General features: G+C 38.9%; 1 protein-coding gene and 1 pseudogene across 1 annotated transcript; both read right to left on the bottom strand.

Moving 5' to 3' along the window:
• Positions 1-17,332: 17,332 nt before the first annotated feature.
• On the bottom strand, positions 17,333-20,115 carry LOC130886991 (histone deacetylase complex subunit SAP18-like; annotated as a pseudogene).
• Positions 20,116-48,346: 28,231 nt separating this feature from the next.
• Positions 48,347-51,790, bottom strand: Dynap (dynactin associated protein). Its single transcript, XM_057789258.1, has 3 exons — positions 51,734-51,790; positions 49,362-49,442; positions 48,347-48,697 (listed from the first exon to the last, which is right to left on the bottom strand). The coding sequence occupies exons 1-3, from the start codon at positions 51,788-51,790 to the stop codon at positions 48,347-48,349; spliced, it is 489 nt and encodes a 162-aa protein (XP_057645241.1).
• Positions 51,791-71,829: the final 20,039 nt, after the last annotated feature.

Genomic DNA, 71,829 nt, shown 5'->3' with positions numbered 1-71,829 from the left:
TTATACTCTATTCTTTGCACCAGAGATTGGTTTATTCAAAATTAAACTATAATCTTGTGATTCTCTACTAAATTTTTAAATAAAATCTGAATATATTAATATTTAAAAAAAAAAACAAAGGTGCAAAATCAATTCAGCAGTACTAGAGAAACTTTACACCTACAGATAAGTCTCCCCTAGAAAATATTAGTGCCCAAATCTCACACCTCTCTCTCTCTCTCTCTCTCTCTCTCTCTCTCTCTCTCTCTCTCTCTCTCTCACACACACACACACACAAATACACACACACACACACAAATATTGTGAAATGGATCATAGAGTTAAGTATGAAATATGAAATGGGTAAAAACTCATACCAATCTTTAGCATGTGAGGTTTATCAGAGTCTCATGATACCAAACATATATCCAGTAAGGGAAATTTTGTCAAACATGACTTCATTGATACTAACGGTTTTGCTCTATAAAAGCATATGTGAGGACCATAAAAGCAACATGCTCAACAAAGACGCAGCGTCCAGATTATAAAATTCCCCAAACTCAAATGGTGAACATTTTGATCAATTAGATTAGGAAAAGAATTAATCACATGAGTGGATGTTTCACTGAAGGAGCCAGTTGCACAGACTATCAGCATATGAAAATATGACCAGCATTATTAGTTATTAATAACATGCAGCAACAGCAAAGAACTTCCTGCATGCTAAAGAGATGAGAAAATAAAAAGCAGAGACACAAAATGCTGTCACAGGTGCAGAGAAACAGGGCTCTTCCTTAAAACTGTTTAGAATTACAGAGCTGAAAGTATTCCATGGCCTGCTCATTGCTATGCTAAGCAGTTAACAGTAGAAATCTAAACAGCTCTCTCTCTCTTTCTCTCTCTCTCTCTCCCTCCCTCCCTCCCTCCATCCATCCATCCATCCATCCATCATCTATCTTTCTATCTTCTATCTATCTATCTATCTATCTATCTATCTATCTATCTATCTATCTATCTAATCTATTTATTTATCTATACCTGCCTGTAAACCTTTTTAGTATCTCTACTAAAATACCAGAACTTGTTCAGCTGTTCTTCAACAAATACGTAGTTAAAAGATGTACTATCTGCTGGAAAATGCTACCCAGCAAGAAAAGGGCACACATCACTGAGACATGTGACACTCTGACATCTACAGGGAATGAAGTATGCTGCATAAAAATAACCAACCCCCAAGATTCCATATCATATTACTTTACTTATATAAACTTTCCCAAAGATTCCATATCATATTACTTTGTTTATGTAAACTTTCCCAGAGATTCCATATCATATTACTTTGTTTATATAAACGTCCTTCACTTTAATTTCTGAAAGGTCTAATTTGTTCATCTTACGAAGATGTGCTCAATGTTTTGCACTTGTTCATGTGTGTAACTGAAATCCACTTTTACGCTTTATTATGTATATGGGGGTTCTCCTTGAATGTATACCTGTGTACCACACTCCTGCCTGGAGCCCACAGAGGACAACACAGCACTGTGGATCACCTGGGACTGGAGTTACAGACAGCTGTGGAGCATGATGTGGAAGCTGGAACTTGAACCTGAGTCTTCTACGACAGCAGTCAGTGCTCTTAAGCTCTGAACCCTATCTCCAGCCCCCAAAATTACAGTGTTCAAGATTGAGATTTGGTTTTATAAATGTTACCGGCTAAGTTGATTTTAAGAAAATATAGAAAAAGTGTCTTGAAGAGTTTGGTCATAATTTTAAGGATCGGGGTTCCTCCCCCAAACCCATTGTAGCATTTTCAGCTGTGCAGTCAGAGGAACACATGACTGAATGGAAGCACCACAGAGACATCTACTGGCGGTTCACGTCAGTATTATTCCTATTACGTCCTAAGGAACTGTAACTGAACAGCCCTATTCAGCTTCGCATAGGACGCTGTATAATGCAGCCATGTAGACAATTACATTGCCCAGTAGCCTGGGACCATTAATTGGAGGTCTGGAGGGACTGATGTGCTCACAGACCAATCTTCCCATCGCACACACTCCACTCCACTGGTTTTATAGCATTCTGACAGGCACGCTGGAAAAGTGCCATCCCTGTTAAAAGCAGCAGCGAAAGAGGCAGCGGGTGATCACAAACAAGGAAATTCACACATAGAGTCCGCATAGAAAAAGCCTGGATGCCTTCGAGTGTCCTCTTAGATGGTTTCCTATAGTTTGGTAAGTAGGCAATTATTGTGGAAATAGTGGAGGACCTGAAGTCCCTGCGCGGGGGCATTGTCTTAGAGTCATATCCAAACCCGATAGTCTAATATTCTAGACAAGGACAGAGGAGGTATTAAGTCTTCGCAGATACTTGGTTCTGCTATGGAAAAGTTGAACACGTGGGCAGGAAGGGAAAGTAACTTTGATGAATCTTTCCCGGCTGCAGCTCAGGGCTCTGCACAGTCACTTCTACTGTTGTCGAGGTTTGGGGGTTTTTGTTTTTGGCTGCTCTTCCATGTTTTTATGCTTCACAGACATCTTTGAAGGCCTGATTATTTTAAATCTCACCTCAGAGAGACTTCAAGTTGAACAGTCATGGAGAGCAATTGATCGGACAAGCTGTCTGTGTAATACTTTATTGAATTTTCATTCATTTAGAGGATGAATTCAGAATCTATGTGGTGATCTATGCGTCTGAAGTCGTCGGAAAAAAGACCTAACTGGTTGATACAGAGTTATATTCTGTCCCTGGGACTCTTCTATCTCTTTTTCTAGAAGCAAAGTTTATGCTAGAACTGAAGGCAAGAGACCTTGTCTGACAGAGTTGGACTTATATGTCTTCATTAGTATATAAGAGCTACGTTGATATTGATCTGTAAAACAGAAATGAAGGTTTGCACAAAAAGGCACTTCTCCTGTGCTTTATAAGAAATAATTTAAAAATTGATCACATTGCTGTAAGCATTAGCCATGAGATAGGATGTATATGGTGTTTTCTGATTGCAGGAACAGCATACTCTCATTGGGAAAAAAATTCATAATCCAACCCCTGTATATCCTATTATTTTTCTAGGAAAAAAAATCTGCTGAAAGATCCTTTCTAATGTTGCAGTGTTTGTATGCATACAAAGATATAAATATACACACACAAATCTATACATGAAATATTAGGCTTCTTGTCACCCAGTCACCACTTTATTCCAAAAATCATGGTGTCAAGATGTTCTTTGCTGCAGCTAGTAGATGTTCCATCCTTCCCAAGTGCATTTTGTGTGCACGGAGATCTAACTTCTCTCTCTTGTGATTCAAAGCAGTAACCAGAGGGTTTGACCTCCCATTTTGTCTTTTCCCTGCTTCCTGTCTGTAGGGAACTTTATTAGTGTTTGATGTTCTCTCTGTATGTTTCTCTAAAGACAGCATATGGGTAGTCTTTCCGTAATTCTTTAATTCATTCTCCTCTACTCCTATGGAATCATGATGATAATGCATTGAGTGTTACTGCATTGCAAGATCTCCACTGCACAGCTGAGGGGCATGAATCAGAAAAACATAGACTTGCAATCCACCATTTTGAAACTTAGAGCTAATGGGGTACTTCTTTCTGCACTGGAGGAATGTATGACAAAAGTCAGGGAGTAACAGGTGAGAGGGAATGATGCTCTTCCTCAAAGTTCATCACAAGCCATCACCGGAACAACTCTTAGAGTCACAGGCAACAGATTCAAAGACCTCTGTTTAAAAAAAAAATCTCATCTCAGGGAATCTTGAAGAAAGAGCAATTTCCTTCTGACTTCCCTGAATTCCCGCAAAGAAAAATTTATTTGTAGAATCCCTTGGGTCTTTGGCCTTGCATTCAAAGAGCCTGGAAGCAGTACTTCCTAGAATAACTAGAAAATGGGGAAACATGGAAGGAAATGAGAAGAAAAAGAAGATACCACATCTCTCAAGTAAATGGACAAGGAGAGTAGCAGAATCCTTGGATGATTTATTTTAATATATTTATTTTTAATATGCATTTTCACAGAAGTGCTTCTTCAAAGCAGGCCGTTAAATCCAAGTCTTTGTATCTATTCTAAAAAATAAATGTTCGAGAAATTGGTATAACTCTAAAATAAGTAATTTCCTCTTTACTATAGTTTCCATTTAATTACTGCTGAGTCTTGTGTCTTATCATTCAGTCATACTTACTACTTATATTTTCTTGCTCAAGAAGTAAATTCATGTGTGTTGACCATTTCCTTTTGGGGGAACTTAGAAATACCCAATGAAAAGACCAAACAGCTGTACTAAAGACACTGCACAGCAGATTTCACCATAGTGATTACCTTAAGGTCATGTTGACGTAAATGCTGGCAGAGGTGAATCTGAGACAGACCCTTGGGTCTGTCTTAGATATGAAAAAGAACTTTTTATGTTGAAAAGAGAAAATTGAGAAATTAAAGACAAAAGGGAGATACACGTGTGCGTGCGCACACGCACACACACACACACAAATGATTTCTAAACAGGCATTATCTTTTGCTTTCTTTGAAAAATAAAAGCTTACCCTGAATACAAGCAGTCTTTAAGAACATTCTGGGGTTTGTGTGATCATTTGTATTAGGTACACAGTTGATTAACTTAAGCATGCATCCAGCCAAATAAGGCTTTGTGGGTGATCATGTTAGACTGTGTGCCATAGTTTCCCATGGCTGAGGCTAGGGCCTCGGTGAAGGTGAGCATCTCCAAATACAATGCTTGTGATAGTGAATGTTACTTGTGAATCACTTATGGACAAACCTCTGGACCTGCTGTGGGGGGGGTTTCTAGATAAGGTTAACTAAGTTGTGACAATCCACCCTGAAAAGGACCATCCTATGGGCTGGAATGCAAGGCGGTATAAAAAGGAGTAGCAAGCCAAACCCCAGCCTTCATCTCCTCTGCTTTTTGACAGAGATGCAGTGGGACCAGTTCTCCTCCCCTCTACTGTCATATTTCCCCACATGGTAGGCTGAGCTCTCAAATCATGAGTCGAAAGAAGCTCTTGATCAATTAATTGGATTTTGTTGGGTATTTCACCCTACCAGGGAGAAAATAAATGAATGCAAGTATCTGTGTTTTAGGAGTGGGGCCGCAGCTGTGCTAATGCTGACCATGTGGTTGTGAGTAAGCCTTGGAACTGATCTTCCCTCATGCCGCCTATCTGATCTAATCCTTATTATTCTTCACAGTGAGGGAAACGTGGACGATTTCAGAATTGTGGGCTACAAAACCCCTAGGCTGTTGTAAGCTGAGCTTAAGGAGCTATCCCGTGGGAGTTCAGAAGAGAAATGCAGGTACAGGTCTAGGTCATAAGATGTCGGAGGGGAGAAACTCCGCTGCGAGGAATCAGGACCACACACGTTACACTCTGGCAAAGGATCTGCCTGTGTTCTGCCTGAATCCTAAGAACTTGAGTGAGGATGATGTAACAAATGATGAGATAATTTGTTCAGTGTGCGAGCCTCAAGACAAGACAGCATTCGGCCTGTATTGTGACTACCGCTCAATGCTCTGACCCAGGTTTACAATGAGAGATGCAAAAATGTGCAGTTTGGTGGAGATGGGGGAGAGAAGAGTTATAGATAAAGGCTGAACATAGCGGTTCGCGCCTTTAGTCCCAGCACTTGGGAGGCAGAGCAAGAGGCAAGAAGATCTCTGTAGGTTTGAGGCCAGCCTGGTCTATACAGTGAGTTGTAGGACAGTCAGGGCTGCCTAAGGAGGTTCCTTCTCAGAATAACAACAACAATAATAACATTAGAGATAAGGCAATTGCCGAGAAAGCAGATATAATTCCTTTATAAATTAGTATGGCTTTATCTATCCATGCCTCTGTCTTTTACTCTCCATGTCTGTCTTTCTCTGTCTCTACCTTTCTCTGTCTCTGTCTCTCTCTGCCCCGCCCCCAACAATAATAAAGCGAGGTCATAAAGTTAAAAGGAAATGGGGAAACCAGGGAGGAACTGGAAGAAGGGAATGTAGGGTGGAAATGATATGAATATTGTACTCAGATATGAAATTATCAACAATAAAATTTATAAAGATTACCACATTTAAAGAAAAATCTCTATATTGGGATGCTGAAAAGTTCCTTGTGGGCAAGAGCCCATGCATCTATTGAGGGCACCATCTTTTATTTTTTTTATTTATTTTTTTAAAAGATTTATTTATTTATTATGTACACAGTGTTCAGCCTCCATGTATGCCAGAAGATATCAGATCTCATTACAGATGGTTGTGAGCCACCATGTGGTTGCTGGGAATTGAACTCAGGACCTCCAGAAGAGCAGTCAGTGCTCTTAACCTCTGAGCCATCTCTCCAGCCCGGGCACCATCTTGTAAAAGGAGAGCTCCTAAACTGAGAATGTCACTGAAATGGTTTTCCACTAGAAAGCAACTGTCTAGAGAAGCTTGTACCGGAATCAACCTGGACAGGACATAAACTCCAGTGCAATCGTGGCCTAAGAAAGCAGGCTAAATTTTGAGTTGGAAGAAGAACCTGTCTTTTCAGTCACAAGAAGATTGAAAAGTGGCAAGATTATGGGGGTTCCTGCCAAGGTTCCAAAAGGCCGCAGAGGTCAGGCAATGTGTGGCAGGGTAAAACTTCCTGCAAGAAGATCATGAGGGGTCACTGCATAAAGCCAATGTTGTAATAGATACTCTAAGATGTTGGAGGTGCTAGGACCATGAAATATCCATGGAGAAAAACTCTATTTATGAAGTCTAAAGGCAGCTCAAGAGACTGTATATGGTATCTTTTTTGTAGCTTAAGGGTTCAGATGGTTCCATCATGAGCCCTAGATGCTGGACATTAGCTTCAGGATCTGGTGTTTGCCTTATGAGGTTGAGGTCTTGATTTGTTTCAATCTTTCCTTGCTATGTTTCTATTTCTTCTGTTAGGAATAGGAATTTTTTCTCTGTTGCCATTGTATAGTGAAAGCATCTAACTTAGATTTTCATGTTATACAAGCTCATAGTTCAGAGATGATTTAAGTTTTAGAAGGGATTCTCCACTCAGTCTTTTGAAGGGTGTTGTAACTTTTCAAGAGAATGGAAATATTTGAAGCTGGTCTAAACGCATTTTGCATGTGACAACCATGAGTCCACGGGGCAAGGTATGGAGTATCATGGCTTTACAGTGATATGTTTGGTATCAGGCTGATAAGGGGCAGGCTTGTGATGTTTCTTATTGTCAGCCTGGTATGATTAGAATGACCTGGAAGGCAAAGCTCTGGGTGTATTCCTGAGGGACTATTTAGGTTAGGTTAAGTCTGGAACATCTCCCCTGAATCTGGAGCAGCATCATTCCATGGACTGCGGTTTGAAACTGATTAAAAAGGGGAGGGTTAATCACCAGCCTTCATCCCTCTGCTCTCTGACCCTATGCCTAAGTTCCTGCTGCCATGCCTTCCTGTTGGGCCGCCCTGCTGGTCAGAGGTCGCAGTCTACCAGGGTCTGGCAGTTTTCACTAAACTCAGCAACAGGGAGGACTCCCTCCCCACCAATAAGACTTCCTGTTCTCCATCTGCCCTTATCCGGAGAATGTCTCTGGGCACTGAGGACTTAAAACTGCCTCTAAGCCTAGATGCCTGACTTTAGCATGACCCTTGACACAGTTCTCTGCTAGAAGCCTTTCCTCTGCTCCTCTAACGCTAACTAAGACTTGAGCTAGGAGCTTTGCCACAGGAACCTGGTACCACATAGGAAGCCTTAGGATGAGAGTGTGCCGCTTAATGCAAGTTAGGATTTGTCCTCAGGTTTTCCAATCCCTTATGTTCCCTTTACTCTGAAATAAATTTGAGCTGATTCACTGAAGTCGTATCCCAAAGAGCTATCTGCGTCGTACCCACACTGTTGGAACACGGTTCCCTGCTTCTGCTCCCTCCAACCTTGTGGACCAACGCATCCAACTATCTTGATGAAGAAACAGAGCGCCTTCTCACTAAGTACTCAGAGTATGAGCCAAAGTAAACCTTTGTTTTCTTAAGTGGCTCAGGTTAGGTAATTTTTCACAGCAGAAAAACGCAGCTTTCAAAGATAAAGGCAGTCAACAAACATGAAAGCAAAGCTTGCTTGAGCAGAAAGATTTTGGGACAAGGATTTTGCTTGAAGACCAGTGCCCCTTGTTAATTGCAATGAGACCTTGGGTATGTCAATTAAACCTCTTAGTCTTAGTTTTTTTTTTTATCAGATTAAATAGAGGAAATTTGAATCTCTCTTTCAGAACAAATTAGATAAAAGAGTCTTTATTTCCCTTATTATTTTGAGAGAGGTTCCCTTTAGGGATCGTTGGCTGTCTGGAACTCACTAGACTCAACAGTCTGGGGCTTGTTGATAATCCTTAAAAGTCGTCATGTATCAAACTATTCCCTTTCAACATGTTTTTTCTTCTTGCATAAATGCTGTTAAGTGAGACTAGAGGCCTAGCCAACTACAAACCAACATGGGTAAAACAGAGCCTTAAAAGTTAGGTGCCACGGTTAGGAAATTAATGTTCTTGTCTTAAGCCACCAAATGCCAAGCCCGAGAAGGGAAAATTTTCCACAGAGGAGCAAAGACTATTTCACCCTTGGCTAGCCATGGATGGGGGCCAATCTGTGATCTCTTTCAGCATGTTAGCTACAAAGATGAAGCAGGCACATGTTGATGTGACAGCTCAGAGAATTGCATGAACAAATGCAAGCATCCAGAGTAGCATTTCTTTTTTATTATTTATTTATTTATTAAAGATTTCTGCCTCCTCCCCACCACCACCTCCCATTTCCCTCCCCGTCTCCCAATCAAGTCCCCCTCCCTTGTCAGCCCTAAGAGCAATCAGGGTTCCCTGCCCTGTGGGAAGTCCAAAGACCATCCACCTCCATCCCGGTCTAGTAAGAGGAGTATCCAAACTGCCTAGGCTCTCACAAAGCCAGTACGTGCAGTAGGATCAAAAACCCATTGCCATTGTTCTTGAGTTCTCAGTAGTCCTCATTGTCCGCTATGTTCAGCGAGTCCGGTTTTATCCCATGCTTTTTCTGACCCAGGCCAGCTGGCCTTGGTGAGTTCCCGATAGAACATTCCCATTGTCTCAGTGTGTGGGTGCCCCCCTCGCGGTCCTGAGTTCCTTGCTCGTGCTCTCTCTCCTTCTGCTCCTGATTTGGACCTTGAGATTTCAGTCCGGTGCTCCATGTACTCACTCATATTTGGATTCTAGCCATAAATAAAGGACATTGAGCCTAGAATTCGTGATCCTAGAGAAGCTAAATAAGAAGGTGAACCCAAAGAAAAACATATAGGCATCCTCCTCAACAGTAACCTTCGTCAGGCGATGAAAGGAGACAGATACAAAGACCCACATTGGAGCACCGGACTGAAATCTCAGAGTAGCATTTCTGAAGCTAGGGTTTCCTAAAGAGAGGGAAATTGAATCATTTGTGCCAGGAACGGAGGGGGGCGGGGAGAAGATTTTTCTAACTATCTGCTAACCAACGATATAGTTAGAGTTGTTGAAAACTACTGGTTAGCTGTTTTAATCAAAACACTCTCCCACCAACTTTTAATGGAATATGTTTCAAAAACGAGGTCACACAAAGCATTGAGTAATGTGTGAGAAACACATCTTAATTCTGGTCTGATTCCTGCATGATCTCAAGGGCTGTCAAGTTTTAATATCAGCCAGAGTTCATGAGCTAGCCTTTGTGGACTCTGATTTTCCTTTTTCTACTTCTGGTAATATTTCAGATATAAAAGCTGAAGACTGATTTTTTAACAGAGTACAAGGTGAAAACTTATTTTTTTAAAAAAATCTCTTCTCTAATTGCATTTCCCACCATCACTAGGGACCTTCATCTTGCTGTTTTGATGTCTGTGTCTAATTGGCTCCCTCTGGCTGAACCTCTGACCCCTTATGAGATTGTTAAAAGCACACAGGCCTTGCTCAGCCCCACATCATTGTTTTCTTCTGTTTGTTGAATTTGATTGTATTGGATTCTCATGTTGCTATAGCCTTCCTCTCCAGAAGCGCAAGTTTCCCATCCTGCCTCTCTTTACCCTCCTGTGTAGGTGAGACATTTATGAATGGAGGAGCCAGCTGCTTATCTTCTGATGTTGAAAACAAAATCAACTACAAAGTAAATGTTATTTTTCAGGTTAAACATTAAATTTCTATGCTGTGATCGCCTAATGGAAATGGTTTTGCAACTGCAGACCTACATGAACAATAAAAGTCTTGCCCTTTAAATGTTTGTAGAAAGTGAAATGAATCTCATCATAAATAATTTTGTACTTGTCTCTTGGAATATCTGGTCACATCTCCATTGTCTCCAAGACCAACTTCCTGGCTAGATTGAGCGAAATGGATATGAAGGACTATTGGAAGAGACAGCATGGAATGAAGGATAAGAAGTCTCGGATGTCATGGGTTACTATTTAAATTACAACCTGTAATTTCAACAGTTAAAGTTCTCAAGCCCAGAACTAGAGAGATGGTTTAGTGGTAGAAAGTACTTGCTGCTCTCGCAGAGGACCTAAATTTGTCACAAAGCACCCATAGAACAGCCCAGAGGTACATATATCTCCTGTTTCAGGGAATCTGATTCCCTCTTCCAGCTTCCATGGGAACCAGACATTCACATGGTACGTACCCATGCAGACGTGCAGACAAATACTCATACACAAAAGTAAATAAACCTCACAAAGAGTTTCCCTAGACCCATGTCCATAGATTCTTACCCTCACGATGGTATTCTGCCTGGATTCTGCCTGGAATCAAGATCCATTCCATGCATCCTGGCCTCAGAGCACAGAGTGAGAAATGGTGCGGTGGTTGATGGGGGTTTAAAGCAGGAGCTATGGGAAAATACGTACACTGAACGAGCAAAGAGGAGCAGAGAGAACTGCACCTAAAGACAGCGCAGGTTTTAAGTACAATTAAAAGAACTAAATTAAACACAAAGGGAGTATCGACTCTCTGGACAGAATTTTAGAGAAGCATGTTCCTTGTCTTCTGGCTTACTCTGTTCTGCTTACTACTAAGTTGTTCAATATGCACGACAACTCTTCAGTGGGAGTGAGCAGATTGGCTCTCAACTGGGTTGAATAGAAGCCTGTGTGCAAAATTCCCATTTGTACAATTTTATTCCAAGCAATCTCTTTTATATAACGTTATTCTTCAAAGAGGAGACATTTCTGTTATTTTAAGCTCTTCAACTTTTTCTTTTGTACTTTAAAATAGCCTTTTATTCTGAACTAATTTTAGATTTATAGATTTTTTTAAAAAAATATCATAAAGAATTTCCAAAGTTTCCTTACTCAGCTTGAAACAGAAAACAGACATCAGTGGAAAAATTCTTGATTTTCAGGTCAGGTCTTCAGTGAAAAAATAGTGTCTGAGAATTGAAGGAGGGGACTTGAACTTGGGACCTCACCGTTGGTCACAATGACATTAGCTGTGCTTAGCCATCATCAAAGATACTTCTCTCTTTAGCAGGTAGCTGTTAACACGGACACTCTCAACTGTCCGAAGTGTGGAGAATAAGAGTGCTCAGCCCTCAATGGGACATCTGTATCATCTGCTTCCAAGCTTCTGAGAATATCACAGATAGGGAGCAGAATGAATATAAGACACAGACCTTGGGAGAAAATACCCCCCAAACTGTCTTCTGGATGAGGCACAGCCACTGCATGCCGGAAATCTCTGCAGGTATGGTTACTTACACAAGATCTCTACTCTCAGGTTCTTCATCTTTCATAGAGTAGGAGAAAAGGACTCACACATTTCTACATCTCACTGAAAACTTGCAGGTAGTTGATGGACACTGGGAAGGAAGTATTAGTTTTTGTTTTTGTTTCTGTTTTTTTTTCCCTTTAGTGATGTTCCCACTGATCAGTAACCCATGTTCTAGCAAGTAACTCCCTTGAAACAATATGAAAACAATCCTGATTAAACTCAGTAGGTCCACAACAAAAAAGTGTTATCAAAATAGGACAAAGGGCTTTGATGGGGAGAAGAAGGGTTTCCTCAACAGAGGAGAGAGACAGAAGAGTGAAGTGGGGGTCAAACAGTCCACACACGTATAAAACTGTCAAAAAATTAAAATTGAAACCTAAAAGCCTAACATAGCGATGGAAATCTTAAAGCATAGCACTCACTCAGTAAACATAGAGTCAGTCGGATCTCTGTGCTCATGGCCAGCATAATCTACAGGGCCAGTTCCAGATTAAGAGAGGATTCAAAACCATATACTGTTTTAAAGTGATATGCTCTGATTTAAGAAAAACAATAAAGATTGGTGAAACAATGCCGTGTTTTGGGGTTGCGTATGCAAGTTTTAAATAAGTTTTGTGCCAATTCTCATAAACACAAAGTTATTAAATAGATATGGATAAAATACTGTGCAATTTGATCATTCCCTATCAGAAACAGTTATGTCTATAAGTTCACGGTTTAGGTGTATGTGTTTCTTACTTTTCCATTTTCTAGTGAATTAATAGAAAATTCCAAGATTTTGAGACATCAACTTAAATCCAGGTGTTACTTTAAATTGTTATGTCCTTCTTTTACCATCCTTAATTTTGTGATGAACTTTGAAAAATTATGTAAGGAAAAAGAAGTGCAATCCACAATTCCATTCACATTGTGGCTGACAGTTTTGAGTGGCTACTGTTATCACATTTAGCATCCTGGCTTTGTTAACTCCCACTTTACAATTCAGAATATGAAAGCAGAGGGAAGATAAATAAGCCTCCCAAGATAGTATGGGAAAATAGAAAAGTGATTACTTCAAGCATAGGCTTTCTGACGCCAGACCCACAGTATATGCTATCCCATTATTAGGCTGTCTGCTTCTCACACCCCTATTAGAACCCATTAAATTCAGTACCATATTATTCCTTTTTACTAACCCCACAGACTAATATCCCAGGGATAAACATGTTGCTCTTTAACTTTCTGTCATCTGAGTTTCATACTGAACAATAGATTGGAGACACTAATAATTGTGTCAGCAAAGGCAAATTATATTTGTTCTGATTCTTACTGGAAAATTATAGATTAGCTATGGTAAAACATCTAGTCTGATATTATTTGTCAGTAAATGTTTTTGTACTTTCATTGTCTTACAATGAGAAGTCACAAATTTATTTTAGAATGACTTATTGAAGCCAGAACCAAAATCTCTACCTGATGTTGGGGAATCCTGTAGACTTGAACGATTGGTCACAGGAGTGAGGTGTTAGTTAAGGTTCCTAGCTACAGGCAGCGGAAACTGACTGTGATCATCACAGTCAGAAATAAAATTTGCTGGGAGATATTAGGAGCTGAAAGGATTTATGATCAGTGGCCAGAACCAGGCTGATAAATACCACAGATCAGAGGACTGGAAAAGATGTCACTTTGAGGAAGACGATTTGCATGGCCTCTTTCTCCAGCTGCCATCTCCACGCATGCACATCATTATCGAGACGATTGCTCCCTCCTCTTAACCTTTGTCTTCTGTCCAACATTCAGAATCGCAGTGACTGGGTATTGATCAGCTAGCAGTTATTGGGTTGATGAAATCCAGACTCTTGCAATGGCAGTCCCCAGAATTTGGAAGGCAGGTTAGCTTCTGCCAACTGAGAATGAAAAGACCAACGTTGCGTGATAGGTCACATTTATGAAGACTTTTATTTCCATGTGTAATTCTATATTGATTTTTTTAGAGATTAAAAATCCATGACATACTATTATTTTTGTGTTTAATGAAAAAGTCTGTCATGAAAACAGAATTTCAGAATTCCCAGAACATCTTGATGTTTTCTGGCTCAGTCACACATGTCCCATGAGAAACTAATTTATAACAGAATCACACTGACATTTATTTATTTTTCTTTTAAATAATAAAAGTAAGCATGTGAGTTTTAGATGTAGACAGACCAGGACTTGAATTCTTCCAATCTATCCTACCTATGCAGGCTCTAACAGACTATCTTCCCATATTGTAAAACAGGAAAACCGGCAGTATTAACATTTGTGGGATTAATATAATTAATGCACATAAGGTGTGGAAACAGGTCTGGATAAATAATAAACAGTACAGTTTCTGTGAATCCTGGCTATGATTATTTTCATCACCAACATCGTTATGCTAGTGAGACACCCATATCCAACAACCTAATCTATTCCACCTCCCCAAAGTGCCTTATTACCAAGACTTTGCCCACTAAGCAAAGGGAAGGCCAGGTTTTCAACGCAGGTGAGCGCTAGACATCCATCCTGTATTTTCGGTTGTGCTTATCTGCTCACATCCTTGGCAAAGGTGTTTTTCCATCAACATAGCACTTCACAGTATCAACTTCTCAGTCAGTGGTATTGACTAGTAGACACACACACACACACACACACACACACACATATATATATGTCCTGTATTGAGATAGAAAACCTGACCACTAAAAAAGGCATTCATCAGATAATGGCAGAAGATAAGCAAGTATCAGATTCCTGAACCTAATGAAGACAAAAATGGTATGAAATTACCATTATGCAATATATGCTGAAATACACTGTAATTTTCCTAAAATCTTTAGGAAATGTATTCGCAGTAAGTTATATGCTCACTATGAAACTTTTTGAGAATTTGCACCTTTTCAACACTTGTATGCTTCATGGCTCTGCCAGTCACTTCTGAATAACATAGTTTAAAGTTTTTCATTAATGAGAACTATGTGTTGTGGAATTTAAAGTCATTCTGAGAATTTTAATTTTTCAAAAAAAGATTGTAAGCTATTTAAGCAAACTTAGTGTATTTTGGGCTGATTAAAGTGGGCTGTTTAATTTAATATTAAACAATGTTATAATTTGATGACTCTGCTTTGTTTCAATGTACAAAGTCTGAAATCAAAACCTCGACTCTAGACTTTGACAAATAGTAAAACACACCAAGCTTCAAACAACTTTAATTTTTACTCACAGTAAGTAAGCCACTAGATGGCACTACACAACTGCCATTTTTTCCCTAAGACACCCTATAGCAGGTCATAAAGGTAATCCAGGAATCGCAATGATTGATGGAACAGTTGTCCTAAGCAGACACATATAGTCACAAGGCTCCCCAAGATGATGTGTAAAGCACATGTGGGAAGCTGTCTGCTCCGTGGGTTCCATGTACAGGGCAAGTAGCTATATCTTAACACAAATATTAAAAATGCAAATGAGCCTTGTGATTAAATTGGACTAATTTGAATTCCATTTAGAATCTACTATCTGACTAAGGTCCAGACTGTCTCCATACTTTTGAAGAACTCAAAGTTTATTGGGAAAAATGACAAAAAAAGTGAAATAGAATTCCAAGAATACCATTTTATGGGTTTTGAACAATATAACTACTCTTATTTTTAATATTCATTTGTGTGTGTTCGTGTGTGCATGTGCGCACATGAATGCTCACTAGCATTCTACAGCACATCTGAGCAGATCAGAGAACAACTTCTGAGAGTCGGTTGCATCCTTCCACCACGTGGTCCTAGGCGTGGAACTCAGGCTTACTGGTAGCACCATTACCAATTGGTGCATTTCACCACCTCTGAAGTCACAGGGGCTAGTGGGCGAAGATGATGTAAAACGTGTTCTTTTCCTTAAGGTTGTCTGTCACTTAAGTCAATCTCCAGCCAGTGAGCTGAATGTTAGTTGATTAAATTAGGCGTGCAGTATACTAACACAAAGCCAAAACGCCACATCTCAGGTAACGGTTCCAGTGTTTGTGATATCCTCTAGGAGCATCCCGTGAGCTTGTTGGAGACTGATGCATTTTCAGCCACCAAATGCATATTCAAAAGCCCGATGCCCTTCAGGCAGAGCAATTTATTGCCTTGCCCTTGCATTTGTGCCCTGATTGGATAACAGTAAATGTCACCACTTGGTTATCATTTCCTGGACTCTCAGTACTGGGGTCATACTGCAAGCTGGGGTAGATGCTTACAAAATCAGGGAGGAGACAAACATAGCCTATCGTGGGTAAGCTTGGCTGATATTCTTTTTGTCTATCTTGACAGCCAACATCTTATTTGCCAATTATAAATTAAATTTCTAAAAATATACTAACTCCATTAAATTTCCTCTTGTGAATTCAAAACAGAAAAGGCAATTAGCTAATAAGTGTTTTGAATTTAGACCTAAGTTGTGACTATATTATTTTCACTGTATTTCTAGCTAATATGTAAAGTAATACAAACTTAAGGTATAAAGTTTTAAGGAAAATACAAAAACATGCAAAGAAACAGACAACAGTCAACCATGATCGACCATTATTAAGTTTTTACTATTATAATATATTATACACATATATATGTGATATATATATTTATATATCTCAAGTGAATGTGTAGATATGTGTAAGACAGAGGGCATGCCTACCAAGGCCAGAAGAGAGCATCAGATTCCCTGAAGTAGGAGTTACAAGTACTTGTGAGGATGCTGGGTACTGAACTCAGGTTCAATAAAAGAGCTACAAGCATTTGAACCCCTGGGCCACCGCACCAGCCTTTGAAATACTCTTCAATGGAATAGTAAATTTTAAAATTCTTTTGATGTTTTACCCCCAGAAAGTTCTGGTTAATCCAAACTGGAAATGAACACCCATGAGTAAATGACATGCTATACAAACTGCCCATCGGAATGTCACCAAATATTAACAGCACTTACCACGGGCTGGTCCTCCCCGTACCGTTGCTCTGGCAATGCCTTCCAGACAGGCCATCCATACCCATAGGGACAAAAAGGCTTAGGCCAGGTTCCTTCTCCTGAACAAGCTCAAAACATGAGTTTCATTTCTGCGCTGTGATAAAAGACCCTCACAAAAAGCAACTTGCATGAAGAAAGGTTTATTCAGCTTATGATTCCAGGTCACAGTCCATTGCTATGTAAGCCACAGAGTGGAAGCTCAATAGAGCTGTTCACAATGCACTATATCTTCTCTCACCAATGATCCAGAGAGTTCTCTACAGACACATCCCGGGTTAACCTATCTAGATAATTCTTCAATTGAGGGTCTCTTCTCAGGTGATTCTTGTTTGTAATAAGTGAATAATTAAAGACTAAACCGTACTCTCATCCTCACTTGTCATGAAAGATGGCATGAATGTCAGTCATTTCTCTATTGTGTGGATTTCTTTTTTACTTGATTCTTTTCCGGTTCTGACCTCACACCCAGGCTTACCTTTGCAAAATGCACACATTAGTCGATTACTGCCCTACATGAGTGGTCAGTAGTTTTCATTACTCTGCATAACTAAAACTTTTTTTTTTCAAGGGAGGAAAAGATTAAGTAAGTTTATTTTACAAACTCGCTGAAAAATAACTTCAAGAAAGTCAATAGAATTTAGTACGGTCTCATCCGTCCTGAAGGAGGTGCCCGATTTGGAGGAGTGATGGCTATGTCCAGATAATGCCCTGTTTGGAACTTCTGTGACTGCAGGGTCATGGAGACCTCAGTGCCCTTCCTGCCAGATATGAGCTGCCAATCTCTTTAACTCTATATCCAGGTCTTTTAAGATCCATAAAAACAATTGCAAAATTGAAGTGTGTGCCCTTCTTTCTGGCTTCTGGGTAGACTTCCTTTACTGAACTAGTCAGTTCTTTCAGGGTTTTATCCATCCAGGTGTAGATCTGCAGCTCGCTCAAGGGCACGTTCTCGCGGGAGAACTCGTCCATCCGGTGGTGGTGGTGAAGACCCGCAGCAGGAACGGGCAGGTCTTCTCGTGGTCCATCGGCTTCTCGGTTCCTTCTTAATCTCCTCCTGGGTAACGCGCGCCCTGACCTCCGACCCCTGCAGCGAGCATGAGCTAGTCGTCTGCCTAACTAAAACTTTAAATTAAACTTAAAACTAAACATCTGCAACTTGATTGATGAGAGCATCCAGCTCTTCCTGTGGTGGTTTGACACTCTACCCACAAATTCTTTGGCATTGTTCCACTGAAGCCTAAGCATTGTGCCTCTCCCCTTGAATCTGAGCCAAATTTAATGACTGGCATATCAATAAAATAGGAATAAATGGTGTTAAAAACCTTTGACATCAGGTCCTATGAAGTAAGATTTCTTGAAATGCTTGGCAAGTGTCACACACTGTACCTTAAGCCCCACCATGCTGTGGAGAAATCTTTGTAAATTAATTTATGAACATACACTGCTCAGTAGCAGCAGAAACCAGGGCTGAGATAAACTTTAATAAAAACCTAGCTATTGAGTCTATACCCATTTATCTTTCATAGTTGCTATATATTACCCCAATATCCACTAAAGTGAATTTCTAGCTCTGGAATTTAATAAATGTTCTTTAATAAGCAATGGAGAGCTGAAGATGAACTAAGGTATACTGTATCCATTGTTGGAGCCTCATTTTTCCCCTAGTCCTTTGTGGCTACATACTCTTGCAAAACTCTTTAGTTGGCGGCACTGTTCCTTCATACAGTTATAGATAATTTGTTTAATGGATATCCTTTTGATGGTCATTTTTGTAATATTTGATTTTTACCCTTTTAATCACCACTCACTTGGAAATTCTAATATGAAATTTTTTTGCATCTTTCAGCTCATTCCCATAGGAGAAAATTCTTATAAATGTAATGATTGGGTCATAGAACATCATTCCTTTCAATTTTTGCTATTTATATATCTATCTATTTGTGTGTGTGTGTATGTGTGTGTGTGTGTGTGTGTGTGTGTGTGAGAGAGAGAGAGAGAGAGAGAGAGAGAGAGAGAGAGCATCCCATAGTGCTGATGCAGAGGACAGAGGACAATACAAGGAATATGGTTATCTCCTTCCACCATGTGAGTTCCCAGGTTAAATTCAGATCATCAAAATTTGTGGGAAGCATCTTTACGCACTGAGCCATTTCAAAGCCCAGAATATTAGCACTTTAAAGCGGCCAAGATAGTCAGTCAATATGACATTGTTCAAGTTCATTTTATCTTTCCAGTGAGTAGTTTTCATTAAGCTTCCATCCTATTTATCTTTCAATCTTTAGGTCTTGTTGGTAGGCTTTGGTTTAAGACTAAAGGACAGAATTCAACTGCTTTGCCAATAAATCAATGTCCTTGGCAATATTGACCTGGTGTTTTTAAATGCTGAGAAGTTATAATTGCTGATTTTTTTCAAGGCAGGGTTTCTCTGTAACTTTGGAGCCTTTCCTGGAACTAGCTCTCATAGACCAGGCTATCTTCAAACTCATAGAGATCAGCCTGCCTCTGCTTCCCAAGTGTTGGGATTGAAAGCATGTACCGCCACCACCTCTCAGTTTATAATTGCTAATTTTATAAGCCATGCAGCTTGTTAAAATTATCTTTGTAAAATGCAGAGCCATGCATCATTCTCTTATAAAGCAAAAGTTAGTAGTATTATTAAGTAACTATGTGCACATGCATTTCCAGTAGATAATAGTAATCTTAGCAAGTGGCTGTTGAACTTTCCTTTATATGTTACTGAGTAGTTTATATTTTTCTGTTGCAAGGAGAGGCCGCTTGTTTTGTTCCCTGCTGCTCAGCCCCGGAATAACCACTCAAAACCATATTATTTGCAATACTGTTTGGCCATTAGCTTAAATGTATTTCTAACTAACTCATATCCTATACTGACCCATCTATTAATCTGTGTATTGCCACATAGCTGTGGCTTACTGGGTATAGTTCCAGCATCTGTCTCTGGCAGGGCTACATGGCTTCTCTCTAACTCTGCTTCTGTCTTCCAGCATTCAGTTTAGTTTTCCCTGCCTACCTCTATTCCCTGTGCAGGCCCAAGAGTTCTTTATTAACCAGTCGTATTCACAGCATACAGAGGGGAATCCCACATCATTTCTTCTATCACATCAATTACTTTAGATCATTTGCCTTTTACCCTCTACGAGAAATATTGATCACAGCAGGTTCTCAAGGTGCAGTGGTCCATTATGAAGACTCATGAAGTAATAAAAAAAAAAAAAACACTATCAGGAAATTCATTGTTGAACTTTGACTGGACCCTTGGGTGTTACTGTCTTGAAGACACTGTTGTACACACTAAGATGACAACATTTAGCTCACAGAGAATTGTTCTCACCTTCTGATGGGAGGTCTTAGACGCCAGTTGCTAGTATCACCCTCACAGATGCTCGCCCCTACAATGATCATGCTTGAGACACCTGTTAGAAGTGAGGATGTAACTGTGGGCAGATTTTTAGTAGAGGCACTAGCTCCTCTATGACAAGCATATGTAGCATGAGAAGAATAAGATTTCCAGGAGTTGGTTGGCATTCTACAAGGAGCCCTAGCCTCTTTCAAGTGATATGCCAAGAAGCACTGAAAACTTCCCTGGGTGCAAAGCTGTGTCTTTTGAAAAAATCAGCCTTGGACATTTGCTGAAGATAAACTACTAATTGACGCTAGCCAAATAACCACAAATTACTCCATTTCATATCTAATTAAATACACTTATATATACTGTCACTGCCACACAGTCTGCATCTCTCCCGGCTCTTAGGAAATCTAGATCAAGATGAAGGAGAGAAGACAAAATAGAGAACAGGTGATAGCTTCTTTTATTTGGGGGTTCTGGAGCCACAAATAGAAGTTGAGATGAAAGAAGATAAGATCGCAATTTCTAACTGAGTTACTCTATTTTTATAACAATAATCCATGAGATCAATGTTAGATAACTTGTAGCAATGAGACAGATGACTTAACAGATTATTGTTTTAGGTAGTATGTTTTGTTCATCCATATATATATATATATATATATATATATATATATATATATATATCCAGTAAGCTGTTTATATATGGGAAAAGCAACCAGAAATCCCAGAAATCCAAGAGTGTTTTTGGAACTCAGAAAGAACATGAATCATTTTAGCCTTACTTCGTATTGATGAGGAAGTGGTCAACCGGTGATATGACTGCTCTATGCGGCATGCATATTAAGATACACAGGTAATAGAGTCATAGTATTTGTTCTTTGACTTCAAATATCAATTGGTTAGATATTATAGATAAAAGTCTCTCATTTTTCCAAAATAGTAATATTTATTGAAATTATTTTTACATTGTTTTGTGGCTGTAGGATGACAAATCAACAACTTCTTTTCTTTCCTATAAGGAAGCAGCTCATAGCAAATTTTATTAGGTTAAATAAACATCGATATAATGTGGGATATTAATAAATTAAAGATTAATCATATGGAAAACAGCATTATTGTTATGTAATTCACATAACTTGAAGCAGACTCATTTAAAGAGTACACATATACTTAGCTGTTGTTAGCATATTCATAGGCTTGAGCAGCCATCACCAAAGTCAACATTGGATGTTTTCATCACCTATAAAGAAGTCCTCCACATAATTAGCATTTACTGTCCATCTTCTCCACCCATCCAAATTCTGAACAACCATTAATCAATCAACTTTAAGTCAAATAGAATTGCCTATTTTGGAAAATTAATATAAATAGAATAAAAATCTGATTCTCCTACTTTTAATGGCTTAATTAAAGTGCAGTGGCTGCTTTTAGTTAACTTAATATTTTGTGGTTCATCTATGATCAAACACCTAGTAGAACTTTATTCTTTTTGTTGCTAAGTAACACTGTTGCCTTCTAACATCCCATTATATGTTTACTGTTCAATGCCTTTATTTCTTAAGAATTTCATACCTATACACAATTTGCTATGATCATATTGACCCTCACTTTCCCCTCCACCTCTCCGTGTATCCTCCCAACACATTCATATATATATATATGAAAGAAAGATATATCCTACTTTGTCCAATTTGTATTTCCTTCATGTACATGAGTGAGGGGTACCTCCTGGACCACTAGCAAATGGCAAAATCCCAAAGGAAAATGACTGTCTTTCTCTATTCATACACTACCATTAGTTCGTCAGCAAAGGCTGTGCGGCCTTATAAGCCATTTGCCCACCTATTCTAAAATCTTGACTGGCTTGATCAGTCTTTACAATAGGTAGGAAACGGAATTACCCTAAAAGTCCATCAACTGAAGAAATTGATGAAAAGATTCTATAGGATGGAATGCTATTTAGTGCTAAACAAAAGTGAAATTGCGAGTTTTTCAGAAAAAGTAGATGACGTAGAACATATACTATTTAAAAATGTCACACAATCTCAAAAACAGAAAAATTCACTCCCTTCCTCATATGTGCATCTAGCCAATAATATATGTAAACTAATGTGCATGTGGATATAGCACAACATGTGAAATAGAATAAAAATATTAAATATTAGGGGGTGAAGAAGGACTGGATGCAGAAAGAAGTCATGCATTATTAAAGGAGAGCCAGAGCTAATTGATTCTTTAGCTTTATTGCTGGCATGATTTTTCATTTCTCAGGATTGTTAAGTATATTTCAATATATATTTGATAGCTAAAGCAGAAAATCCAATGTGATGTTCTGTCCTGAGTAGTCACTCTAATTTTATAAAAGTTCTTGAGTTGTAGAGTTTTGGGGGCTGGTTAATTTTGGTATATAATATTTATTTTGCAGCTTATTTCATAATTTTAAAATAAAAAAGTTTTAGAATAAAATCATTTTAAAAAGCAAACGAAATAAAAAGTGTATGTGAAATCCACTATCTTATGACCCAGAAAAATCAGCTTCTAAATATTGTTTATGTTGACATGCATAGATCTAGGCTACTCCCAATCTTGTAAGGGAAGCTTCCTTTTGCAGTGGACAGCAGTTAATTCAGAGAGTCATAACTACTCAAGGTGTTGGAAACAAGTAACTGCGTGTTCTCATCCTTATTTGGCACATAGTTTTGACCTCATAGAGGTCATAAAGGTTCAGGGAACATTTTAGAAGACGGCGTGAAAAGAATGTCAGAGCTGGAGGCTGGGCAGTTCTCTGAAATGCCGTTTTGGGAGCATGATGTAGTTTGGAGCACATTTATTTCCATTTTGAATTTTATTTATCACATCATCAGTTGATGGACATTAGGAGCTATTATGGAAAAATTTCTTGAAACAATCGTAAGGGTTTGGGGGATATATGCTTTTATTTCACCTGAATATAACAATGAATGTGTTAGATGTTAACTCTATCCTTTTGAGCCAATACTAGACTCTTTTCCATAACATCTGCACCAGCTTCTAATCACACCAGCAATACATGAGGCGTTTGATGTCTATGGTGTATTTTAATGACTGAACAAAATTGAGCTGGTGAGAGTGTGTTTATTAGGTCTTGTAATGAGGTGTCTTCAACTTGTAATAAAAGAGATATTGGAATTCTCTCAGTTCATCAAGAAAAAGACTTCCCTGTCCCCAAATTCAAAAATTGCAATCAGGGAGCAGTTTAGACACTCAATCAACTCAGCTTAGATCAGAGGGAATCATGAAAATTTTCACCTGTTTCCATTTGCAGCTTTGGTTTAGCAGCTTTGCTTAAATATGAATATACATAGTACGTTTATGTTGATAATGATTACCATGGGGGTTTGCACCATGTTGATGATATCAAATTATTTATGAAAAGATGTGGGTTTTCTTTAAAGTTAAAACTAGAATAGAAATCAAGTCCAGTGCAGACAACATTCCTACCCATAGGTTCTCAATTTTCAAGCAGATCATTGTGGGCACTTTGTAAAAGGACTTATGTCATTAATGACTTTACACCCTTTGAAGGAGGAAATCAAGAAGATCATCCTATGGGCCAAGACATTATAAACCAATCTAAAAGGAGATATATGTGTGTATTATAGATGGATATGAAAATTATAAGTTCATTTATCTAAAGAGATTACCTGTTCATGAGTCCTAATGAGGGATCCCATTTGGTGAGCATTTGGCTAATAACTCAGCAGCTGCGGAACATTATTGCTTATCCTAATTATTTCTGAGGAGATGTGAACTATATTCCACTAATATAAATGCAGGCAAGAAACAGATTTTGACGTTTCTAACTATTTAAAATTAACCACAGAATGTAGAAAGACAATGTTTACCTGTGGGCCACCTGCATTCCAGACATAATGCTATGTCTATGTCATCAGTGGCAAGAAAGACCGGAGAATGAAAACAATTAGATGGATAATTAAAGAAAAAGCAATCATCATCCCTCTCTTCCTTTATCCTCTTTATCTCTTCAATTATCAGAAAATTAACATAGAATATACTTTCTTTAAAAAATGAACTCTATGAGTAATTGCTTTAATTTTCTGCTTCCTTTTTCTGGAAATTCCTAGCACATGTGAATTCAATGAGAAAGACTATTTTTCTTTAGCTATTGAGAAAAATTAATTTAAAGATTTGATAAAATATCCATCTTTCCATGTGTATGGAAATATCTTTCTTTTTGAATGGGATCTTTTAGGACTAGAAGTACTAACCTCTTAAGTTGCAAATATTCGTGCATTTATGCTTTGGGGCCAAAATTAAAATGAGAAACTATGATGCTTTTGGGATAGTTATAAACTCTAGAAAATAGGTTGTATACTACATCAATTCATGGTGGTTTTGCATGGTCTTGGACAAACTAAATAATGTCATGATTATCTTTTGGAAGATTCGTGCTGAAATATTAAGAGGTGAAATGTGAAGATATCCTACAGGTTACTTTGAAAATGGTCACCTCCCTCCACCCACAAAATGACTGAACATGAAGTAAATGTAGTAGGTTAAGGATAATGGAGAATTCATGTCAAGAGAAAAACAAATATTCATTCTGTCTTTCCATCTTCTACTTTTGATCTAAGTTTACAATTTTTGAAATAAAATGTAATTTGGAAAAGGTATGGGAAGGCACACTCTTGTTGCTTGAAAAAAATCTATCATTTAAATTCTGCTTTAGGTTCTACTGTGTGTGCATGCACATGTGTGTATGAAGTAATAGCCACTCTACTGTGGCTCTCACCTCCTTAGACAACTATGATATTTTGTCATTATCCACCAAATTGACTATTAGTCGTGTCTCCTTCTTAACAAATGCCTTTTAACTGACTGGCTGACTAGATTGATTTAGATATGAAGTTCAGGCCATCAGTGTCCAAACATTGGATTTTAAGGACTAGATAACACCAGCTGCAGTGATCAGATGTTTATTTGGGGCCATTTTTACAAATAGCAATTTTTCTCTTGGTTTTCCAGCTTTCGCGTGGAATATTGGGTTTTCTAAATGTTTTTAGTTGTTTGTTGTGAGTTTCACTCTTTATTTTTTATGATTCGGACTTATGTAGTCCAGGGTGGCCTCCAAACTTACTATGTCACTAAAGCTGACTTTAAACTCCTGATCCTTCTAGCTTTCTCTACCTCCCAAGTTCTACAATCATAGGTGAATACTATCACAGTCATAAAGAATGTCAATTATTCATGAATTCTGATATACCATAGTTAGATGGTTTTCAATGATCCCTGATATTAGAAATGAGTATAATTTGTGGACCTACAAGGAAACCAAATTCTATTTTTCTCCTAAAGGAATTTAGCAACAAAATGACTGCTAAAAACATTCAGTTACACTCATAGATCAGTGTCTTGCTCAGCCATTATCAAAGAAGCCTCCTACTTCAGTAGATGCGAAGTAATCTGCACATCTGGACAATGAGAAGATTGAGAGCAGAAAGACTCTAAGAGCCAGTGGGGATGGAAGGCATCATGGAAAAAGAAGTCTTCTAGACTCGAAGAAGCCATCACATCTATGAACACAGAGCGATTGTGGCATCATGCTTACTGCTTGCATAGATCTAAGTGAAATAGAGTTCCAGTGCTGATGGGGAAAGAGAAACAAGTCCCCATCCCTGCCTGTGATGCTATTTCCAATTGATAACTGCTTATGAAGGAAAAAAAAAAAACAATTTTCTTCTACAGAGTCTCAATGACTCAGCATTTGTAAACAAAGGGACCAACCTTCTGCAGGTCAGCACTCCCATTCTGGGAATGGGATGGAGAGTCAGAAAAAAAAAAAAAAAAAAAACAAAAAAGACTGCTTTTTCTTTTCTGGGGGATAAAGAATTTATTATTTTTGTTGCTTCTTCTACTCTATTCTTTTTGTTCTATTCATCTACTCTGATGTTTCCACTCTCCTCCTTTCCTGATGACTTCCTTCTTCCTTTTAGAATACTTCCTGGTGTCTTTCTTTGACATCTCTCCTTCTACATCTTTCCTAATGACTCCCTTTTCTTATGTCTTCGTTTTTCCCCTTACAGCTTATTATCCCAGCAAAATCTCTCACACAGTATAAAAATTAAATTGCAATGAATACAAGTAAAAGAAAGCATGTTGTCCATATCCCTACATGACTAAACATTTTACATATTATAGGTAAAGAACAAGCTATCTCAAGAACCCACATACATTCGTGTCCAAGCAGCTTGTTAAAGATTAGCAGAATGCAAGCAAATAAGGTCTTTTTCTCAGCCAGTTTTTTTGTTTGTTTGTTTTACTTGCAGGCTGTCTTTGTGCTTGCAAAGAAAGGACTAATAATTTATTATTTATCTCTAAAAATAATCTCCTGAAAAGTCTTAAAAGAATCATAAAATTAAACTTTTATGTATGAAAAACAACCAGTCAACTCTACTTTAAGTCCTCAAGGTACATACCCACTCATCAACAGGTTCCTATGTCAGCAACTGAGGGCAGAAATGGCACAAGCAATCATCATCTTCAATCACCAAAACCATCCTAACAAGAAAAGCACATCAGCCAATAATAGCCAGCTGCTTTGCTCTTGTTCCTTAACCTTCATGATGCACTTACTCATTCATGTGCCTTTCTAAACTTCAGATTGTTTCCCCAAGTTTTTCACCTCAAAGGTATTAAAAACATGTTAACCTAACCTTATTAAATTCTACATTTATAAATTCTTCCTAAGGGTGAAGATTGAATCATTAGTCTTTCCAAGCAGCAATGTTTGGGGAAAAAAACCAATCACTATTATCTTAAGTACCAGTAACCCTGTCCAGTGAGGGGCTAGAAACTTCCTGAGAGTTTTAGTGCAGCCCATAGATTATGAGGGATGTGGTGACCATGAAGGAAACAATTAGAGCTCTGTTCAATAATAGCATGAGGTCCTCAGGACATGTAGTCCTTTTTGCCTCTCCATGAGTTACAGTGTTGACGGTTGGTCCCCTCACATGGGCCCAGACACACATTGAGGGGCAGGCAGTAGATGGCCAACAATTAACTATATTTTTGGAGGGTTTTTTTTTTTTTTTTTTTTTTGGCCTCACAATACTTTGTCATTTGGATGTTTTACTATTTTTTTCTTCTTTTTCTTTTCTTTTCTTTCTTTTCTTGTTTCAACCTTACAAATCTTTTGCTTACATATTATGGCTTATAATTATGATTTTGTTTTTATGGATTCTCTATGTATATGAATATGTGTGTCTGAGTTTGGATGTGTTGCTTGCGCTTTTCCTTTGACTCTTTTTTCCTGTTTGTTTGTTTATCTGATTCTTGTTTATTTGTTTTTATTTTTATAATTATTATTAATTATTTCAAAGACTGTTTGTATCCTAATGAGAGAGAGAGAAGGGCTATGAATTTGGGATGGTGGGCAAAATGGAGAAGATCAGAAAGGAGTTGGGGGATTAAGATTAGGAAACCCTAATCAGAATATATTGTATAAAAAACAATCTATGTTCAATTAAAAAGAGAAAAAAATCAGTATAATCCAGAATGCTGCTTCCCTGGGGAGATCTTTAATAGATTTTCTAGGGCTTTAAAACTGAAAGAGTAAGCCATCTGAAGAGTAAAATAATGGGTAAGTAATTTGTAAAGAATACATAGCGGCCCCATTTATGTCTAGTGATTTCACGCCCAAGGCAAGCTCTACTTGAATAACAATGGGGCCATCCCCACACAAATCCATCAGGGTGCTGAGCTAGGATCACCAGAGATCCCAGATTTGTCCAGAAACATCTGAATGCTTTTATGAACTCTCATCATTTAATTAACAATTAAAGTTAATTAATAGAATCTCAGGATACATATCCAAGATGGCCATTTGTCCTTTTTATCTACATAAATCTGTATAATTGATTTCAATGCCTTTCATGTTAAGCATCATTAACTCACGACACTCAAGGACAAATCCTGTAGGCAGGCTAATACATACAACTGTGAGCATTCTATGGAGATAATTACACAGGTAGCCATTGGCAAGACAATTTGTCATGACAACACTGAGGCTGACCTCAGACTGGACCTGGTTGCTAAGAAAATGATTGAAATGGGAGGATAGTGATAGAAGATAATAAAGAACATAAGAATTATATGCAAACTAAAGATCTTGATTTACAATGCTATCCTTGAGTAATCAAATGAGAGTAATCATTAAGTAATTATAAATGATAATCTTCAGTCAACAAATTATAATAATATATTGTTGAAAGATCTAATTTATGGAAGAGAAAATAGATATATTCATAGTTTCAAATGATAAAATCTAATTATTACATTGGGAACCAGAATGTTAGTACATTTGCTTAACTGAAAATTGGGGTTCAGCTTTGCAAACTCACTGGCCTATTGGAATGTTTCAAATATGCCAAGTCGTGTCCCATGCTCCAACTTTTGCCAGCAGCTGCCTCTGTCTGAAAAGGTGGTTACTCCATTTTCCACATTGCTTGGCTTTCTTGTCTTGTGGGTGTTGGCTTCAACGTCATCCTCTCAGGGAAGTGTTTTCTGATGTTGACCACCCAACTCAAAATCTTCCACAAGAGTATGTTTTATTTTTTGCATCACGTATTGTTTATTTCCTTCCCAGAACTTATCACAGCCCATGTGATATTGTTTTATTTCATCATTGTTTATGCTTACTTGTGTTTTTATCATTTCTTTCTTGTTCGTCATTTCTAACATTCTTCAGTCTTTACATTTCCTTCATGCACTGTTAAAACTTCAGCATGCAGGGGTGTGTTGCAGAGATGGAAAAATACCCTCCCCCTGATGCTGGCAACATGAAAGTACATATGCCAGCCTGGCTTTTTATCTCATATCTTATCTGATCTGAAAGAAGCTTGACAATGTTAAGGTAGACTAGTTAGGCATATGTCTTCAAGTAGAACATGCTTCTGTCTCATGAAGCAGCAGGTACAAGGGTGCTCTTTTAAGTTAATAGAATAGAAAGAGAATAGCGATAGCAAATCTGACACCACAACTGGTCCCATAACCAGGGACCCACAGTCATCTAGATGGTTCAGCAGCCCCAAGGAGTAGCCACCACAGATGTCCAAGGACCTGACCTCCAAATAGTAAGCATCCTCTCTGCCATAAGTGTATGGAAGAACAGCCTTGTCTCTTTGAAGATCTTGACTCAGCACCATACAGGATATTTATAAATGTTTTTCATCCTAGAAGTGTCTGTCACAGATATGTAATCATAAACACTAACATATCACTTCCCAGGAAGCTTGTGAACCAGCAGTACCATGTGCTTATAAATAATTAGTAGCCGCACACATTGAGACATGCCATGATAGAGTGTATTGAAACAAAAGAAAGGACTAAAGCTGAACTGACCTGAGATTCAGGCCATGAAACACAAAGAGTTTACCATTATTATTGCAGAATTTCAAAGGAAAGGACTAAAGATGAATTGACCTTAGAGTCAGGCCAGGAAACACAAAGAATTTACCAAATTATTGTAGAATTTCAAAGTGCAATGTTTCCAGACTAAATAATATTATCTTTACATTTCTAATTAATATGATTAATATGTATTAAAACTTTTACTGTTCATCACTGGAAATCTGATTCTCCGTGATACTTTTTAAATAGGCTATGCCATTAATTATAGAATAGGAATGTGAAAAGCATGAAGTAGATTTTTTTAATTGAACTCATTCTACAAGACCAAAGCCTACATTTAGGATAATAAAAAAGTTTGAATAGTACTTATTCTGCATGCTGCGTAGTCACTTATGAAATGTATGCCTATGCAAGTAAATACACTCAGGTTTTTATTAAGTGTTAATTACATTGAGAGTTTTTTAAGTACTCCTCAAAAGGGAGGGGACAATACAATTTATTCTGACTGATAAAATAATTTCTTTTCTGTTGCTTTCATAGAAATTGTTCTATAAATGTTAAAAACCTTAATTTTCAGTTGCCTACTAGACCTAAGAAGAGATAAGATGTCTTGGTAGTTTCTGAATAATAAACAATAATTATTAAACACCAAGCCATATGCATTGTAGTAAGGGTAATAAATAAAATTAACAAGGTAACAGAACAGTAAGTAACAGAAGAGGTGACAATACTTAACTTTGTGTCAGAGCTGGGCTGCTCACAGCTTTGTGATGTTTCACACTGACTTAGCAGCAAAGGATAGAAAGCAGGTAATGAAATGGAAAAGGCTACAGGAGTTATGTGGCAGAAAGGGAGGTATAGGATTTAAGAGAAGGACAAACTGAAAAAAGGAATGTTGAACACAATATGGCAGATCTCAAGAGCACTGCATATCTTTAATTTGTTGGGAATCCAAAGGATTCTTATGTATGTCGATGATAGATAGCAATTCAACATATTATTAAGGAAATAAAACTATTTACAAACTAAAAAAAAAACTTTTAATGACCCATAGCTATATTTTCTAAGAAAAAAGTGATGCTTTTTTTGTAAATTTCTTTACTATCCACCAAATGGAAAAAGTTGAAGTTTGGCATATGCCTTTGTATTTGAGGAGCATTTGTAGTGTCTGGATGAGGTAAACATTAGTAAAATCTGTCTCTTACTGATAATGGAGTTGAGAAAATGAAAAGAACCACAAATAATCGTGAATGGTTCAAATGGTTTTTACAGATATTTGTCTGCAATTACAGACACTCCAGAACTCTACAAGTGGTACTTCTTAAAAGTTTAGTCTTGACATAAAATCAGAAAAATTTAATAAGTTTTGTACTACTAAATTAAAATGCATTGTACTTTCTTACATTTTAATACATTATCAATCATTAATAATTTTTAAACCGAAAGCCCAAGTCATTTAGAAAATATTGGGCTACTGAATTCTGCTTATCTACTAAATATTGCAATATTTCATTATAGATTATTTACCAAAGCATGTCTTTACTATACCCACCTATCTCATCAAAAAATCGTTTACCTTGTAAGAGAGCATCCAGCACAATGGTTACAGATTTTGAAAATTCTAAATTCCATATACATTCATTATTTGAGAGTTCATGAGTATTTGCCGTTATTCTTCTCATTATTTATTTTTGAAAAATAGGCTTCCAAACATCCAGATCTGGACAATCACTGTAATATAACCACAAAATACAGCTAACTGGGATCTATTCAGTGAATAACCAAACAATGGTCCAAGTTCGTTACCTCAAGGGATTTGTGTGTGTCCCTCTTCATTTTACAGAATATTGATTTTTTTTTTTTTGAGACAGGGTTTCTCTGTGGTTTTGGAGCCTGTCCTGGAACTAGCTCTTGTAGACCAGGCTGGTCTTGAACTCACAGAGATCCGCCTGCCTCTGCCTCCCAAGTGCTGGGATTAAAGGCGTGTGCCACCACCGCCCGGCTTTACAGAATATTGAGAAGTTAGGGTTTGTCCACGGGTTTCAGTCCTTGCCTGTGTCCTTGAGGTAGGTGGCCCTATGTTTTCTGCCTTTTCTTGCTAGAGTGTGCTAGCAATAAGAGGGTCACCTTAACCCTGAGGATAAATTCTTCAGAAGCAAGAAAGCTTGAGTGACAGCAAATTAATGATGTGAACATCTCCTATAAACTTAAGGCAGAATCAATAAGTTAGCATTCGGTTTGTTTGTTTTTATTAGGAATCATATTAATTTCAGAAGAGTGAATATTTTTATGAGAGCAAAATATAGAATATAGCTTGTATTCTCTATTTTTGAAATAGTATTTTCATTATACATTTTCTATATTTGAAATAATTACTAGTAAATTATATTTTGGGCACATTGAATTAAAATTTTTATTATAATTACTCCTTTTCTATGTTAGTATATTCAGACATTTTCAGGTGTTCAGTACAGAGCCATTCTTTATAGAAGTGCAATTCATTACACAGTGGAACACACTTTTAAAAATTTATTTGATAAATACAAATTTGTCAAATATAAATGCCGTTATAAGAAGCACTAAAATGAAACTACTTGCAAACATGATAAAAGTATTCTTAAAATTTCTCACTTGAGTCATATAAGCATTAATGAATGCAACAGACTTTCCTTTTCTAATAGCCAGTTACTGTCCTTCTGATTAAACCAGCAGGCCTATTTAATTGAGGAACTTATGCCTTCCCACATCGCCGCTGATTCTGCCAGTGTCACTTCATAGTCCCCTATGGATACTGAGTTGCACTTTTTCCCATCCCTAAGGCATTGAATATCTATTATTGTCTTTCTTCTTCTGGCCTAGAACCTTACTCCTCTGCCTCCATAAGTGATGGCAGGCAGATCTTTTCAGTCTTGGATTTATAATTAATAATTCAGATACTATTCTCTGAAAGACAGACACAGGAGAGGGCTGGCCTTATGCACAGGAGAAATGGGAGCTAGCATTTAATACCTAAGATGGTCACTGAGTAGCTAGCTTAATACCCAAGAGAGATACGCAAATTTTCAGAGAGTCTGTAGAAGATGAGATGAAAAACAAACGGGAAACTTTCCCAGAACCCTTCGCTAAAGACACACCCTTCCCAAGACACTCTTCCCCCACGTTGTGCCTTGAAGCTCTTCTGCAGCTTTTCTGTACTTACTCTTCTCCAGCTCAGAGTCATCATCATCTCCACACTATTGCTGTATTCAATGTGCATGACACGATCTTACCATGCAATACTGTGCTGTCACTTAAAAGCACTAACAGGTACAATGCTGTGTGGAGTTTAGGTATGTTGGGAGCAGTGAGACCCCAGATCCTGAATTTCTTGTAATCCCCTGATCTGAGTGCCTACAGCTGCTCTGAGCACGAGACCTTCGGGAGTTCCTGATGGCAGGAGAGTGGTTTCTGGTGGATTTGGCTGGGGTGTGGCTATCTCTATATAATCTGCCCCTGAACACAATAAAAAGGGCATTCTTGGGGAATTCAAGGATGACCTGTGTCGCTGTCTCTCTGTCTGTGTGTGTCTGTGTATTTTAACCTCCAGCCCCCTTGCCCGAAGCTCGCGAACTGGGTGCTAGCGCACAGAGTGCAGACACGGGGCCGCGGTGCACGGCATAGGTATAGTTCATGACCCCTTGAAAAAGTGGGCAAATAGGAAATAGGACTCCATATTGTATGGTCTTTATTACATAGGTTGGGGAACAAATGACATTTACATACAAAACATACTTTAAGAAAATGAAGTCTGAAGAGTCACACAGCAAAATATCGATAGCACTTGCCTCTGTGTTGTGGCAATTTAAAAAAAAATTCTATTTTCCTGTCAGTTATTTTCTGTGAACAAGATTTATTTTCAAGTTGAAAAACATAAACATATAGAGGTATAAAACAGAAAATAAACGTGACATTATCTCTGTCAGTTTTAATTAAGGAATCAATATTATCTTTCACCCCTCCTCCCCTTCTGCCCTCCCTTCTCTCGCTCTCCCAACTCCCAGTTTTCCCAGGGATCTTGTCTATTTCCCCTTCCCAGGGGATCCATGTATGTCTCTTTTAGGGTTCTCCTTATTACCTAGAGAACCTGGAGTCATGGACTATAGACTGATTATCTTTTTCCTTATGTCTAATATCCACTTATGAGTGAGTACATACTGTGTCTGTCTTTTTGGTCCGGATTACCTCACTCAGGATGGTTCCCCCCCTCCCCTAGTTCCATCTATATGCCTGCAAATTTCAAGATCTTGGAGCGGGGAGGACTACATGAGGGAACAGGATGGTCGAGATGAGGGAAGAACAGAGAGGGAGAGCAAGGAAAGAGATATCTTGATTGAGGGAGTTATTAGGGAGAAACCTGGCACTAAGGAATTTCCCAGGAATTCACAAGAATGACCCTAAGACCCTAAGCTATAGTGGAAAGAATGCCTACACTGGCCTTCCCCTGTAATCAGACTGATGACTACCTTAACTGTCATCATAGAACCTTCATCCAGCAGCTGATGGAAGCAGATGCAGATATCTACAGCAAAGAACTGCACGGAGCTCCCAATCCAGTCAAAGAGAGGGTGGAGTGATAATATGAGCAAAGGGGTCAAGACCATGATGGGGATACCCACAGAAACTGCTGATCTGAACTAGCGGGAGGTCACTGACTCCTGACTGGCAGTGGGGGAGCCTGCATAGGACCAAACTAGGCCCTCTGAATGTGGGCAACAATTGACTGGGGCAGTCTGTGGGGCCACTGGCAGTGGGACCAGGGTTTATCTCTAGCGCATGAACCGGCCCATTTCCTCAGGAAAGACATTTTGCTCAGCCTAGATATAGGGTGGAGGACCTTGGTCCTGCCTCAAAGTGACATGCTAGACTTTGTTGACTCCCCATGGAAAACTTTACCTTCTCTGAGGAGTAGATGGGGTGAGGAGGAAGGAAGGAAGGAAGGAAGGAAGGAAGGAAGGAAGGAAGGAAGGAAGGAAGGAAGGAAGGAAGGGCAGAGGAGAGGGAGTGGGAAGTGGGATTAGTATGTAAAATGAGAAAAGAACGTTTAACAAAAAATAAATTAATACAGTGCCCGAGGTTCCCGGTTCGAGTCCCAGGTAAGTCTGTACGGTGTGATGTAATGTGTCTGAGTATCTGGGTATGAATGTCTCTGTGCTGTCTGTGTCTGTGTGCTGTGTGAGTGACGTCTGCATGCATAATTAGTCGGAAAAAAAAAGTTTAGCCGGGCGGTGGTGGTGCACGCCTTTAATCCCAGCACTCGGAAGGCAGAGGCAGGCGGATCTCTGGGAGTTCGAGGCCAGCCTGGTCTAGCTCCAGCTAGTTCCAGGACAGGAACCAAAAGCTACGGAGAAGCCCTGTCTCGAAAATAAAAAAAAAAAAAAAAATTAATTAGAGACAGGGTTTCTCTGTGGCTTTGGAGCCTGTCCTGGAACTAGCTCTGTAGACCAGGCTGGTCTCGAACTCACAGAGATCCGCCTGCCTCTGCCTCCCGAGTGCTGGGATTAAAGGTGTGCACCACCATCGCCCGGCTTAATTAATCAATTTTAAAAAGCTATCTTTCACTTTACAGCTCACGGAAGTATTAAAACTGGTAAAAATGTGCCTTCTCCAAGAAACAAGCAAACAAATGCCATCAGGAAAAGCCTCTACTTGCATTCATCCCTGGATACCAGTTAGAGAGGCATCTTACAGAGCAGTGAGCATATTGCCATTTGCTTCCATAAAACAAAAGGGCTGTGCCGGGGTCATGATTCCAGTTGTCAGCAAGAGATTAGACAACTGTTCTTTTCATCTTCAAGCAAAAACGTGCTCTGTGAGAGGATTGGGCAGGATACTCACCTTCGAAATTCTTGCTCAATCTGTAGGCTTCCTTCAATCCTCTGGGCGGTGATTCAGATTTACTCTTGACAAAGGTTGAGACGTGAAGGCACATCATTCAGTGAGAGCCGCTTTGTGTTGTCAGACGCTCCAGGCCTCTGGCAAAGCTCAACACAAAAGGGACAGGAGCATCCACAGGGAAAGCAAGTCATCTGGGAATAACTAGGGAGTCTCGGTAGGGAGTGCCACTGGGCACAACCTGGCTGGGAGTTTCCCATCTTCCTTAAGAATCCATCTCAGGCCAGAGGGATGCTGCCTCTTTCATGGATTTCCCCACATGGCCTGGTTTTTCCTGCCCTGATTGATTGCAGGTTGTCCTAAGTTTTAGTATGTTCTAGTACCACTTCCTGATTTTAACAAAATAACTTTAGTGTTGAAAGACGTGAAGCAGCTGATTTTATTTTGTTAACTTGCACAAGAGGAAAAGAGGAGCAACATGCCATTGCGTCTTCACTAAAATCACAGGCAAGTAACTCAGAGGTCAAAGGCAAGTGTGGGTTTCACCAACTTGAAATGAAGTTCAAGGGTACGTGAAACAATTCTCAACTGGAAGGAAATGAATTACACTTTAGGAAAGGCAGTGACCATACATGGTATGTAACTGAAGGAGAGAATGCATGGAGAAAGAAACTGACTTCTTGCTAATAAACCAATGACTTCTCTCTGAGATAATTTATGATAACAGATTGGAAGGCATAGCTAGGAAAAGTAGTAAGGATGTTACTTCAAATACTCAGACATCAGTTTTGTGGTTTAAGAGTTAATGTTAAAACCTGGATACTTTATTAAACCTGGGCAAATGATCTCAATTTGACCAAATCTTTTTATCCTCTCAATTTTCAGTGTTATTTTATTATTTTACAATATATTTCAAAAACTGCCATTATAGTTGCCTTGACTCCTCTGAGAGTCCTGGAATAAAGGAATACCTAGACACACACAAATGTCAATTTGATCGAATCTTATCAGCAATGTGCTTTATACATTTCTGGAGTTAGTACTGGATTTTCTATGTTTAGGATATTTTGCATCTAGTCACCAGTGTTTGCTTTGGCTACTTCTCTTATTCAGAGGGGGACTTCTCTTCCCTTTGGGTATTTACCACAAACTAGTATTGCTCGCGTATTGCTTTGTGAATCCCTGGATTCTATATTAATATTTAATTTCAACTAGTGAGCCTAAAAGCTATTCACACATACTAAAAACTGGACCTTTAAAGAAGCTATTGAAGTATTTATATGTTCTTCAGGTCCTGGTACCTGCTGGTATAATTCATATAACACATTATCATTTTTCTAACCATTTCCTCCCCCAAATCCATCAGTGGCTTTCATCTTCCTCTCTGCAGGTAATCACCTTCTGCCCATTGGAGAGATAAGGAAAGAAAGCCTATCTGGAGTTTTCCTGCAAAAGCTGAGAGTGAGACAGAGAAATGAAGGACCTCAGAGGCTGGAAATCTCCCCACCCACATTCCAGGGTATTGCATAGCATATGTTCATTGCCTTAGGCAAACCAGACCTGGTTGACCCACTTTAAAAGATGAGAATAAAGCTGGATAAAGCCGTCAAAGTCAGACAGCATCAGGACAGGGTCGAAACGCACATCAAACTTCTCTGGCTTAGCTACAGAGCACTGCAAATTCTACCATTTCTGTGTTTTCTGTCAACCATAAAGAAAAAAGTTGTGGGCTACAATTGGCAACAAATAAACAAGAGCACACACACACTTAACAAGAATTTCTTTCCCCACTCCCCTTTATAACTTAAATAACATGAGTTAAAGTCTCCAGAAAGAGTCAGAAACAAAGGGTTAGTCAAACTAAACAATAGTAAATTAAAAAGTGAAGGACATGGTTGTTCCTTTGGTGCTACAAGAGCAGGAACTATAGTTCTCTTAAGATAGCTACATCCTAAACCTTCTGACTTGCAAAAATATTATCATATGTGGTTTAAGGTACTCTGTGGAAATGATTCAGCTGAAGGTATATTGTGGGATAACAGTGTTACAAGGCTTCTTATAAGAGGGAAACAGGAAAAGCAAGGTATTACAGACATTCTCTGAAGTTTGGAAGAGGCATTCACGATTTCTATGGAACTACCAAAGGAGATAATAGAGTATCTTGATTCTAATTCTTAAGGATCACTTCTGATATCCAAAACTGTAACATAAAAAAATTATGTTGTCTTAAGCCAGTAAGTTTCTGATCATATATACAGCAACTACAGATAATGAATAGAGACATTCCTCAAAAACAACTCATAGTTAAGGCTGGTTCTGTTATTGTTTCAACCTGATTCAACATAGTCAAGAGCTACTTGTGTGAGGTTGATTATGTATGATTACTGGTCATTAATCACCTGGGAACCGTAAGACAGTCAACAAGACTGTTATCTGTGAAATTATTCGATAATGGCAAGCCACCAAAAGTAATGTTCTAATAGCTCCCAAGAACAAGAAAAACTATCACAAAACTATGCAGTACATAAGCTTTAAAAAGTAATAATACCATCAGATATAAAATTCCAGTGTGTGCTATATTCTACAACAAGGTGCAATTAAGGATATCATGAAAGAGTCTATGGAAGGGCAAGATTTAGAACATTAGGATACACTCCATTAGAGAAAACTGATTTCCCCTTTTTCACTAGGTATCAATGCAAGTAAGTTCTTGGTTAGGGGTGGGGATTTGTGTCTACTGCCCATTCTCAGTGCTGGGATTTTGTCTGGTTTGAATCTGTACACGTCTCGTAGGTGCTGTCACGGTCTCTGAATTCATGTGTGTATCAGTTCTGTTGTATCTTGATAACAGTTTCCTAGGAATCAGCTACCATCTCTGACTCTTACAGTCTTTCTACACTCTCTTCTGCATAGGTCCCTGAAACCCGAGGAGTCGGGTTTGGTAAAGAATCCCATTTAGACTGGAATACACCAAATTCTCCCACTGTCTGCACATTGTCTAGTTTGTCTCTCTGCTAACTCCCATCTCCTGCAAGAAGAGGCTTCTCTAATGAGAGCTGAACAATTCTCTGATCTGTGGGTGTAGGAATATACCATTAGTAGTCCTTTATTGTCATAACCTTTTAACAGAATAATAATTGTAGGTTTCCCCTGGGACACAAGGCTTACCTAGTCTCAGGTTCTTGGCCACTTTAGTAATACCAAATATAGATTTTAGCTCATAGAGTCAACCTTAAATCCATTTTTTAAAAAATAGTTGGTTATTTCCATATTTGCGCCACTTTTACACCAATATATTTTGCAGGTAGGTCCCTGTTGTAGGTAGCAGGGTTTGTAGCTGGGTAACAGTGGTGATTACTTTTCTCCTCCGGTAGGTAGCATGAAAAATATCTTCCATCACCATGAGTGCTTGTCAGTGGGGATGAAGCTTCTATTTGGGCCTATGTTCAATGACATAAGTAATCTATGTCTTCAGAAACAAGGGATCACCATCAGGTTATTAAGAGTAACCGTGGCGCATGCCTTTAATCCCAGCACTTGGGAGGCAGAGGCAGGCGGATCTCTGTGAGTTCGAGACCAGCCTGGTCTACAGAGCTAGTTCCAGGACAGGCTCCAAAGCCACAGAGAAACCCTGTCTCGAAAAACCAAAAAAAAAGGGCATCTGACTCCTGGAGATGGCGTTACAAAGGTTGTGAGCTGCCCAGTTTGAGTGCTGGAAACTGAATGGGTCCCCGTCGAAAAGCAGTACGTGCTTTTTAATTGTAGTGCCTTCTCTCTGGCTCCTTGGTCTTGCTGTTCTTAAACTTCTCCCTGGGAGAAGTTGGAGTGCTTCTATCTTTCATAAATGTGCTATTATGAATATCTTTGCACATGTGTCTAATCTGCATCCTTAATTATTCATTGAAGTTTTAAGAGAAGACAGACTATATCAAAAGCTGTGTACACTGAAAAAGATCTTGATAAATATGACTTCTTAAACGAAGGGAAATAGTAGTAGTGGTTGTTTCTGATACTAAGAAAATTGGCTAATTTCTCTGCATCTATATGCTTCCTTGAGTAGTTCAATTTTCTTTGTATAATGAATGTCTGACATATATTAGGAAGATAAATTTAAAAGAGCAAGCAAGTTCCTAAACAATCTTAAGGTACTCTCAACTCTTACTTCTCCCTTAAGGCCCTCATTGATTTTCCCAGAAAGGAAAGTCTGCACATCCACAGATGTTACAACTCTGATCCCTCGCATATTGGGCTCTTTTGGTTTTCATTACAAATAACAGTAAATTGAGGATAGACATTTTAAGATGTTCTTTTATTTCTCAACTCCTTTTAGCATAATAAATGTATGAGCAGAACATTCAAAGCAAAATGGTAAAGCAACAGCGTCAAAACACATTTCCCCTAGTTCATAAAACATACATGAGTACTGTGAATTTTAGCCACACCTTTATACTATTGGGCACCAGAACTTACTGTTCCTATATAACTCTGCCTGGGTACCTAAGATTCTCTGTCCTTCTTTCCCCTTTCCTCCTTTTTCCCCTCCAGCCTGTTGTAGTTACTGCTCTGTATTGAGACCAATTATTTTTATGGCAGCCTCATGAGAACATGCGTGTTTATTTTTAAAAAGTAAGTACAAAGAGATGGACATTTTAATTGCCTCAATTTAATCAGTGCACATTGTATACAAGTATACATGTCATATACATGTACACTTATTAAATGTTAATAAAAATCTGATGACAGCTGTGGTGGACGGTCTGTGTAATCTCAACACTTGCAAGGTTGAGAAAAAAGAATCATGAGTTCAAGGCCAACCCTGGACTGCGGAGGTTGATGCTATCTCACACATAATTTTAAAATTTAAAAAATGTGAAGAATTAGGTGCGATGAATCACACAATGTAATCCTAGCAAAGGCAAGACGGTTCCTATGAGTTCGAGGCCAATATGGGCCAAATAGTGAATCTGAAACCAGCCTGGGCTATAGAATGAGACTTTGTCTTGAAAAAAAAAATCAACAAGAAAAAATATTTGAGGAGATAGATATACTAACAACCCTATTCATCTGTAATATATTATACAGATGAACAGAAATATCACATCATGCCACATCACTGTATGTAGCTTAGGTAATAATATTTGAAGAAACATAGTTCTTGGGGAACGCCTGGAACCTCATTCTAGCTCAGTAGTTTTCATGGAACTTGCCTAGCGCTTCATAATCGACTCTGCAGCAGATGAGCCCTCTTGCAAATGGTGGAGAGAGGCAGAGCAAGGCACCAATGTCCTTAACACTGATGTCTACTAGAGCCATTCTTATACATATGTACGCTAGGTGTGGCCCTATCATCACTGTCCACTGCCAAAGCCTTGCTAACCAGAACAATGTAGGAAATAAGGTCTCCCAATCCAATTGTCCTCCTTATTCCTCTGAATTCTTACTGCCTCAGAAACTTGGGAATTTCAGCAGCGTGTAACTCAGGTGACTATCCCATCCTGCAGAGCAGAGTCTTACAGCTTTCCCATCAGTGACAATTCCTATTCTTCATATTCCATAGTTGTTTTGGAGACTGCTAATCTCCTGCAATTCACAGTGGCTTAAAAAACTATTCTTTGAAATTTTTCCTCACTCTGATGCATAATGTAGGGATTAATAGCTTGCATATAGATGACAACCTAGGAGTGAAAAGACACTCCACCTTCTCCAAAGGAAGGCTGACCTAGTTAGGAGTCATGGTAAAATGAGATCAATACGGGGTGTGGGCAGTGAGAAGTATCCAGGAAGGGTCTGAGTCACAATTGAATTTAAGAGAACAGAGCATTAAGTAATTACACTCTCATGAAAGAGACAGAGTAAATAGCAACATAGGAGAAGCAGCCTAAAATGAGAAAACAGGGCCAACTTAATACTCTACTGGAAATCACATCCCTAAACTTTGCCCTGCATGGATGACTGCTTTGGGCGAGAACACTGACCGGCACTCTGAAATGCAAATGCACTTGGGCTGTCTTGCAGGCAGGCTTAATGTGTGTTCAGCAGAGAACACTTGATGTAGGCTAGTGGGAGGTGAACCTAGAACAGAGAAATACCTGTTGTCCCTGGGGAAAGACTGCAAAAAGAAACTGCGCTTTACTGAAACACTTGCTCCCCAAATAGCGAGAATCAAAGCAGAAAAGTGATTCTAGAAGAAGGTATAGATGAAGCAACGTCACCTTTTGTCTTGGAGGAGCTATTAGTAAACCAGGTACTTCAAACAATAATTGATTTAACAACACCTGACATAGTGGCTGGCATCAAGCTTCTACAGAAAATTGTTAAACAATATAATCTGCATAACTGTATTATAACTCTTTATGCATGCAGTCCTTACAACTATGCAAGCTATATGCTACTATTATTTCCCTTTAACTAATGAGCAACCCCGCCTGAGCCTTGAGGAGGTCACATTAATATTCTATTTTTTTCTATCACCCAAATCCAGTTTCTAATTACAGTGGATGAAGCATTACTCTATAGTAAAACTATACTGTTACCATTTCCTTGTTGTTCTTACAACTCATTAAAATAAAGTAACAGCAACCCCAGTTTTCCTTGGGACGGTCCTCTCCACGACAGAGTGCCCCTTGCCTCTGATATTTGACTACCTTCAGAACAACTTTTGTTGTTTATAGAAAATATGCTATTGAATAGGAAGATTAAAAGATCCCCTAACCACTGGACAGTGGTGGCACATGCTTTTAATCCCAGCACTCAGGAGGCAGAGGCAGGTGGATCTCTGTGAGTTCAAGGCAAGCCTAGTCCACAGAGAGTGCTCCATGGATAGGCTCCATAGCAACACAAAGAAATCCTGTTTCCAGAAAGAAAGAAAGAAAGAAAGAAAGAAAGAAAGAAAGAAAGAAAGAAAGAAAGAAAGAACAAATAAGAAAGAAAGAAAGAAACAAAGAAAGAAAGAAAGAAAGAGAAAGAAAGAAAGAAAAAGAAAGAAAGAGAAAGAAAGAAAGAAAGAAAGAAAGAAAGAAAGAAAGAAAGAAAGAAAGAAAGAAAGAAAGAAAGAAAAGGAAGCAGTCTCCCAACAGAAGGCCAGGCAACTGGGAAGTAGAAAATAAAGGCTCCCAATCTCTTTTCATCTTTCATGCACAATATAGGGATCACAACTTGTGACATTGTAACATTCTGCAAAGAAATGGAGGCAAGCTATTATTTGAGTGTACTGTTCCCCTTTCTCAAAAGAAATCTTGGCATAAGAACATTCTTATGGGTTGTGGATTTCGGTGGATAGACACATAAGGAGATTGGGAGGAACTGAAGAAGAAAAAAACTGTAATCAGAATATTTTACATGAAAACAATCTATTTTCGATTAAAGAAAAGAAAACCAAAAAAAAAAAAAAAACCATTCCGGCTGGGAATAAGAAAGACATATGGATACATTTGAGCTCATTTGCTTGCCCTTGTCCAGGCTGCAGACCAGTACACTGTAGACTAATACCATATAAAGATTTGTCACTTGTACTGATTTAATGAAATGCTGATTGTGCAGAGCCAGGCAGGAAGTATAGACGAGGTAACCAGAACAGAAGAATTCTGGGACGAGGAAAGGTTCAGTCTGCAGCCATCACCCAAACGCAGAGGATGCAAAATGAGAATGCATCACTGATAAAAGGTACCAAGCTACATGACTAACACAGACAAGAATTATGAGCTAGTCTAAGATATAAGAGCTAATAAGAAGCCTGAGCTAATAGGCCAAACAGTTTATAATTATTGTAGACCTCTGTGTGTTTCTTTGGGACTGAACGGCTGCGGGACCAGGTGGAACAGAAACCTCTGTCAACAGCAGTCCATCTGAAAGTCATCAGGTTAACTATGCATGGGTTATTATTAAAATATCATTAGGAGGTCTGTGAGAAGTTCCAAGTGCCCCAGAATTATGACATAAAAAGGGACCTCACTTACATTTTAAAATCTTGAGTCTCTGAATTGTGATGGTCCACCTGGTATAGTTACTAATGTAGTGTCATTTATCTTGCTGTGGTTTCGCCATTGAACAACATCGTCTGTGTCATTCCTGTAGGTCAGGAGGTAAATCCTTTAATCTCCCAACCAAACCTCACCTCCCATTATTTCCAGAGTTTTCAGCAATATGTGTTGCTTTTTATTCCACCAGGTTCTAACCTGTGTGAAGTTTTGGGCAAACCATGAGAAAAACTTCCCTAGACATTTCAATTCTCTCATGGCAGTCTTTTAAAATTGAATACCATTATCTCTTGAATCTTTACCATTGTTTATCAACTTCGAGTTGTAAGAGGAGAAATGGCAACAACTGGCCCAGATGACAATGGAAAACCATCTTTGGCTTAAGGATTTCACCATTATCTCAGATTGATTGACAGTGCTGGTTAAAATCTACTCAGTGGCTACCATTTGCCAGGCTGCTATTCCATGAGCTTTACGTGTATTAGTTCACTTCCACTCACAGGAAACCTACAAACTAGGGAGCGTTCTGTCCTCTCTTTTTAGGTGAGAAATGGAGGTGAAGAAAGGTGATCTAAGTTCCCAAGACCACATAGAAACGGAGGAAACGAGAATTCAAATAGTAGCCGCTTAGTTGTAGAGTCTGAACAGCGTAACTACTCTACTATCCTTCATGAATACCTAGAAAGAAATAAAAAACTGAACCTCAGTGGCCGTGAATGGTAAAATTGAAGATATGATAGAGAAAATATCAAGAGAAAATGTTACTGGAAGACCTCATTTTACCTCTTCCATCTGGAAATATAATGCACCAAATAAGTAGAAAACAATAGAGGGACTGAACACTTCATCAGTACAAGGAAACAGTCAAATGTTAGTCAGAAAATGGTTCGTGCTAGAGCAGAGCCCTGTAGTTTTAATTCTAATCTCAGCTTTAGGCACCAATGCACCAAGGACATCCATAGGGTAAAAGGATTATGTGCTTTGCATTATGCCTGCATGCTCCATATCCCTCCAAAGGCTGTTCCAGCTCCAGTCCCTTCCTAGGTGGAGAGCTTGGGTTGGACAATTCATAAGGCTCCTCTAGCTGCGTGATGTCTCTGTGATATTGTCAGTGTGTATGCATCTGAACAACACGTGTGCTTTGTTCTTCTGCCAGCACAGGGCTGGGCTCTTTGGGGCTGTACAGAGGTGGAAGGCATGAGCCACTCCTTCAGGGAGGGACCGTTGTTGCTCACTAGTGAAGGTGAGCTTCCTGGAAACACGAGGTTGTCATCTAAAGTCAGCTCATCCCAGCATTGTAGATGACTCATAATTGTTAGACATCCTCATAATTTTGTAACTGCCAGATGTTTATTCAAGAATTATAAATAAAATCTGGGGATCATGAAGAGATTAGAAACAGAGAAAAATGCTTGCATGTTCCTCTGAATGTCTTAATTTAGTTACTGTGTTAGATTCTTGGTTGTCCCCAATATTGTCTTGCTTTCTACATAAAAACAACCCATATTGTTAGATAGAGACATCTTCCTACCCCTTTATGGCCACCAAATATGGTCATATGACTAATTTCTGGAAATAGAATTTAATAGAATTGCATACAAATCAGGGAGGATTTACTCTATGGAGTAGGTAACTTTATTTTTGGATCATTTTTCAAACTTTCCAATACAGATTGATATAAGTGTCTTTGAGTCAGGAAATTGTAAGCAATAATTTGTAGCTTCTTGTTCCACTTTTAAGAGTGTGATGGCTCCATCTAGGTCAGATACAAATCTAGCCACAAATACAGCTGATGTTCAACAACCTGTGCACCTAATGCTCTGACAAATCAAACCAAGGTTTAGAATACAAGTGTGCTCGCATGAGAGACCCGACACGCTTCAGGGAATCATTCTACCTTCTTCTCTCTGTCGTTATGCTGCGTATTTATTTAATGTGCTTATTTTGTTTGTGTTGTGTTTTGAGGTCTTTCACGGACACTTAAAAAGTCATCTTGTCTGACTCGCACAAAAACAATATACAGAAGAAAATGCACACAAAATAAATATAAGCATAAAAATTATAAGCTGTCAGATGTTTCAAATAGTGAGCATTTGCATAAATAATTTTAAATGCATCACTGCCCCTAGAGTTCCGTGGACAAGTGTTGGAGTGAGAAATACCAGAAAGCATGGTAGTTGTAGTATGTGTTGAGTTAATCATTAAAACTAGGTAGGATTTAGATAAGGTTGTAGATAAGCTAAATTACTTGCCTACTAAATGTGCAAACCCACTCAGTATTGCCATAACATTTTTAAAACGCTGTCAGGCGAGATATTTTAACATGTGAAGATAATTCCCACAACTCTGTGGACTATTTAATAGTTTATTTAATCATTAAAGCCTAGAAAGAAAGAAAAATTCAAGAATCCATTCCAATATTCTTTCTATTAATAACAGAAACCTGATCATCTCTGATAACCTAAATCAGGATCCCTCTCCACACCACTATTTAACTCAGAAAGTCAGTTTTCCAGCCATGATGCTTCTTGAACCTGGAGAAGGCAGCTTCCATACTGCTGCATTCTCCATCAATATTGAGCAAATGAAGGAGAAATCTCAGCACAGCTTCCTATTACTCAAAATGCCTAGAATACAGAACAGTCTGTATTACCTTTTATTGGCCATGTGTTTCAAGCAGCATATAAAGTTTTAGGATTACATTGAAAGTGCTCATGAGAAAATGAAGTGTAGGTGTTTGTAAATATGTCCCTTGTCTCCACCTGAAGTCTTCTTGCTCAGTGTGCCTTTGCTTTAATTTTATTTTATTCCTTGTGTTCTCATTTTCTCTTCTAATACAGATATATACTGTCCTACCTTCAATTTTTGACTGAAACGTTCATTGTTTATTTCTCATTGGTTGCCAGTTCTTCTGAATTTCCCAACATGAAGATCCTTTCTGTAAGAATAAATAGGTATTTATTAATTTTAAAAAATAATTTTAGTGAGCATCTGTTCTGCTCACTAGTGGTGTGGAAATGTTTCTAAAAAAAAATCAGTCAAATACAAGAGACTAGAAAGGAATTCCAGTGGCTCGATGGCAGATAGTGGCTACAGAACTATCAGGCCAAAGCCTCCGTTGAGCAGGGCTTGCGTCACAGCCCGTTTTCCTGTTGAAGTCCTCACTGTAGTACATCTCTACTGGAAACACCCCATGGTCCTCACTGCAGTACATCCCTACTGCATAGACCCCATGGTTCTCAAGCTGCTGTGAAAGCCGGCAGAGAAGAAAATAAATATGCCTCGATCTCACTTGTAAACACTGCAAGCCAGAACAACTGGCCTGTCAAGATATGCCCACCCGTGGAAGAGTAGCATAACTATTACAGGAGTAACCAACTATTTTCTGATTAGATCTAAACCCTGCTTCCTAAGGTAGTGATTGTGCTCAGTCCTATTAACTGGGCCCAAGCCCATACTCTTAGATCACAGTTTCTATGGAGGGCCTAATAATATTATTCTGCTAAATTGACAAAGTAAAAAACTGCCCCCCTAAATTCTTACCTTTGTACCCACAGATTAGTACATCTCTTAACTTTCATCAAAGAAGTACCCCCTTATAACATATGTCAATAAATACAGATCTATCCCCTCTAAGACTGTAGAGTTCTCAGCCCTACATGAGACATTCATACCACACAAGTCTATTGAAGACTCAGGGATCTTTGTGGAAGAGCACACAGAAAGCTTCTAAGAGCCAGCAATGGTTGGTAACTCCAAGAAACACTGTTTCCAATACACAATAGAGCAGTTTCACATGAGACTTTGCAGTAGTTGTAGAAGCAGCATGCCCAACGCTTCCATGAAAGCCAGGTTGACAAAAAAAATTTTTAGCATGGAGGGGAGAAGGCAGACAGTAAATGGCATAGCTAGTTGCAAACCTGTTGGCATTTGACAGTCCCTGGGAGATGGAGAGTCACCTTTCTGTAATGATGTGACCCAGGTAGAGGTGACCCAGGGCAAGCCCCACTGCCAAGACTAGCAGAGCCACACAAGCTAGGCTCAAGGATGAAAGACGAAAATGAAAAAGAAATAACCTGACAGTTGGTTGGAAAGGGATGTGGGAGGAGTCGAGAGGAAGAATATGTTCAAAATATGTTTTATAAAATTCCCTCCCAAATTAATAAAAATAATGCCGCAAAGGTTGATATTACAAAAGAGATAATAAAACATTCTTTGTATTAGCCTACACGAGTCACTTGGATTCTACAGAAATTTTGATTTTCCAATCTCGTACCATAGTCAGTAGACTAGCCTGCTGAGAAATCAGAGATAACACTCAGATTTGGCATGCACGACTTAAAATTTATTGAAATTTTTAAATCAGGAAGGGAGAACAACAAAAAGTCAGGCAGAGGACAGCTCACCAAAACTCCTAAGAATTAATGCTCCAGGTTAGACAAACAGCACCTCTGCCCTTCACAGTGCCCAGCAATACATGTGTTCTACACAATGTTACCCTCCCTGGATATCCAGGGTCACTAGATAGAGCTAGAGCCCTGTCCCCTTCTTGATATTCCTTTACCACCCCTAACTGTCCCAAGGAGAGAAGTCAGAAAGCTAGAATTCATAAGCAATAACATGATTACTTCAGCTGACTTTGTCCTTGCATGGCCAGCATGGCAAGGCATGGCAGAAATGCAGAAAGATGCTCCCTTCTATAGAACAACAGTTTTCTATTCTGCAAGAGAGGAAGCTAGTGACCATCTAGCCAGATCCTACTCAAATTTCCTAGCCTTCGTCCTTTTCCATTGTCCCCCGCCATGGTAAAAAGTCTCAGAATGAGAGAACTTCTAGAAAGAAAATAGTGGGAACTGCTGAAGCCCTATCTTTATCGGGTATTACATGATCGGCGCAAGACTGTCAACACATGGAAAGAGATTAGAGGAGAACTCGATCAATCGAAGCCATGTGCTTTGAGATGTCATGTCAGCATCTTCAACATGTCCTGTTTCAGTGAGGATATTGATCTAACTTGAGGACCGAGAGTTCACACCAGCACAGAATAATCATCTTCAATTTCAACTTCATGTTCTATGGTAGTATTAGCCATCTCTGCAGTAGGTGTAGGTGGGGAGGGAGTTGAGTCTGGGGTAGTTATAGTAGTCGAAGACGGAGTGGTCTCAGGTCCAGGTGCAGGTGATGAAATCAGAGATGGTGTCGAAGCAGTGGTGCAGGAATCCTGACTGGACCCTCCATCCGTGCGAATGATGATGGTGGTATTGGTGGGGTTGCCAAATCGGCCATAATAAGAGGCCAGAGCTGTAATGGCTGTGGCAACTAGACAAGCCAACAGACACATTACAAATATTTTCCAGAGTGAACATGAGTGTTCTTTAACCTGAAAAGCATTACAAGAGTGATTATTTCTGCATTATAAAATAGTAACAGATTTCATCTAGTATAAGATCAATGTACTTCATTATTCTAAAGACTGTTATGAAACCATAAATTCCCTGACACACATACAAACACACACACACACACACCATATACAATCTTGTGAGATCAACAAAATCCTTCAGTGATTACTTTGTATTATATCAATAAGTTTTCATATTAAATAACTAACCTTAGAAATCATCATAATATTATCAGGTACAGAGCTCTAATTAGTAGCTCTATTATGACCTGTATATAAATAAGGACACTGAGATAATTGTCTTTGGAAGGTGGAAACTCACAGAGACCTTGTTTATTTTTGTTCCTTGTTCGTTGTGTTTAATATTTCACATTAAATATTAATATCTGTAATTAAAATTACTTATTAAATATATTTTATGTGTCAGGCATAAATACAAGGGATCTTACTAAAATATATAAACAGGCAAAGTGAAATGGTTTTGACCTATGGAATCTTAAAGACAAACTCTAGTGCTCTCACTGTGTAGGAGACCTTATGTCCCCGGAACCTCATAAAAGTACCAGAGAAGGACTTGACTGTCCTGTTTCATGTTATTCAAAGGAACAATAGATGCATCTAACCACCTCCCTTCAGACCTTACCGAATGCAGCTCGCAAGTCACATGGTGGGATCTACAGCCACATTGTGCTCCCTCAGTTGAACAGTACGGATTTCTTAATAACTATACAAAAAGAGACAAGTAAATAAATAATCAGGTAGATAGCAAGTCTTAAACTTTATGAATGAGGAAAGTTTATGTGATCTGGGAACATAAATATACATAAAACAAACAGAATAGTATGAGTGTAGCATGGCACAAAGGAAGAACTGAGTAAATTCTATGGGTATCATAATGGTTTAGTGATATAACACACATATGTTTGCATTTCACACCAAATGATCAAAGAAGGAAAATACGTTGATCATATCAATAGATGCCCCAGTAGCACTGAACAGTGTAAGCATCCTGCCCTGACAAAAGGAGGCAAGCAAAATGACTCTACACGGACTAAAATTGAAAAAATCATTTCTATATGTGACAGGAAATGTTTACTTCAGCACAATGACCCATATATTTTAACAGTGAAATATGAGGGCCCTCTCATTACAGGAAGGAGAAGGGGATAATATTTTCCTGAAGGTTCTACTCAGTACATAGGGATAAAGAAAAAGTAAAAACAAAGTTGCCAACATTTGAAGGATGGCCTATTATCAGAATCTTGAGTAATCAATCATATAATCTACTCAGATAACAACTTAATAAGTCATTAATTGCAAATGTATAAAGAAATATACCTAAGAGTCCTTGCCTTTTTTTTGTGGTGGGTGCATGTGTCTCACTATCCACAGTAGTAACCAAGCACAGAAATGTGGGAGAGTTCATACAAAGAAAACATAAGTCCTTATTGGGGAACAAAAGACAACTTCAATAAGTGTCCTCTTACAAAAAGTTTCAGTAGTTATAACCTATAAGTTCATGATTTATAATTAATATTATATTATTATATATAATAATATATAAGTATAATTAATTAATATAGTTGATAAAATTATAATTTTTAAAGAAAATGTTTTGGCTATTTGATAATAATTCCATGTGATAAACAAGCTAGAAGGATTAAATTAAATTCAAAGAAAAAAACACCAGTGATATAGGTAGGATTATGGGTTTTATAAATGGTTTTTTTAAGCTTCCCAATATAAACATGCATAATTGCTTTAAACAAGACTCCCTTGTCTCAAGTTTAAGTGTTTCAAGAGGAGTCAGGTTAACTGTCAGTGCTAAAAATAGGATAAATTTTTATCCCTTCTTCCGTTCATTCTTCCTTTCCTCATATCTTCTTTCCTTCCTTCTTTCCTTTCATCCCTCCCTCCCTCCTTCCTTCTGTTCTTTCTTCCTTTCTTTCCTTTTTGTTTTTGTCATCATGAAAGCTTATCTCATTGTTTCCTTGGCCTAACTAAATACTTTACACAATGCACTAAATTGCATCAAAATTTCTGCTATAGTGAGCAAACACTACAAATCATATTCAGCAGCACATGGGAACATAACCAAACTCTACTATATGAGGCTGAGGCAGTGGTGTCACGCAGCATTCCTGGAATCTGGGAGAATATACACTAAGCTTATGATAGTCTAGTTTTGAAAACTAAACTGCTCTCCTGTGCAACTTCAATTTACAAAACAATTTTCTAGAATATTCTAACTTTGCTGTTATTTTATATATAAATTCTAGTTGATTAAAGTCATTTTTGTGTCAGGGACAGATGTTGAACTTAAAAGTAGTTTTTTGGGGTTTTTTTTTGTTTTTTTTTGTTTTTTGTTTTTTTATAAAGAAGCATATGTAAGAAAAGGAATTCAGTTTCTCACTCTGAATAGCTAGCTACACGTACTGACAAACACTTCAATTTCCTCATTTGTAAAATGAAGGCATTAGTTTGAGTATGGAATGAGACCATTTAGATTTGTTTTCATGGGTCTAAGAAAAGCCTGATTTGCACATTAGGGGAGTAATATATTTTCAACAAAGTTCCCCCCTCCATGAGACATTTCCTTTCATTGTTACTTTGATTAGAAATAGACCACATTTAGGGGGAAAGATCAACAATAAATAATTTCAATGGACTAATCTGTGTAAATAAAAATAATGTTGCAATTTTTCCTATAAAGATGACCCTTCAAATCATCTAACCAAGTTGGTTTTGTTTTTTCTTTTTTTCTTTTTTTTTATTTTCCATCCTGGCACATCATCATATGTTTTGATATAAAGACTAAAATACAGTTACCAAGCCTAATTTCCAGATTATCAGAAATATAAAAAAACAGTCTGGCATACTGAACAAATCCATGATAATTGCGACCAGATTCACTCTGCCATGGCAAACTTAGAGTTAAAAAGTCCCTGCGAGATTGAATGTTGAAACCAAGAATCTTAGACAGGAGAGCAATAAAGAGTTTTCTGAAGGACTCACCTGTTCCCCTGAATTTTGATCAACATTCAGGGTGTACTGCTGCTGCTTTCTACCCATTCTGGGGTGATGATCACAGATGCAACTCCAACGAACTCTGTGCCCGCTGTGCGGATTAGAAGGCAGAAATGCTGAACCTCTGCTAAATTAATAACTGTGCCTTTAGCCAACGTGAAGTCTGTAAACTAATAGTTATCTTCCAGGAAAAGGTGATAAAGGCTATCACACAATTAGATAAAGAAAAATAGAGTCACTGGCTGCTCTTTAAAGTACCATGGAGGCAACGTTCTCTTATATATGACGTTAGACTGCTGGGAATATATAGGCTCTTGCCCCGTTGATTTCATGCAATTTCTCACAGTTTAGGAATCCCGTGAGGCTTCTGAACAGGCCACAAAGCCACTCCCTGATTATTCATGTTGAGGAATCCTGTACCTAAGCAAATAGAAGGATTAGGGTGTTGACTAACTTCAAAGTCTCTAGTGATAAGACATGCTAAGATTTTAGGTTTAAAATAAACTTAAGTTTCACAGTAAATACAACTGTCTTTATTTTTAACATAGGAACAATCTTACATTGTTAACGGGTGCGTTCCCCTCATGATGCAGTTTGGTCACAGCAATCACACACTTGAAATAAGCAAAGCTTCCCTCTAGGCATAAGATTGTGACTCCACAAAATTAGATAGAATTAAACACTTTCAAAATCTTGTAATAGGAAAAGAAAATGTAAATGAATTACCAATGTTAAACACAATTATAAAATTTAGAGCAAATGTAACTGGGAAAATATTGCCAGTGAACAATAAAAATCATTATCTTCTATCCTTACAAAAAGATAAATTTAAATGGATGGTGGAAAACATCCATTGTGTTATTAAAATCAGTGACTGTAGAGATGGACCCGGAAAATAACATTGGCATGGATTTTAGCAAAGATAAATATCAGAGATAATGTATTCCAGAAGCTCTCAATTCTATAAATTAAGGACGACATGAGAAAGGACTCTTGAGCATTTAGAGCAGAACAGACTCAGAGAAAGAAACTGTGTCTTTGGTTAGTTTCCACACTTCATAAGGGAAAGTGGACACAATATGCAAAGCTGAGGTGGTGTTTGATACCAGCTTCAGAGTTGATGTTCTCTGTCCCAACGGCAGAATAAAACTGTACTAGATAGCAAAGAAGACTGATTTAAAGACCCTGTGAGCTTCAAGTTTCTAAGAGAGCCCTCACTTTTTAAATTTTATTTATTTATTTTTAAAAACAATCTCTTTTTTCTTTCATTTTATATACCAATCCCCGTTCCCACTCCCTTCCCTCCTCCTGCTCCCCCCACCTTCTCCTTCCTGCCACCACATTGGGAGTCAACAAGGTCTGGCACTTCACTTTGAGGCAGGACCAAGGCCCTCCCCACTGTATCGCGGCTGAGCAAGGTATCCCTCTAAAGAGAATAAGTTCCAGAAAGCCAGTTTAGGCAGTAGGGATACATCCTGGTCCCACTGCCAGTGGCCCCAAGACTGCCCCAGTCATACACCTGCCACCCACATTCAGAGGGCCTGGTCTGGTCCCATGCTGGTTCCCATCCAGAGTCAGTGAGCCCTCACTTTTGAGCGAGTAAGTCGTATGCATTTCTAAAACATCAACTGATCTACACTCATGCTATAATCCAAGAGCCATGAAAGAGTAGATCGAATACTATCCCCATAGTAAGCTTGAGAATACAGTGTATCTTCAACATACTTATTCAGTTCCTGTGGATATGATCCAGTAGTAAAATGTCTTGATTACATAAAATTTCTATTTTAGATTGTCAAGGATCCTCTACACTGTTTTCCGAAGTGACCCCACAATGCATGGTTTCCTTTTCTTTCTATTCCCACCCACCTTTGTTGCCTGTTCCAATTACCTGCTAGCCATTTGTGTTTGTGTCAGGAAGTCCCTATCTAGGATCTTTACCCACTTTTAAGTGGTGATATTTGCTTTCTCCTTATGAATCACTGGGTTTTTGCATACCTTGAATATACAAAATGGGCACGCTACTAACACTCTCTCTTAGTGGATTGTCTGTTTACTCTGTTGATGTTTTCTCTGCTGTGCAGAACAAGACATCCATATCCATCTGTTTTTGTCTTGGGGTCAACTCCAAGAAATTCCACAACCCAGTGCTGTGTAACTGTGCCCTGTTCTCCTACAATGTTTCCCCCCCCCCCAGTTTCAGATACTGCATTTCTAGGACTTCAGTCTGATTGTTGGTGGATCTGTTCACCAGGTGTGACAAGGGTAGCATCAGTTCCTAGCACCATGAATTGAAAAGATGGTCCTTTCCCCCATGGTGTGTTATTGGCACATTGTCAAAAATCAATTAACAATAAATGTGTCGATTTCACTATAGCTTTCTGGATTTATTTTAGTATGTTCCATTTGTCAATATATATATTTTTAAAGATTTTTATTTTAACTGTGTGTGTTTGTGTGCATGCATGTGCTTGTAGGCCAGAAGAGTGTGTTTTACCTCCCATAACTGGAGCTACAGATGGTTGCGAACTTCCATGTGGGTGCTGGGAATCAAATCCAGGTCTTTGTGAAAAGCAGTAAGTTGTCCCAACCACTGAGACATCTCTGTAGCCGCTATCAGTGTATTTTTAAAATTCCTTTTAGTTCTATTACAATAGCTTTGTAATAGATTTTGAAGTCAACACAATATGGCATCTGACTTTATTGTGTTTGCTTTGGATTATTTTGGCTTCTTTTGTTTCTTATTTTTAAGATTATTTTTGTTTTATAAAAATTATAGGATAATTCATTTTCTTTTTTCAAAAAATAATACGTATTTTTTCCTTTTTCTTTAAGTATATGAGTGCCCTTGGTCCTGAAGGAACATAGAGAAGCTCTCCATTCTATAATCTCTTTTTTTTTTTTTTTGATTTTTCGAGACAGGGTTTCTCCGTAGTTTTTTTGGTTCCTGTCCTGGAACTAGCTCTTGTAGACAGGGCTGGCCTCGAACTCACACGCCTTTAATCCATTCTATATCTTAAGACAAGATCTCTCATTGAACTTATCGTTTTGGCTAAACTGGCAAAGTCCCTAGGATCTGCCCATCTTTGCCTATCTCTGCTGGAGTTACAGATTCTCTCCACAATGCCAATCTTTTCACATCAATGCTGAGGATCCAACTTGGATCCTCATGTTTTTATAGCAAACACTTTGCCCACCAAGCCATCTCTCTAGTCCATGCTATTTAAAGTTTTATATGGGAGTCATTGACTCCACAGATCAAACTCTGTAACATAAATTTATAGTACTAAGTTTTCTACCCATGAACATACGATATCTTTCCACTTCTTTGTGTTTGTTCATCTATTATCTATGATTCAACTTTGATATTAAACTTCCATTTTTAAGAAGTGATGGGATAATAAAAGATAAAATATGAAGCAAACTGCTTCATACGTACTGTTTAGCAAAATCATAGTATTCTTAAAGTTAGCATTGGTGTTTGCTTTGTGACAGTTCCCTCTCTATATTATAGCTTCAGTGGCTTCTAATCCCAGAGTCTTATTCCCCCGCCTCATTTCACCAAAGATGCTGAGAATATTGAAACTTGGTACCTCCTGATAGGAAACAGAGTCAGCATTGTGGTACCAGTCACACATAAGTCATTATGCACCTTGAGTTTATGTGAAACATTTTCTTAGTTTTCTGATTCATGAGCGATACCAGTCTTTGTCAATCCTTTAATCTAAACTTGAACCTCAGTCCTAAGCTCACATGCCTTAAGTCACCTTGTTTGGTTTTTCAGGCCTGTTCTTCACCTTGTCTTCAGAGACTGGAGAAGAGAGCAGAGAGTAGACACCTGTCTTTTCTAAGTTTTTAAAATTTTGACAGTTTCTTGTTGGGACCATATGGAGCCCTGGCCTCCAGCTGCTCTTCCCTCCTGGTGACCTTTGCTTGGTCTTCTGATTTGAGCTAATGAAAGCTGTGTTAAAGCAGTTTACCAGCTCTGCTTCCTGAGCGCATGGTGCCTTGCCTTGAGGATCAGGGGATAAGGTTTTCACCTGTTGGCTCACCTGACTGTGTTGGGTATATAAGCCTCCATGGTGCCATTGAATAAAGGGCTTATCAGTGACTAGAGGTTCCTGTCTCTTTCCGTGTGTCTTTGTGTGTTTCAATCTCCAGCCCTTTGCCCGAGGTTACATGTGTATGTGTGTACATTTGCATGTGTGAGTGTATGGGCATTATATTTAGGCTCTAAGGCAATTTTAGACCTCACTTTATTTTTCTTTTGACAAAGGGTCTCTCACAGACTTGAAGCTCCCAAAGTAAGCTAGGTTGCCTTGCCAACAAGCCTCAAGGAGTCTCCTGTTTCTGCCCCTAGCATTGAGATTACAAGCATGCCAAGTACTTCACAAAATGAGCCATCTCCCCATCCCCTAAAATGCAGTCTTAAAAATATCTTTAACTTGTGTTTATGGTTATATCATCCATTGTATTTTGCAAAGTATCCCTGTGTTGATCAGCAGTTCTCTATGAGAACACCAATCTGCTAAGCTCATAAAAACAAACACTTAGTTGGGAATCGTGGTGAGAACACAAGCTAAGTAAGTGCATGCGCGCGCACACACGTAAAGAGAGACAGACAGACTGGCACTGATTTATAAAGATAAAAAGACTAAAGCTCACGAAATTAAGAAACTTTCAGGATACAAAACTAATAGTTAATACAGAGCCTACTCTAAATCCAGTCCCTACTCTATCTAAATCAAACACCCATGTAAAGATAGGAAATCAACCCATTTCACATGAGTATCAGCAAATAAATCATGGAGGGGCAGATTTTCTCATTTAAATAAGTTATCTAGTCATATAATGCAAATTTTTAATTTTTTTATATTTCATATTTAAAGCAATGCTTATAGCTAATGTATACAAATTCAAAAAGCCATGCATGCATACAAGGGAGCAAATTAATTGACTTACTACCTTGATGTATTTGTGACGCTGTATTGCATTGAGAAAAAAATCCAACTACATGAATCCCTCTAAAATTAGAATGGCAATGTAGTAGATGTTATAGAAATTTGGGGAAATTAAACTTTTCCACAGCTGGAATTATATGGACTCTTTCCAGACTTTTCTCAATACATATGTAAGGGCTTTTGATCTTATGCTTGATTGTATAAAATTACCATTATTTATTTAACCATGCTTTCATATGTAAGTACATATGTAATTCTTAAAACAGAATTAATTAGATTAAAAGCTACTGATGAATATGGCCAAATGAATGACAGTATGACAGGCGATGCTGTCATTTACTATCTAGCAATGCTACTCTAGATGCTGTCTTTGTGTTCTCGTCACCTTTAAACTCGGTCAGACTATGCTTAATCAATCAGATCACCCAAAAATCAATGTTTGTCTGCCTGTCACTCTTTACCTGCGTGTGTGTGTGTGTTTGCAGTGTGTGTGCGCACACACACTTACATGAATGTAAAGAATTTCCTTTGATTTTTTTTCACTCTAAAAACAAATGCAATTAGGATGAAGTTAGCCAATAATCATAATGTAGTCATATGTGCTTATTCAAAATCATTTTATTAATTTTGTTCAAATATATATTTTGTGGTAGTGTAGCTCTTGTGGTTTGTCTTTTTAATGAGAATGTTATTAAGGTGTATTAAGAAACCAATGAGTCAGGCAGTAGTGGCGTACACCTTTAATCCCAGAATTTGGGAAGCAGAGGCAGGTGGATCTCTGTGAGTTCGAGGCCAGCCTGGTCTACAGAGTCAGTTTCCTGGACAGGTTCCTAAGCTATAGAGAAGTCTTATTTTGTAAAACCAAAAGAAAAAATAAAAAAAAGAAAGAAATACTCTTGTATCTAGATATTTTTCTGTATTTTTCATTATTGTTACTTCTCCAAATAATTTTGGACTTATAAAAGTTGTAAAGAGTTAACAGGTTAGACTAGCTTTATCAGATACTGATTTTCATCCGTTAATTCACCAACACATTTCAAACGAAACTCTACTCATTCTTCAGTGTTCCTCAGAACTTTTATTGCATACTTCCATGCCTGCCAACTCACAATCATTTTTCACTGTACATTGTTTTGTTTAGTTCCTTATGAGTGATTTACACTAATTATAAACCAATTTATTTATTCTGAACGAAGAACTATTAGCAGTTGGATTTCAAACCCTGTTTGCCTCATGTAGGCCATGAAAATGCCAACTCTTACACTTTGAGTTTTAGGAAATGCTGAAACTTACACATTTATTAAGTGGTTATAGAGTTGATTGACATGTGCATTAGCCTTGCTATTCATCCTTTATAGCAATGGCCCATGTCTGTGTCAAATGTATGGGCACTTGGCTTTTAACAGATGTGCTGTCCTTCAACATTGTCTTTTCTGCAACAATTTTGTCACCCTGATTACCATCTGTATTTCTGCATTTTTATCCTTTGACTCAGTTTTCTCTGTACGGATGCTCTATTACTAGGTTATGTATGCTGTAGGACTGCCATAAGCAACTATAATTTAAAGCATTAGTTCTTCAAGGGTGTGGACTTGATTTATTACATAAAATGAATTTCCTGAGTGGTTCATACCTAACCTCATACTTTATTATAACTTGATTAATATGGAATTACTGATAAATTACTGCTTTGGGCTTAAAGAGTTCCACTCATGATAATTAGGAAGCATCTTCCATTTGTTTGAGACTTTGGAACAGCTAGTAGAATCGGCGTAGATGAGGAAATTACTGCACATAAATTCTGGGTGTAATTTTTCTATCTGAGAATTCTACCCATCCTACAAAAGGCTTCCTTAACAGTGGAAGACTAAAATCTCTCATTTCTGCTATCTTGATAGTTTTTAGTTCTCCATCTATTATGTGGCTATCACTGCTATAGACCAGTTAGCAGCATATAGAGACTAAAGTCCCCCAGGCTTCTATAGCTGTTGCTTCCACAGTGCAGAACTAAACTTTAAAACACTTTATTCAGAGTGACACAAACAGCCAGTCTTTACCCAGGAATATGAGTTAAGGAAGGAATGAGGATAATTTCATTATTTGGATATATTCTAGCAATTCACAAGAATTATCAACAAAAATTAAAAGAGTGAAAAAAATTGTGTCTAATGCCTATTATAACAGATAGAAACACTAATATTAAAATCCAATACACACGTACCAGGCAATGCCTTCTGCTCCCCAAGATTCCACATACCTCTCTAACATTCCTTCAGTTATCCTTGTAGATTTCATATCTCTGTAGCTTTGGAAAGTAATAAAAGTATCAAAAGTGTGCTTATGGACTTGTTTTTACTTTGTAATTGTTATAGGTATGATGGCAATTTTAAAATAAATGATGCAGACCCATGCAGACCCTGTGCTTGGCACTTCAGTCACCGTGAGCCCATGTGAGCCCTGATTAGTTGATTCAGTGGACCATATTCACCTGGTGTCCTCCATCCCTTCTGACTCCTGCTGGCTTCTTCCTCCTCTCCATGGGGCTTCCTGAGTTCCCAGGCAAGGGACCTCTATACTAGGTACTCTGAATACATGTTAAGCTGTTAGCCTAGTGCTTTTGTGGGAACCCTAAAAGTGGGAGCAGGTGTATCTCTGATTCTTTGACCTGCTCTTGATACTTTCAATTTGAGGGTTTTCACCTTGTCTTATTATAATCTTGTTTTGTGCTGCTTAGCTGTTGTCTCTTGGAGGCCTGCTCTTTTCTGAAGACAAAAGAGAGGGAGTGGATCTGGGAGGGAGGGAAGTGGGGGTGGGAGCTAGGGGGAATGGAGGGAGGCAAAGCTGTGATAGTGATATATTGTATGAAAAAAGAATTTATTTTCAATGAAAATAAAATAAATAATACATTTATGAACATCTGGTACACATTTCCTGCTGCTTTTCACTGTCATATTCCATGGGATCTAATTTCAATTTTACAAGATATATGCATTGCAAACCTGCTGTAAAATTGCAAATAGTTTCCTATTTGCACATTCTTCGTGACTAAGAACACCCACCACTATAGATCACTACCCATATTTCATACTTTCAGAGCTAAAAATATTTCCCAATCTAGAGGGTATAAAATATTTCAATGCTGTGAGAAATTTCTATTTCCCTCATAATAAAAAAAGCTACATGTGTTTGGAAGAGATGTTCTTAGGCTATCTATGTTTTCACAAGACATGAGACAGAAGTTCTCAACAACCGAGAATCTCAGGAAAAGCCCTGATGAAAATAGCACTAATTCTGAGAAATGAAGCTGTTAACACCGTTCAGGGAATTATCACGTTCTGGAAAATCTAAGCATTTGATTGTTTGTAGTTATTTTCCAACTCTGGCAAAATTTTCTCAGTTTGAGAGTTCTTTCTTAGTTGAATGCTTCTGTGCCAGAAACAGGCAAGTCGCAGAGTGATAAACTAAATAGAAGCTAAAAACAACAATGTGCAGGCTTGGTGAAGTGGTTGTGAAGAAAGGTCATGGGAAGAGATAGGAGTGAGAAATGTTACGTGATGGAAGCCACAATCACGACAGAGAGAGAGAGAGAGAGAGAGAGAGAGAGAGAGAGAGAGAGAGAGAGAATCAACTAAACAGAAGCAAAAATTCCATGCCAATGATATAAAGATAAAAACTTGTGACATTTAGAAATGTGCTAAAGGTCACCAGTGAAAGTCATGGCATAGGGTCCTAGTTAGCACAGCAGGTGGCATGCCAGTCATAACATCCACCCCGCCATTACACACTCACTCAAGCACACACAGGCATGCCCACAAAATAAGTAAACGTTAAAAATGCAGTGCTGTCTTTCATGGCTGTGGATCAGAAGTCCAAAAGCACACCTGCCAAGCTAAAGTCAGGGTGCTGGCTTGTGTGCTTCCTGTTAGAGGTTTTTGCGGGATAATGCACTTCCTTGTCCTCTTTATCTTTTAGAGACTGTCTGCATTCTGTGCCTGGTGGCTCTTTCTCACATTCTTCTAACATTGCTTCTACCACCATCTTGTCTACTTGTTCCTCGATCCTCCTTTGATGATGGCATTCAGCCCATGGAGTCATTCGAACTAATTTTCGCATTCTTCCTAGGAATACATCCGTTGTATAAAATGAGGCATTCCACGAGTCAGCTCCATAGGTGCACATGTCCTTTGGACACACTCCATGCCACTGCTCTGTCTTCTGTCCCATCCTCCTTCCATTTTCCTGTGTTATGTTCATGTCTTTCTCCCCCATGTTCCACGTATGAAGGAAAACAGGTGACTCCTTGCGAGACTGAATAGTATGATTGCTGTTTCCATCTGCTTTCTTGCAAATGACAAAATTTTCATTTTTGATGCTTAAATAAAATCTCCTCTTTGCCCACGCACCAGTTTCTTCACCTCTTCCCTCCTACCGTGCTCTCTATGACTCAACTTTGAAATAGTCCTTTCCTCCTGCCACATTTCCTCTGCATTCACAGTACCGGGCGCCGAGCCGGGCACATCGCAAAACCACATCAGGGGACTAAGATGAACAACAGAAAGAATTCGCTTTAAAAGATATTGCTAATTACAGCATTTTGGTGACAGGTGACAATAGTTTTTCATTCGTATTTGGTGGCTAATCTTCCTCATCAGAAAGAAAGACTCTTGCCAGGCAGTGGTGGCGCACGCCTTTAATCCCAGCACTCGGGAGGCAGAGGCAGGCGGATCTCTGTGAGTTCGAGGCCAGCCTGGTCTACAAGAGCTAGTTCCAGGACAGGCACCAAAAAGCTACGGAGAAACCCTGTCTCGAAAAATCCAAAAAAAATTTTAAAAAAATTAAAATTAAAATTAAAAATTAGAAAGAAAGACTCTTTCTAGGATTTAAAAGTTCTCTTTGTACATACCTGGGCAATTGTTAAATAGACACCACTTTGCTTGCTTGTTCCTGGTACTTAGAACACATTATCTTATTTTTATAATCATTATGCAGTGATTTATCATCCACCAAATAAGGTTTCTCTTGTATTCAGTAAAATATAATTAGAAGATTTAAAAATAAACTTTTTAAAGAAGAAGAATGTTTAGGTGGAATTAGGAACCCACCATAAATTAAAGAGACACAACCATGAAAATTATACTAAGTAGAGCCTTTTTTCTATTTCCACCTTTAAATTTTTAGCTAAATCCAAAAAAGGAAAAGCAAACAAACTGCTATGAAATAGAATGAGACAATGATGATGTGGCCCATATCAATTAACAAGGCCTAACTTCTCATGTGGTTCACTTTGAACCTGCATGTGTACTCACTGAAGCCAGTGCCAATGTTTTAAAGTGCAAAGCAGCCTCTTTATGAAGCCCTTCTACCATTTGCTATTTTGCTAACAATGAAATCTGCCTAGGTTCAGCATCGTGAGATCGCTGCTTCATTCCAAATTCCTCTCCTTTTAGCTGGCAGCTCTGTCTGACTGCATAAGCCTGTGGCAGAGAGATCAACACCCTCAAGCTCTCTTGTGTGTCTTCTGTGTTTGTAAACTGCTTCCCTGGCGTTCTACAATTTCAACCTTGTTAGACTCGACTGAGATATGACTGAGATACTCCTTTACATGGAAGTTACAAAGCAGGCACTTCCTGGATTCAGATTCACACACCCAGGAAAAGTCACTCCAATCCTTCCTTTTCCCAGAAGCAACAGACATCTCCTTACAGAATTGCAGCTTTTGTGTCTTTAATCATCCTGGATTAGCCAAGCATCAGTGACTTTGCCTTTCCTGGCAATAGCTGTCGCTTTAACTTTCTATTTCCTGCTACTTTGTAAAGAGAGCTTCCCTTTGGGAACTTAGCTGAATAGAGGAAATGGGGGTGGAGGGATGGGAAGAGGAAGACTTAGCACAGTCTTGCCCATTCTGAACTCCATCCTGGAGCTTTTGCCTCTGTTTTGCAGGATAGCATCACAGAGGCCTGGCTCGCCTAAGCCCTACGGGCACCTAGCAGGTAAGATGAGAAGCCTCAGGAACTACAGAAGACTGTAACCACAGGAGGGGTCTAGCGTCCAAGAGTCTAGGACAAATGGACATGTGGTTGGCCTTGATAGTCCTGGAGCTGAAACCCAGAAACAAATTGTCTAGGTTGGGTTTCTGAGGCTGACAGTCACTGAGAGGAGCTTGCAACAGCCCCAGGCTTCAAGTAAATGAACTCCAACTTCCACCAACACCACACTTAGAGAAACCATAGTCACAGTTTGCCTTCAAATCCTGTCATACAGGACAGTTCTGGAGTCTAAACGTGGGAGACAATTGAGTGGTCAATACAGCAATGTGAGCAGCCAATAGGCAGATACTTGTAGCAGAGGATACCCAGCCTTGCTGGTGATGCTGATAAGGGTCTGTTATTTAGAAAAGCAAAGACTAAAGACTTAGGGCCAGGACACTTGGGTGGGGGGAGGGTACTGATCGGCTACAGAATGTCAGAAAAATCAATTAAATGATATGTGCAAAACCCTTCAACATATGTCTGGTTGTTCTACATTCATTCACGGTTATGTCTTTTTCCCCCTCTCCCATTGCTCAAAGTCTTTGTTTCCTTATTCCATCAATCTGAAAAGAGGACACGTTGTCCTGGCAACCGTATCCACAGACTATACTTTTTTTCCTTCTGCAACTCCTTTACTTGGCTACCCCGGCCACTATTTTCTTGGCTCTCCTAAGTTACAAGACACCCTATTTCTGAAGACTAATTCCTCAAGCTCCTCTCTAACCCTTGGCCTGCTCCCCAACTCGGGCCTTAAGCCATCGCACCTAGCCTGTGGTAATAAACACTGTAAGTGTTCTATGACTCTTGAGTTTCTCCCTGAAGCCAAGAATTGTGTTCCAGACCTCAGACACCTGCGTTGGTACGCTCAATGACGTCACTCAGATTTCTGCCACGCATCTCAAACTTTTGCGAATCAAGACCTAAATTCCTTTTTCTATTTTTCAAATCCTTCCACATACCCCAATATTGATTCATCTCTGTTGTGAATGGCCTCTACCCAGAATATGACACAGATGCTGTGTGTGACTAATAAGGCCACACGAACACTATGAGACTATGACAGGACTGATGACTCAATTATTCAGACTTTCGGCAGTGAGCAGAGTAGTGTAGAAGGAAGCTCTGCTGTTACTAGAAAGAGCAGGGTAAGAGGTGCAGGTTTTACTGTGAACAGAAAGTAGCGAAGTGGCTTCTCTGAGCAGCTATGGCTTCCAGGATTTAATGACCCTGTTGGTGATGAAAGAGGAAGCAGCTGAGACTTGTTGTGTAGTCAGATGTCAACCATAAGAGAGACGCTGTCTTCAGTTCAATGTCTCCAAAGGAATTGGTTTCTTAGGTGTAGTCCTAAAGTCATTATCCATTTCAGGAAAGGGCAACGCTGCTCTTTCCAGCTGAATAAAGCAAAGCACATGAGATTGTCTTATTTACATAAGTCACAATTTGCCCAAGCAAATTCCTATGGCACCATCATCAAATAAACCAATTCCGGCATTTTTTCCTAGCCTCTACTACCAACTACTTTCATCCTGGCCGAAGCCCCAACCATCCTAGCCTCTTCTGCATTATTTTATTTCTCCCCTAATTAAATTCCTTGCTTCTACTCTTGACCTGATAAAAATCTATTCACTATAGAGTAGAATAATTATTTCCATGTTATTCTTCTCAAAGTTCCCCAATGGATGGATTCCCCTTTTACCAGGAAGCTGGTCCTCCTGATGCTGTGAAGAGCCCCCTATCTGCCCTGCATCATCACCTTCTCTGACTTTTATCACCAATCCTTGAGTCACTTCCCTGAAGCTCTACAGGCCCTTGGACCTGTGGCTCATTCTAGGTACCACACTCTTCCCACATGGATTTTGCCTTTATTTAAGTTGCTGCTTACATCCCTTCTTCTTACTTACCTTCAGTTTCTCCATAACACTTGTCTTTAACTGAAATGGATAGAGTTCTTTTATTTGTATTTTAATATGTTTTTTTCATGACTGGACAGCATAGTTCATGAAGATATGACCTACAACAGTATCTAGTAAAGAATAAGGACCAATGATTGCTTAATGAATGGCTAATTAAAAATATTACCATTGAGTGGTTGACTTGGATTGATACCTTATGTGAATAGAATTCCATGCACTCATATCATAACTAGCACGTGGGTTCTAAAATATTCTAAACAACTCCATTCATTGGCTGCTAAATATATTGAAGTCTTGGAACCTGGAAAGAGAGAAAAATAAGTATTGCTGTAGCCCTGCAACCCTCTTTTTAAATTCTTATTCCCATCCAGAATTTTGTAAATTTTGTTCAGTGTTGGTAATTCTTCCCCAACCTACATTCCATGACTCATTTGCCCACCAAATGTCCCTTTCAACTCTTCTGTTATTTTTGGAATGATTCCGTTATGATCACGATGTTGTTTGGGTTTTGGTTTGTCCATTTTTTTCATATGTGCACTTTTCCTCTGTTAACTTCTCAACCCCGAGGACTCTTCTCTTCTCACATCAGTCTACCTTTGGCTGCAATGCACCACAATCGCTCCCATTTCCTCCCACCTCTGTGTTCCTCCCGTGTCCCTCACAGGGCTGTCCTCTTCCTAAAACAGCGATGCGTGGGCTTCGAGTACAAGTGCTCATTGCCCTCTCCAAATATCCAGTGTCAGGAGGGACAAGGCAGAACTAGAAAGGGAGGCAGAGACGAGCAAGAGAAGGTGGAGTGAGAGAAAAGGAGAAAAGTATATGACAGAGAGGAGCACAGAACTCAAAGAGCAGGAACACAGGTAAGGCTGAGCTAAACTGACTTAGTATCAAAGTAGTAAATATTACTAAGACCTGGTAATATTCTGCCTTCATATACACGAGAAAGAAGACAAGGGAGCCAGCTCCGTGGGAAACAGTGTTTGTCGTCCAAGTGTTGGGAGCTGAGTATGGATCCTGGAGATCTGTGTAAAAGCCAGATGAGCTTAGTACCTATAACCCCAGTCCTCCTACAGGAACTTACAGGCCACCTTCCTTGTACGTGTATGAAGCAGAAAAGCAATACAGACTGTGTCTCAGACAAGTTAGAAGTGTGTGTGTGTGGGGGGGGGTCTTCTGACTTCCACACATGAAACACAATGCAATGCATGCCCCAAAATCACACACATGAATGCATATACACACTCATCATACACACAATACATACACAACACACACACACACAAATTTCTGTTTTTCCAGAATCAGTCATAAATGTGTAGAGGCTCATGAATCTCTATCCTTTTCTTGTAAATATTGGCTATACAGAGACTGGGCAGGGTCAGTCTTTTTGTGGTGAGCTTACTGGGCTCCAGTGAACAATTCCATCTATGGTCATACTGAGGCCCTGATTAAACTCAGTGGGTCTCAAAAGACATGAATGTGGATGTGGGAAAGGACTTGGAGAGAGGAGGGGAGGTTGGCAAGGATGGGGAGGATGAAAGACAGAGGACAATGTGCACAAAATAATCAAAGAAAATTTTTAATTAATAAAAAGTAGAAAAATTAAAATAAACTTTAAAAGAGACACACAGGAAAGAAACAGGGATGATGAGAGATCTCCCCTGTCACTGAGCTTTGTTTTGCTGTTGTTAATAATAATCATAAAGGTCACATCTTCAGTTGAGATCCCAACCTCACCAGTAGCAACCAGGATTGTCTTTACTGCAAACACAGCTGATTCAGAATTTCCCTCTCTGGGAGCAGAGGAGCAGGCCGTGACATGCACTGTGGCAACAGTGGAAAGGACCCAGGATTGTGGTTTCCCTGGTGTTAACATGGGTATGAACAAACTTTGAAGGCCTCATGGTTACTGTAGACACACCCCTGATGGTACTTACTGGAAGTAGGCTTTGGAAACCATGTTGAGGCAGCACAGCAGTGGTTCTCACCCTTCCTAATGCTGCGATCCGTTAATACAGTTCCTCATGTTGTGGTGACCTCTAAGCAGAAAGTTATTTGCTTGCTACTTCCTAATTGTAGTTTTGCCGCTTGTTAATGAGTTGTAATGTGAACATCAAATATGGCAGGATATCTGAAATGCAACCCCAGGTTGAGAACTACTGTCGTGCAGTTAGAAGATTTGAAACAATCCCTCACAAGGACACCAGGTGTCAGACTGATGCTATTGGACCAGACAAGTGCCACAGGACATCTGAGTCTTCTAGTCTTTTAAGAAAGGCCAAGAGATTATGGAGACAAGAGAAATAGTAGAGAGAAGGCCAAGAAATCTTTGGGAAAACAGGACCATTAACAAAAGAGGTGATAACATCTAAAAGTGCATTTGATCAAGGCCTAATTGTTCAATGATTGAAATGCCAATTCAGCAGAAGCAAATTATTTTACAACATAATTTCTTCAAAGTTAAAATTAGCATCAGAAAGCACTGTGTCCTCCAAGGGTGTGTTAAGCCTAAAAATAGATAGATGGTCCTAACGATTGACTAGATGACTATTTCTCCAAGCCGCACACTCACAGCTGCACTGGGGAGACCATGAGCTTCATCAGAATTCCTTGCCCACACTGGGCATTTTCAAAAGTCTAAGTTTGTTGGGCACAGGCACTTGTCCAGGATGGAATGTTATCATTATTCAAAAATGTTTTTCTGCACTCATTTTCTAGAAGGGAAGATTAATGTTAGTTTAGAGAAATAAATCGATTTTCCTGGCAATATGCTTTACATTCTGAGAAAAGAATGGGTACGCGTCACACAGTGAAACCCTAGATCACCCCATTAGACATCTATCTTCACTTCCTGCTGCCCATCCTTCACTTCCTAGAGATGCTGGCAGATGCCAGACATTGGACTACCACATTCTGGTGACCTTTCACCTTTCTCTGCCAAATGGCTGAGAAGTCATCTCAACCAAGTGAATGGGCAAGGAATTTGAATTCAAAGACCAAGATGAAGTGTGAAGGTAAATCCAAAAGAAAAAAAAAATGAAGGAGGGGCATTTAAAGACGATCAGACTATTGCCAGCATGAGAGCCAGAACACCATGACAAGCTGCACACAGAAAAGAGAAAGACAGCAACACATGTAAGAAAACAGGCTAAATAGAAAGAGCCAAGCCTAGGTGTGGCCCCAGAGCAGATTCCCGTGGAGAGGATTTGACTCCTGCTCTTGGTCTTTGATGTCTGTGTTCCATTTACCTAGGAAGCGCTATCCTTTGTGCTAAAGCAGTCATGTTGAGAAGTGTTGACACACAACCTGCAAAAACCAGACTAAGTTTTCTCTCTGGAACTACTTGGACAAACAAACTCTACCTTGCAATGCGACCAAGAGGGAAAAATACCATTATCTGTGACGCATGCACAGTTTCAAAGATGTATGTGCCAAAATCTGAGAGTAGGTGTCAAGAAACCAAGCGCTATAAAGAGCAATCAATGTGTGCAGAGTCTCAGTAGGAAAGTGTGGGAGAATGATGATCCAGAAGAATGAGTGCAAGCAGAGGCTTAGAAAGAGCATTGCCAGGGAACGGGAAGAATAGACTCTCAAGCACAGTCTTCCTTAGGATTTTCAGATGACTAGGAATGAAAAAAAGAAAAGTAAGCCTGAGAAAAAATTATGTATAAAAGTTAACCTGCCAAATCTTATAGTTGTAAATATACATTTATTCTTTTAGTTCCAAATACACTTTTTTCCTTCCAGCCTTCCACTTAATAGCTTTAGTGTCAATTCATGATTCTTGCCTGACTTAATTATTCCCATAGGACTGTGGAATATTTTCTAGTTTTCCTCCATGTTTATTCTGGAAATACTCTCTGCCAAAGAATTTTCTTTCATCAAATGGACATAACTCTACACTCTGCTGGAAAGGTACGTTAGCTCCATAGTTAAGTGGTAACTTAATACAAAATTTTGGAGGCAAGCGTCCCTTCAGTAAAACACACCAACAAAATGACTCTTAACGATATTCTGCTATACACGTAGATCAGTGCCTTGTTCAGCTATAATCAGAGAAGCTCCCTCTTGTAGTAGATGGGAACGAATATGGAAACCTATAACTGGACAACTGTGTAGAGAGTGAGAGACTGAACCATCAGTTTTCATTGGGATGTCTTCATCTATCCCCTCCACTAAGGGCTCAGGGAACTCTGTAAAAGAGGAAGCCAAAAGATTGTAAGCCCAAGTGGATGAATGACTCCAAAAAACAGTGTCTTCCAAACACAGCAGGACTTCTGCACGTGAAACCTCACAGAGACTGTAGCAGCATTCACAGGACATGCTCGAGTTCAAGCTAGAAGGGGTCCCAGTGCAGAGATGGGGAAGTGGACTTCTAGCTCCCGTGCCTAACCAAGAAGCTGTCTTCAACTGGCAACCACTTGCAATGGGAGAATCAGTTTTCTGCAGTGGAGCCTCACAGGGTATATAGGCCGCATGCCAGGCAGTAGATGCTGATCACAGAACAAACTCAATGGTGTTTTGATAGGTTTTACAGTATCATAATACTTTGTTTGGACATGCATTATCTTACTGGTATTTTGTTTATATATTAGGTTTTTTATTTTGTTTTGTTTTTTATGGATTTCAGAGTGTGTGTGTGTGTATGTGTGTATGTTGTGTGTGTGTAATTCTGGTTTGTTAGCTTTTTATTTGTCAGTTTATTTTCAAAAGAGAAAGAAAGCATGGAGTTGGATAGGTGGGAGAAGTGGGGAGGGTCTAGGAGATGTGGGAAGGGAAACTGCCATCACAATATATGGTATGAATTTCCAATAAAAGGAATTCCTTAGGCTGGGTGGTGGTGGTGCATGCCTTTAATCCCAGCACTCGCTAGGCAGAGGCAGGTGGATCTCTGTGAGTTCGAGGCAAGCCTGGTATACAAGAGCTAGTTCCACAAAAGTATTTGTTTATTCCCATGAAAGCTGAAAGAAATAATGTCCCAATTAATTCTCATCAAAATTAAGGGTATAATATAATGAGTTTATAAACCTATTTAATCTAACCAACAGTACTTGCTGTGTTCGGAAGGGTTTTGACCATCACGACAGAGAGACACGGCTGGCACCTAAAGAGAAGAGGGCAAGACTGTCTCAGAGACTGTATTCCAAGTTGTACAGAAACATAGAAGTAAACGAACACTTTACAGCTTGGAATCTGGCAAACATGGCCTTAACCAAAACCACATTATTGGTAAAACCCAATGATGTGACAAAACCAGTGACTTTCCTCATGGAGACATATGCCCCTCCAATGTGACATGGGAAGATGGTCCTTGCCCCTCTGGTACTCTTCTCACAAGCTCAGAGTCCCAGAGTTAGTAAGAGAAAATATGAGAACTTGAGAGCCATTCTACACAACAAATGACCAATACTCTTTCAAACTGCCAATGCCGTGACCACAAAAGACAGAAAATATTGCAAGACAGGTGGCATTAAAGGATGCAGGAGAGAGGCAAGCACATACAACTCATTTTATAAAGTCAGTTTGTACTTCATATGGAAAGTGATGAGGATGTCATCCTCGGGGGTGACTGCGCCATGCTCCTTGCACCCGACAGAACCAAGAGTCTCATACTGAGGTATGCCTGCACTACCAGTGTTAGCTTATTTCACACTTCACCTAGTTTAGGGGCCCCCCAAAACTGAAACTGCAAGATGCTTTAGGGATCATCCATTCTAATTTTTTTTTCAGATCAGAACGCTAAGATCCTAAGGTTGCTTTGAACAATACACACAAAACTTGTTCTTACAGTAATAAACTTATTAATGAGAGTCCTTTGGGAAAAAAAAACAAAAAAAGCAAAATCATCAGACAGAGCACAGGAGCAGGCCCCGAGGTCAGTTTATTCAATCTCACTGTGAACTCTTCTGTTTTACAACCTGCCAGATGGCTCAGCTGGGGAAACATGCTTATTGGGCAAGCCTGACAAGCTGAGTTTGATTCCCTGAACCCATGTAAGCACACTCTAGAGCCAAATCCACAAAGTTGCTCTCTGACCTTCACCTGTGTGCTCTGCTGTGTAGACAAGTACAGTCGTGCACACATGCACCCTCCACACAGCAAACAATAAGAATAAATAGATTTTAACCTTCTGTTTAGATCCACAAAGGAGGGTAAACTTGGCGTCTACGTTTCATATTTGTTTTCCCTTTGATGATTGTCATTATAAAAGCTCATATTTATATGTTTAGGAAAAGATCTGTTTCTGTATTTTCAACCCCTTTAATCCAGCTAACAACATTTTGGCAATGGTTGAAGGCATTTTGGGTCATCATAACGGGAGGTAGGTGCTGCCAATTTCTAATGAGTAGGAGGCACAAAAGGTGTTGGTGAACATGCTACACTAGATATGAAAGCTGCCCACATGAATTACTTAGCATGAAATGGCAATCAATAGGGGTAAGATTGAGAAAGTTCTAGGTATGGTGCACCTGTCTTCACAACCACTACTTGCTCATCTTCAACTCTTTGACACTTACTTCATCTTCCATTTTCATGTAAATTTCAATGGCTAAAATTGTGTCCTTTTACCACGATGATATCATCTCATCCAAGTTAGAGCAACTATTATTAAAATGACAAAAATATGCTGAAGAAGAGGAAGGAAGGGGGAATTTCATACAAAATTAATTGGAATATAAATTAATACAGACATAATGGAAAACTGTATTATTTAAAAACCAATGACCCAACAATTCCATCACTGAGTGCAGATCAGAAAAAAAAAAAAGAAAAGAAAAGAAAAAAACAGTTGAGGACACATCTGAATGAACTGCATGTCCATGTTAATTGTAACCCTAGTCACAACTGCCAAGAAATAAAAATAAAGTATCTATGCATATCTATATATGGCTGGATTGATGAATGAAGAAAATGTGAAATCTGTACATAGGAGATATATTTGACCCTATACATAATTAAATTGTATATATGGTATATAAGGTACCAAATTTGGAGCTGTAAATCATTAACTTAAGTGAAACAAGTCAAGCACAGAAAGACAGAAATCACATGTTCTCACACATGGATGCTAAAAAATTGATTTCCTAAAAGTATAAGGTAAAATAGTCATTCACAGAACTGGAGAGGTAAGAGGGAATGGAGAAAAGACACGTATGTTGTATATGCCATGAATAATTTCT

Source organism: Chionomys nivalis, chromosome 14 (assembly GCF_950005125.1).
Source record: "Chionomys nivalis chromosome 14, mChiNiv1.1, whole genome shotgun sequence".
Lineage (NCBI taxonomy): Eukaryota > Metazoa > Chordata > Mammalia > Rodentia > Cricetidae > Chionomys > Chionomys nivalis.
This window is presented reverse-complemented; position numbering and strand designations above follow the sequence as displayed.

Excerpts from the sequence above, each read along its gene's own strand:
- Dynap (XM_057789258.1), bottom strand. The coding sequence starts at position 51,790 with ATGGGTAGAAAGCAGCAGCAGTACACCCTGAATGTTGATCAAAATTCA. Across the intron at positions 49,443-51,733 it reads ATCAAAATTCAGGGGAACAG|TTATTAAGAAATCCGTACTG; the intron begins GTGAGTCCTTCA and ends CTTTTTGTATAG. Across the intron at positions 48,698-49,361 it reads TGACTTGCGAGCTGCATTCG|GTTAAAGAACACTCATGTTC; the intron begins GTAAGGTCTGAA and ends AATGCTTTTCAG.